Below are 62,525 nucleotides of genomic sequence, written 5' to 3' on the forward strand. Positions count from 1 at the left end.
TAATTTGACAAATCTGCTCTTTTATAATACTAAGATTTTTAATTAATTAATTCTATCAAATAACTTATTTAACAAATTATTTAACCAAAAAAAATCACAATTAAAGTTACTAAAACATAAATAATACGTATTAGCTGAATTACCAAACAACCTACGTGTATTCTTCCAGTAAAGCAAAGTAGAACTCGTTTATGTTGAAGGGTAACACTTATTTCGAACCATTCCATCGGTGGCTTGATTTTTCTAGTTACCCAATACTTTCCAGGAACACCTTCAAGTTGGAAGGAAAACACTGCAAATTTTTAAAACACACATCTAAATCACTCTGGCATCTATTTTCCGGCCAACTTCAAAATTCGTCGGTCTGTCACCGGACGTCTGAATCTCTTTCTCAGAGGCGGATCTAGAATTTTAATACCATGGGTGCACCTATGATTTTGACGTAAAATTAATACTAGTCATAATGTCAGTAACGTAAAAAAAATAAAAATATTATCACTTATTTTTAGTTTTAGAAAATATTATTCAAAGAGATAATTAATTGTAATCTTACGAACTAAATTTGTTTTTTCATTAATATTATCAATTATAATTTGTACAAATATTAATGCCGTTAAAACTAAATTTTGTGCAAGTTTAAGGATAAAAAGAAGCATGAAAAATCAAAACGTTTTTGGAGCATATGATAACTTCTTTATATGTGAATTTCATACAAAGAAAAGAAAATTACGTTCCGTTCTTAAAGAAATTGAAGATAGAAGTTCAACAATTTGACTGGAAGAAAGATATGATTAAGAAATAATTTGATGGGTATAAAATTAATTAAGCAAGTCTCTTCGTATAATTTATAATAGATCTTACATCCATATAAATTATTATTTTCTGGTAATTAATTAATAGTGAAACAAATTTATAATAGTTTAAATTAAAAATAAATCTTAATTAGAAGTAATCAATAGCTAATCTCTAAATTCTTAATTTATTGTATACCATAAAGCCTGAAGAATTAATCAGCTTGGATGCAATCAAGGAGAGAATCAGTAAAGAAAAAAATAACAAGAAAAGGCAAAAGGAAAAAAATAGAATGGGAAAAATAGAAGAAAAACCGAGCTAAAAACTTAATAGCACATATGGCCCTAGGTCTCAAACTGAGGCACCAAATACCAGATTTAACCGTGGGTGCCTTCTGCAAAAAATATATAGCAAAACAAGGAAAATTTTACACAGAAATCTACTTTTATTTACAAGTAGGATGGGTTCACGGGCCCCAAATTCTTAATGTGCATACGCCCCTGCTCTTTCTGCGGTGAATTCCTCTGCTGATATCTTTTCCGGCGAAATCAAGTTGTAAGTTTCTCTTCTTGTCTCCTGAATTAATTTCTTGAGGAAAAAAAAACACTTTTCTTACTGATCCCACTCAGGCAAAAAGTATTTACCCTTTTTTTAAACAATTGTTATACTAGAATTCGGAATGTGAAGTAGGCCGCAATGTTTTGTACAAAGGCGATAAATTGATCTTAGGCCTTTCACAGTCTTTATGGAGTTATAGCACAAGTTGTTGACCAAAGTAATTTATGGAATGATCGTGGAACTGGAACCTCAAGGTGACTTGACCAGTTGAAACAATTTTTGGACTTCCATTTTGCAACGGTTAAATGTGAGTGATTCCAAAGCTAAACATGCTTATTGTTGATGATTCTTTCCTACTTTGTTTGGCACGATTACTATTTCAGGATTCAATCATTTTTTTTAAAATATTTGTAATTGTAAAAGTGGTGATTCGTAATACTTCTTTATTTATGTAGTTCTAAATACGCCATCCCCCCTCCCCCCCCCCCCCCAAAAAAAAAAAAAATGTTAATAGAGAATTAGCTATATTTGCCTCATGCTCCGTACTCTGCCATTATTTTTGTGACGGGGCAGTATAACTTTGTTTTCTCTTTGGTATCAGTGGTCTTCTGAATGATAATATCTTATTATTTGATTTCAAGGAAACTAGTTAATTTTTATGAAGGATATCTTGTGGCGAGAATTGTAAAAGGAATTTTGATATAGCTTGTTTTAAGCGTAACCTGCACCTTTTGACATAAAGCCGTCTATGAAGACTACTAAAGTATGATTGGAATACTCATGCACCTATATTTCCCTCCCCTTAGTTTAAGTTCTTCTACATGTTCCATGAAGTTGTTGATTTATCATCTTGATATTCCTTTTTTTCAATAGCTAAAGTTTAGTGTTGCAATTAGTTTTCATAACTAAAGATCGGAATACTGTGGTCTGACCCAACTTTTATTTGGTTTGCTTCTGTCATTTCCTTACTAGAATGGAAAGAAGACATCAGGTTTTCTCTGTAGATCTTCTTGAAAGATATGCCACAAAAGGCCGTGGAGCCATTACATGCATGGCGACCGGCAATGATGTCATAGTTCTGGGAACTAGCAAAGGCTGGGTAATCAGACATGACTTTGGAGTGGGTGATTCTTATGGTACGACTTCCAACTTTTTCTTTTTGATTAGGAACAATTTTTCTTGTCGCAACCCACCTTATAGCTAAATATTAAGAAAATATTCATTTGCTTAAATGCCGGAGTTATTTTAGATAGACCCAGTGCTATCAAAGGCGTGCTCACTTAAGCCTTGAAGCGAGGCTCAAAACATGCTGAGTACTTTGCCTCTGTTAGTGGGCCCTTCGGTGTTGTCATCAAGGCTCTAAGACATACTTTTCCAAACGTAATCTTGAAGAGGCGACACTAAATAATTGATATTTCACTTTATCGTAAATTTTCTTCAATTTCTTTGTTCATATATTTGGTATTCATGCTTATAGATATTAGTCTTGGACTACACATATGTATTTGTAGTTTTTCTCCATTTGCGCCTTTCTTCATTAAAGCCTACCTTTTATTTGCCCTTTGCGCTTAAAGCCCCAACATACCTTAGAGCTTTTTGCGCTTCTCGCCTTTGATAACACTGTAGACCAGATGTCAAAATATTAAATAATATTTTGTTAGGTTTGGGTTTGCACAAACTTAGACGGTACATGTACCCATGCAGAGCTGACCTCAAAAAAGAGTAGCTCTGCTTAAAAGACTCGATTTTAATAGAACCTTGTAACAACAAAACCATGCTTTTACCCTGTATCTTGAAGATTTGTGACGTACATATCCGTAATTAGTCTTTCAGTTCTTTTTTGAGCTAAACAAGCTTTTACGTCTTAGCATAATGTTAATTTTTTTCTTTCTTTTTGGGTAAAGGTTTAGCATAGTGTTTCTTATGCTAGACTAGATTGGCTGAAACAGGGTAGCCTGGGATAATCCAGCATTGTAGTTTTATTGAGGAGTTCAAATAGCAGTGATAGTAAAACCCAATGAACTAGTAAATTGTAAGAACATGCATGGAAGAGTGGGGGGGGGGCATTTATTTATTCTTTTCCTGATAAAAAAACATGCATGGAATTGGTTTGGGACAATGTTTGTGTAGCTGAGTTAATCTCATGCAAATAATGCCTCCTCATAGATCACATTCAGACCTTGGTGCTCACATTTGGATGCTGATCGCTTCACAGCTTTTTTTCAATCACTTTCAGAATCTGACGTGATGGTCTTTCTCATTCAATTTCTTTCCCCTATTTTTATGCGTTTTTCTCTACCTTTTTTTTTTTCTTTCTTCTCTTTTACATAATGAAGTGTTGAAAGCTTTCAAGTTGAGCTTTATGAGGCAGATGATTATCACAGTCACAGAGTTTGATGTTGGCTGGCTTGATGGTCGACATCTTCCGATGGCGTTTATTTTGACCTATAATTACGTAGGCAGAACGGGATTGTGGGGGGGAGATTCTGACTTTCCCTTTAGCTACTTTTTTTATAATAAATAATTACTAATTACTAATTAGATTTTGTGACAAGAACGATTGACTGTGTCTGAAGGTCTTATAATTGTGAAAGCCTTCATTTTTATATGGTTCTTAGAACACTACGTTAATGGCTTGCATTAAATAAGGAGTCTGCTAAGTACTTCTGTGTGGTTGTGACGCTTATTTGCTTTTACGTTGCTTTTGGTAACAAAGACTCTTTGCTGTATTCCGATACAACTTCGTTCTCCTTTCTTTTGTAGAACATGTGCTTTGTGTTAGGTTGTTTTTTGGGTTTAAGGGAGAATTCACTACTTTAACCTATCAGAAAAAAGGAGCATTCACTATTTTAGCCTTTTGCATTTGTTAAGAATTGAATGCAAGAAATTCAACAAGTAGCTTTGATGCATTTTTGTATGGAATGGAGAGTGAATTTAGATATAAATGTGGGATAAGGCAGTATGAACATTCGACACCTATAGATGGTTTCTTCCCATCTGTGTAAGTGTTGATGGATAGAGTCATCCGGTACTTGTGCAGGTCGCTACCGTAGCTGGTGAAATAGTCAAGGTGCAAAGAATCTGGCCAAGACAAACGTTTGTCCCAAGAAAAAAAAAATAGAAAATAGGCAATAGCTCTTTGAAATCTATAATATAGGTCCTGGACTATATCTTAAAAAGTTTCCTGTCATGCTTCTTTGTAATTTAAACATCTTGACTGCTATTGTGTATTTATCTTTTCTTCCTTGGCATGATCTTTCTTTTTGGAACTTTTGTTTGAACTGAGAAAGACTCATTGAGATGCATTGCATAGTTTGAACTTGGTCTACTTCTAACCTCCAATAGCTCAACATTATTTGCTTATAAAGTAACTTAAAAATTGAGATTTATATATCTTCAGCTATGTGATCTCTGAAAATGTTTTCTCGAATCCAGTATTGACTGTGATTAAGTGTTGGACCTCTACATATCTAAGCATATTATTTCCACTACTTGTATACGATCTATAAGTGGAAAGAGGTTAATTGTTTTTGACTATTTTTGCAGATATAGATCTTTCTGTTGGCAGGCCTGGGGAACAATCTGTTCATAAGGTTTTCGTTGACCCTGGAGGGAGTCACTGTATTGCCACTGTTATTGGCAGTAGTGGTGCCGATACATATTATACTCATGCTAAATGGACAAAGCCTCGAATTTTAAGCAAATTAAAAGGTCTTGTTGTCAATGCTGTTGCCTGGAATAGACAACATATAACAGAAGGTAGTCATCATGGTATCACCTTGTGTTTTCATACAAGATTTTGACGATTTACTGAAATTTCAGAATGGTTGTGGTTTTCTTTTCTTCTTTTTAATTGTGGATGATGGTTTCAGCTTCAACTAGAGAAATCATTATGGGTACGGACAATGGTCAACTTTATGAGATGGCTGTAGATGTAAAGGATAAAATGGAGAAGTACGTAAAGTTACTGTTTGAACTTAAAGAACTACCTGAGGCTTTCACCGGTTTGCAGGTTCAGTACTTTGTAGTTTATTTCTTCCTTATTTTCATTCCTTTAACTTCTTCCTTCAAAAAGGAGAAAGCATCCCCCAACTGGCTTACCTATTTCCTTTTAACTCCCTTCTTAATTTGATCATGTACTTCCTGTCATTTCATACCGAGATGATGTTAATGAAAGCCTGCTTTCCTTTCATCTCCTTGTAGATGGAAACAGCAAGTGTGCACAATGGTACCAGATTTTATGTGATGGCTGTTACACCTACTCGACTTTATTCGTTCACAGGGATTGGCTCGCTTGAAGTAAGTTTGTATCTAGTAGTAATCATTTCCACATCTTAACTGGCTCCTTGCCCTCAACATCTAACAAGCTACTTCCTTCCTTTTCTTTTCACTTTCTCTTTACCTGCGTTGCTACCGAAATACCCAAGATAGCTTCTTTCTTAATTAAATTTCGGGTTTTTCTATTTTTCTGTGCAATTTTCATAGTTATTATGTAGAATATCTTATATGTCTGATTGGAATTCTTACTGGTATGGGAGTTCATCCTTGAAATCTGTATCAAGTATTCTAGCTATCCATACTGAATCTTTAGTTTGGAAATTTGAAATTATTGGGCGCTTTTATCTTGGGTACACTTTACTACTGTTGCTGGCTTTCTTGACTTCTTTTGACTTCTTTGAACACTCAACTTGGTACGCTTTACTAACTTACTTGTGATCTTCCTTTTCCTTCTTTATCAGTACATAGAATCTTGTTTATTGTTGAAGAAATTTTGACCACAATGTAGGACTTAATTTTATTTGTTCCCAACAGCTTTGCAGGATCAATTTGTACAAAAGCTGTTGATCTATTCCTTTGTCAGCTTTTCCTGTATACTTTATTGGCTGTAATATCTTGGGCTAGTATATTATCTCCATCAGTGCCTATATACACCAGACCAATGATAAAAATTGTTAACATTTATTACACCTTTTGTGCCTTAACTCTCAATTGAGATACTGTTTGTTGGAGACTATTTCCTGTTATTATTGTAATAAAGTTTTGCTAGTTCATTGGCATTTTGTGATCATAAAATGATTAATAAATTTCAATTGAATTGATGCATTGTGGCTTGCGTAGGCTGTTTTTGCAAGCTATGTGGACCGTACAGTTCATTTCATGGAACTTCCTGGTGAAATACCTAATAGGCAAGTTCTTTACTTATGATATTGTCAAAAGGTGCAAGGAAAGGAAGTCTTTAACTTAAGCTTTTAGATGATCTAGAACCACATAATTCTACATGGCACTAAAGAAGATATTAGAAGAAAGAAAATAAACACTTCCACGCGCTTGTGCTAAGTGAGGAATCCGGCCACCATCAAAGGGGCCTACAGTTTAGGAAGAGACGTTTGTGGCTTCTCAACATGTGCAAAGTGAAGCATTTTTCCAACCAGTTGAACAAATTGTCGCGAAGTCTGGGAGGAAAATGAAAAAGAGGCACCTTTCAGTCGGGGAACCATTTTATGCCTTCCAAAAACTTAATTTTACTGTTCATAGTAGAACTGACTTCATGTATCAAAAATATTTTGGTGCACAATCATGTTTGAATAGATACCTTCTCGTTGCATTCAAATATTTGCCACATCAAGAGAATGATTGACCGAACATTGCAAGTGATTTATGGAGGGGTTTGGATTTGGTTGATCAGGCATTTTTTTCTTGAAATGGTAATAATTTTTGGTTGATCAGACATATGTCAAGAGCTTGATAGTTTGTCTTGGCATGGATTGACAAATATTCTCACCTGTGTTTCATCTGCACTTACACTTACTCTCCTTCACAGCGAGTAATGTTTCATCGTCATCATTGGTTATAGCTGTCACAACTTTCATTGTCTGTGAAGACGCTTTTAAGCTTGCACCATGTTAGACTTGCTATCTTTTTATGTATTTGTTCAGTTGCAAGTACTTGCAGAAAAGGAAATATCTGTTCATTTGCAAATGATGTTTGAGTAATCAAATTCTCTTTTTTCAGTGAACTGCACTTTTTTATCAAGCAAAGGAGGGCTGTACACTTCGCATGGCTTTCTGGAGCAGGAATCTACCATGGTGACCTAAAATTTGGAGTGCAACATAGGTTGATCTACCACCTGTTGCTTATTCCTTTACTTTTTTGCTTTGTTGCAATCCTTTTCCTCATCTCCTGTCCTTATAATATATAATATTCGTTTTTCCTTATCAAAAAATATATACTATTCGTTTTAAGCCAAAAAAGAAAACTATTTGTTTACATCTTGGTTAGTTAACGTTCAATTTCTTTTTTAAACTCCACAGTTCTATACTTAAATCACTTTGTTTTTTTGATATTTTCTACAATTGTTGAAAACCTCATGTGTAGTTCGCCAAACGGGGATGAAAACTTTGTGGAAAACAAAGCTCTTCTGGACTACTCTAAATTCTCTGAAGGAGTTGAAGGTGTCAAACCTAGCTCTCTGGCTGTATCCGAGTTTCATTTCCTACTTCTCATAGGTAACAAGGTTAAGGTGTGTTAATGGTATTTCCATGACTTTGTTCTTTTATCTACCTTTTAATATATCAAATTCGTTTTATCAGTTTTTAAAGTTGGAATTATGGTACATGCATGCCTTTGTCTCTATGTAATATATACCTTGGGCTTTATAAGGAGAAGTAAGATATATCTAGGCCTTTTTCTTTGCTCAAATGAAAGACAGGAATTGTATGAAATTTTTTCTTAGGTTGTATATGGCATAATTACCTACCTTAAAAAGGAACCTGTAACTTAAATGGTTTGGAAGCAATAATTTGAGTTATGCTTATATTCTTCCACTTTATCACTTTGGATGTTCTTTAGCGTGCATCGTGCATCAAATCATATATGCGTCAGCCTTGTTCTGACAAAATTTTTAGCTGTTTCTTCACTAAGCTTGAATGCTTCATGATATGAAACAAATATTAGTTTGTTACACATGAAGAGATAGGATGTAATTTCCCTTTTTGTTCCAACAGAAATGGTCAACTGATACAAATTCTTAGCTTCAAACAGAATTTGTGGAAGTCTTAGACCTAATAAGGCTAGCGACGTTATCCTTAAATTTCTTTTGTATACCTCTATTTTTCAGTGCTGGTATTGATGACTAAGTTTGTATTTAATTTTGAGATTCATCAACTGTACATTAATCCTAAGTTGACATAAAAGACTCCATTTGTTTCTCTTGATAGTATCTGCTTTCGTCTGCTATTATCCATTAAATTTTAATATATTTTTGAAGAACATTTTGGAAGACCACTGAGGATGTCGTTTTCTATTGACTAGAAATCAACCTATAACAATGGGGGAAGATGAGATTGCATTGCATCCTTAATCTTATCTTTTGCAATATCTATCTTGTTCTACATTGTTAAATATGAGGATGAGAAAGGTCCCCCCTTTACCAAATTAAAGAAGACAGAGAAACAACGATTTAGGACAAGGGCAAGAACCTGAACGTGCAATTATTGAGCAAAAACACTTGATTCTGAAGGATGGACATTTCACCATTAAATACCTTGTATAGTTATGCTATGGTTTACGTCTTGTAGGTGGTGAACCGGATAAGTGAACAAATAGTAGAAGAACTTTATTTTGATCAGACACCTGATGCAGTTTCAAGAGGTATTTTTGGCTTATGTAGTGATGCCTCAGCTGGGTTGTTTTATGCATATGACCAAAATTCCATCTTCCAGGTGCGGTAATAGTTATTGTCTGAATCTTGTGTGATGTGGTAGTGCCCATTAAATTTCTGCTTCAGTTTCTGAAATTGACAATCTGAATTTAGGTGTCTGTAAATGATGAAGGCCGTGACATGTGGAAAGTGTACTTGGACTTAAAAGAATATGCTGCAGCTTTGGCTAATTGTCGTGATGCCCTGCAGAGAGACCAAGTTTATCTGGTTCAGGTCGCGGCTGATTTGGACTTATTCTTTTGCCCTGGGATATATGCTGCAATATTATCTCCTAAAATATCATAAACAAAAGAAACTATGTTGCTTGTAAGGCTGAATTTTTTCTTTTGGCTTTTTCATCATAGACCTAATGTGATGCAGGCTGAAGCTGCTTTTGCTGCCAAGGAGTTCCTCAGAGCTGCATCATTCTATGCAAAAGTAATTATTCTACTTATTTGTTTTTCCTTCATTTTGTGTTCTTTGTCATTTTCCACTTTTAGTGCTTTTCAAATCTTTCAGTTTCCATTTATGCTCTGTTCTTTGTTTTTTTTGTACTTTGCTAAAATTGATCCTTGTTTTCCAATTATTAATTTCCTTGCGACAAGCAAAATGGATATTTCCACAAACTGCTGTAGCAATCAATGTCGATGTCTACTCTGTTTTACAAAGACCACTGGAAATTTCCTTTCTGATAAATAAAAATACTTTCTTCGATAATACCCCGAGGGAAAACCAATAATCCCTCCTTAAGAAGGTCAGCTACAGATAATCCCTAAAAATTTTCATCAGTATCAATTTGATTATCATCTTGAGTATTTCCTTGTAAAAACTAATGTTCTCTGCATAAAAATTCTGTCCCTAACATTTTCAATACTATATCAATTTGATTATCGTCTTGAATATATCCTTGTAAATGTATTGATTATCATCTTGAATATTTCCTTGTAGAAACCATGTTTTCAGCCTTAAAATTGTTTCCCTTGGCGTAGATATTGCTTGAGGAAGAATGACATAAACGGTGTTGAGGCAGCTTCCCTTTTATGTCCCTTTCTTTTCTTTTCTTTTCTTTTCTTTTACTATGTTTGACATAATTGGCTTGCTAGTAATCCGTATTTATTCCTAGAACTGGAGACCTATCTAATGCAAAGAAATGAATGTTGCAGATTAACTATGTGTTATCATTTGAAGAGATCTCATTGAAGTTCATTAGCATAGGTGAACAGGTATGACTATTCTATCAGAGAACACTGATTTATGGTGATGCAAGAATATAATTTTTTTCACTTATTGGAAAAAAAGAGAAGAGGTTAAATTTATCTGAATTTGACCGATCTTGCTCATTTGAAGCGATGATCTGTAGTAGTAACTACACTCATATCAAGGAATATTAATTTCCCCACTCTTCCATTTTCAAGACTCAGGTTTATTTAGTCTGTAGAAACTTCTTAGAACTTTCATATTTCACATTTGGAGTCCGTTGCAGAGACTCATTATAGGTTACTGCATTTAGTGTTGCGTTACTTGTATGAAATTATTGCTTATGAAACCCAGACATAGCATACTGAATTTTTATTGGTCTATCAACTGTTAAAATACTAACATTTTGATAACATGTTTATTTTTGATAAGGTAATAAATATTATTAAGTAAAGGGCGAATTGAAAACACCCGTATACAATGGTATACCCATGTTTATTTTACACAGTCTACATCAGGACTTGAGTGATGCTGTTGCTTTTGTCTGCTGATTGTAGAATAGATATTCCAGTATTGTTTTTGGAACTTCTTTGTACTGATGTGCTGTACCATCTTAGTGCTGGTTGTTAATGAAACTTTTTATTGTTTGCTGATTAGAAAAAATTCTAGTAGTTTAGAACCATTGAAATTTAATTTCTCGTAATTGTCTTCTTGCTTAGCAGTCCTATGCATGTCATACTATGAAGCAATTATTCTTCATGAAGATAATGACCCTATCTTTGCATAGATATGACATACTCTTTTTACAACAAATCTCTAGTTTCATCTTAGTTCTGATCCTTATTGCTGTCTTCATATCCAGCCACTATTAAATTTTGCTCAGGTTATAATGAGAGGTATTTCTTGGTCTACGGCTGAATTTTTATTTTTTTTCAGTTTTCTGACTTGTAATATCTGGAACTTTGAAAAGAAAAACAGCCGCAAATAATAGAATTACTTGAAAATTTCCAGGATATAACACCATTTGCTTGCAGGATGCATTGAGAACATTTCTCCTGCGGAAGCTTGATAATCTTTCAAAGGATGAAAAGTGCCAAATAACAATGATTTCCACATGGGCAACTGAATTATATCTTGATAAGGTTCATCTCTTTTTGAACTGAGCTTGTTTGATTAAAAGTTTGTTATTTTTCTTTTCCCTGGTTTCACCAACTGTAAATATGTTCTGAAAGCTAGCCTTATAAATATCTCTGTTTCCAGTTCCTATTATGTGTGGATGATAGGTTTCCTGGATCATCCGATTTACAGCATGTCTTTGCCACCTGTACTGGTGTCTGGCATAGAGGTTGGAGAAAGTACTAGGTAATATTCTAGGATATGGGAAGGTAAAAGAGTACCATCTTATTAATTGGAAAACAGTGACCTTCCTAATAAGGAAGGTTTAGTGTTTAGGAACTTGAGGGTATTTAGTAGAGCCATACTAAGAACTAATATTTGGAAGTTCTTTGAAGGATCAAGCATTGCGTTCATTGTTTAAAAGATGGAGCCCAAATTGGCATAGAGAACCAATCAAATGATGCATCCACATGGAAAGCTCTATGAAGGAGTATAATGAAAGGCAAAGTAGGAACTGGTGTTAGAATCTGCTTCTGGAAGCAGAAATGGTCTGTGAGGATATGAGAAAGATTGGAAGAATGCTCGAGACAACTGTCTTATGTTTGAAGTCTGTTATGGACACACTTTACCATGTATGTTGTGCGTCTAATCAGATGTAGGACACTAGTCTTTACATTAATCCCTTTTTCCATATATAACTAAGACTAACTTTCTAACAAACTGTATGTTGAAAAAAAACAACGGTATCTCTTACGAGCACTCTCTGATGGTTCATGGGTTCCTTATTTGATCTAGTAAGGAGAAGGACATTAACATTCCCTTTGCACTTTCCTTGGTTACCCATAGGTCCTTGTGCCGGTGAAAGGCATCAGATTGGAAAGCTCAAAATTGCATTGCCAGTGGAGTGTTTCATGATTGAATTAGCAGTAACAGTTCCAGCTCAGTTGGCCTGGTTTGGCCCAACCCGGTGGGTTCTGGTTTGGACCGTGAAAATGTAAAACAAACGTTGGTTAAAGTCAGATTGTGGGTGGTGACACTTTAGTGTACCCAGTATAGTGCTTAGGTATGCGTCTCATCACCCATGAGCTCTCTCTTTATAAGAGCAGTACTAGACACCAACAGTAGTTGGTAAGCTGATAATATGTTGTTAAAAGACGTTCTGAATGAAGTTCTAGTGATCAGATATAGGAAATAAAACATTTACTAGAGTCATCTCCAAGCCGTTGTCGGGAAGGGGAGTCTTATTTATTTGCTCTTTCTTTATGGTGCAAATACATACCCGGATCAGCCTGGTTCTTCTCATGCCCCCCGGACGGGGCCTGCTCCCCATCATCACCATTCTCTTGTCATACAAGAAAAGATCTCGCAGGATCCAATTTTTTCTGCTGTAGAGACTTGAGAGAAAAAACAATGGAAAGACCTTATTTCGTCCCAGGAGTGGTGGTTAACAGATTGCCATTTCACAAGAAACAATTTTTAGAAAACTTAAAATTACATCTTTTCATATAAATGAAAATTTTAAGATGGGTTTTAAACCTGATTGGTAAGTTTTACTTGGAAAAAGGCATAAGTACACCCCTCAAACTTGTCCCAGACAGTTATACACCTAAACTTTGTGAGCTGCCTAATTCCCTTCTTGTTCGAAATGGAGCTATTACCGCTTGATACACCACATGCTAGAGAAAATGTCCTTGCTTGAGGCACGTGAAAAACTAAAGAAAGGAAAAACAAAACTTATCTTCGTCGGAGAATTTCCATCCCTCCCTGCTCATTTCTCTTCGCCTTTGTTGTTGCTCGCAAACTCTATGATTGGTGGACCCATCTCCTTCTCTCGGTTTCTCTACCGCTAATCACTCTTTCTCAAATTTATTTCTTAGTCGAAAAGCCAAAACTCTAGGTCTGAAAAGAAAAAAACCAAAACTCTGGATTTGAAAAGGGAAAAATCTAAAACTTTGCTCGTCGCTGGCAAGCTCCGTATTCATTGGATCCATATCCTTCTCTCCTTTTTGCTAATTATATCATGTTAGAGATAGCTATGTAATTGTCCCACATTGGAATAGGAGTAGTATCCCCTTTGTATAGAGTAGCTATAAATAGCACCTCTTGTATTGCATCACACACAATATATCAATATATATCATATTTTTCTCCCGTGCCTTCTCACATGGTATCAGAGCTATCGTGAGAGATTTATCGCTGTGCATAAATTCCTGCGATTCCGGGAAGTAAAATCAGTCACCGGAACCCTTTTTTCCGGCGACTTTCAAAGTTGTTTTGCGTCTGCTTTGTCTCGGTCAGTGTTGTGCACAAAATCCAACACTACCACTGTCACTGTCCGACGACCAAATCCCAGTGAAAATCTCCGGCGGTACTGTAGCTGTCCAAAGAAAATTTTCCGGCGAAGTTCCAACGTTGCGTGGGCCACCTTCCGGCCATTTTTTGGCGACGACTCTTCAGGACAGATTGTTTCCCTTGCAATTCCGAGCCTACCCATCCAGGTTACACCAAATTCCGACCACTTTTTTATTTTTCCGGTGTGAATAGTGATTTCAAAAAAAAAAAAGGGACTTCCGGCCATTTTTTGAAAAAGTTCCTTCAGAACAGTTGAGTCTTCTTGTAATTCCGATCCTACCCCTACTGTTTTTATTTCATTCCGACCACTTTGAATATTTTCCGGTTGCAACAGTAACTTTCCAACTGCTACAGTAGTTTCCTATTCTGGTTCAGTGTTCCTTACTCTATTTTCAGTGGATTACAGTTGATTATTTCTCTTATTTGGTAATAATTTACAAGATGTCTTTGGGAATTGATGTTTTTGGGTCTAAAAGCATGAGTTCTGGAAACTCTAATGTTATGATTACCTCGGAACCTTTAATGGGAGGTTCAAACTACTTAGCTTGGGCTTCATCTGTCGAGTTGTGGTGTAAAGGTCAAGGTGTGCAAGATCATCTGATTAAACAGTCTAGCGAAGGAGATGAAAAGGCGATAGCGCTTTGGGCAAAAATTGATGCTCAATTATGTAGCATCTTGTGGCGTTCTATTGATTCTAAGTTGATGCCTTTGTTTCGGCCATTCCAGACATGTTATTTGGTTTGGGCAAAGGCTCGTACGTTATACACTAATGATATATCTCGCTTCTATGATGTGATATCACGGATGACAAACTTTAAGAAGCAAGAATTAGATATGTCTACTTACTTGGGTCAGGTACAGGCAGTCATGGAGGAATTTAAGACATTGATGCCAGTTTCTGCTAGTGTGTCAAAACAACAAGAGCAGCGATAGAAAATGTTTCTAGTTCTTACACTCGCTGGACTTCCTCATGATCTTGATTCAGTACGAGACCAGATTTTGGCGAGTCCGACTGTCCCTACAGTTGATGAATTATTCTCTCGATTACTTCGCCTTGCTGCAGCACCAAGTCACCCAGTGATTTCATCACAGATACTTGATTCCTCTGTTCTTGCATCCCAGACAGTGGATGTTCGGGCATCTCAAGCTATGGAGAATAGATGAGGAGGCGATCGTTTTGGGAGATCTAGACCCAAGTGTTCTTATTGTCACAAACTTGGACACACTCGCGAAATGTGTTATTCCTTAAATGGCCGTCCACCCAAAAATGCCTACGTTGCTCAGAGCGAGACTACAGGTAACCAGGGTTTTTCTGTATCTAAAGAAGAATATAATGAGCTCCTTCAGTATCGAGCAAATAAGCAAACATCTCCACAAGTAGCCTCAGTTGCCCAGACTGATACTCCTATTGCTGGTAATTCTTTTGCTTGTGTTTCCCAGTCTAGTACTCTTGGACCATGGGTCATGGACTCAGGCGCTTCTGATCATATCTTTGGTAATAAATCACTTTTGTCGAATATTGTATATTCACAGTCTCTTCCTACTGTTACTTTAACCAATGGATGTCAAACTAAGGCACAAGGAGTTGGACAAGCCAACCCATTGTCTTCTGTCACCCTAGATTCCGTTCTTTATGTTCCTGGTTGTCCTTTTAGTCTTGCATCTGTTAGTCGTTTGACTCGTGCCCTCAATTGTAGTATATATTTTATTGATGATTCTTTTATTATGCAGGACCGCAGTACGGGACGGACAATTGGTACAGGTCGTGAATCAGAAGGTCTTTACTACCTTAACTCGCTCAGTCCTTCCACAACATGTCTAGTTACAGATCCTCCAGATCTAATCCACAGACGTTTAAGACATCCGAGTTTATCCAAACTTCAAAAGATGGTGCCTAGTTTATCCAGTTTGTCTAGATTAGATTGTGAGTCGTGTCAGCTTGGGAAACATACCCGAGCTTCCTTTACGCGTAGTGTTGAGAGTCATGCAGAGTCTGTTTTCTCCTTGGTTCATTCTGATATATGGGGTCCTAGTAGAGTCAGTTCAACCTTGGGATTTCGTTATTTTGTTAGCTTTATTGATGATTACTCAAGATGTACTTGGCTTTTCTTAATGAAAGATCGTTCTGAGTTATTCTCTATATTCCAGAGTTTTTGTGCTGAAATCAAAAACCAATTTGGTGTCTCTATCCGCATTTTTCGCAGTGATAATGCCTTAGAATATGTATCTTCTCAGTTTCAGCAGTTTATGTCTTCTCATGGAATTATTCATCAGACATCTTGTCCTTATACCCCTCAGCAAAATGGGGTTGCAGAAAGAAAGAATAGGCACCTTATTGAGACTGCTCGCATACTTCTAATTGAGTCTCGTGTTCCGCTGCGTTTTTGGGGCGATGCAGTTCTCACAGCTTGTTATTTGATTAATATGATGCCTTCATCTCCCATCAAGGGTCAGATTCCACATTCAATATTGTTTCCCCAGTCAGCCTTATACCCTCTTCCACCTCGGGTTTTTGGGAGCACATGTTTTGTTCATAACTTAGCCCCGGGGAAAGATAAGTTAGCTCCTCGTGCTCTCAAGTGTGTCTTCCTTGGTTATTCTCGTGTTCAGAAGGGATATCGTTGTTATTCACCTGATCTTCATAGGTACCTTATGTCAGCTGACGTCACATTTTTCGAGTCTAAACCTTTCTTCACAACTGATGTCACTTCTGCTGACCACCATGACATATCTGAGGTCTTACCTATCCCAACTTTTGAGGAGTTTAGTAATCCTCCTCCACCTTCAACCACAAAGGTTTCACCCATACCAACTTTTGAGGAGTCCAGTGTTATCCCTCCTAGTTCCCCAGCCACACGAACACCACTCTTGACTTATCATCGTCGTTTGCGCCCTACATCAGGCCCATCTGGTTCTTGTCCTGCACCTGACACGGCTCCTACTGCGGATCCTGCTCCTAGTACACCGATTGCACTTCGAAAAGGTATACGGACCACACTAAACCCTAATCCTCATTATGTTGGTTTGAGTTATCATCGTCTGTCATCTCCCCATTATGCTTTTATATCTTCATTGTCCTCGGTTTCCATCCCTAAGTCTACAGGTGAAGCATTGTCTCATCCAGGATGGCGACAGGCTATGAGTGACGAGATGTCTACTTTACATACAAGTGGTACATGAGAGCTTGTTCCTCTTCCTTCAGGTAAATCTACCGTTGGTTGTCGTTGGGTTTATGCAGTCAAAGATGGTCCCGATGGCCAGATTGATCGACTTAAGGCACGTTTTGTTGCCAAAGGATACACTCAAATATTTGGGCTAGATTACATTGATACCTTCTCTCCGGTGGCTAAAGTGGCATCAGTTCACTTTTTCTATCCATGACTGCAGTTCGTCATTGGCCCCTCTATCAGTTGGACATTAAGAATGTCTTTCTTCATGGTGATCTTGAGGATGAGGTTTATATGGAGCAACCACCTGGTTTTATTGCTCAGGGGAGTCTCGTGGCCTTGTATGTCGCTTGCGTCGGTCACTTTATGGTCTAAAGCAGTCTCCTCGAGCCTGGTTTGGTAAGTTCAACACGGTTATCCAGGAGTTTGGCATGACTCGTAGTGAAGCTGATCACTCTGTGTTTTATTGCCACTCTGCTTCAAGTCTATGTATTTATCTGGTAGTCTATGTTGATGATATTGTTATTACGGGTAATGATCAGGATGGTATTACTAATCTGAAGCAGCATCTCTTCCAGCACTTTCAAACTAAGGATCTAGGCAGATTGAAGTACTTTCTAGGTATTGAGGTTGCTCAATCTAGCTCAGGTATTGTTATTTCTCAAAGGAAATATGTGTTAGACATTCTTGAGGAAACAGGGATGACAGGTTGCAGACCTGTTGACACGCTGATGGATCCGAATTCTAAACTTCTGCCTGGACAGGGGGAGCCGCTTAGCGATCCTGCAAGCTATAGGCGACTGGTTGGTAAATTAAATTATCTCATAGTGACTAGGCCCGACATTTCTTATCCTGTGAGTGTTGTAAGTCAGTTTATGAATTCTCCCTATGATAGTCATTGGGATGCAGTTGTCCGCATTATCCGGTATATAAAATCAGCTCCAGGTAAAGGATTACTGTTTGAGGATCGAGGTCATGAGCAGATCGTTGGGTACTCGGATGCTGATTGGGCAGGATCACCTTCTGATAGACGTTCTACGTCTGGATATTGTGTTTTAGTAGGAAGAAATTTGGTGTCCTGGAAAAGTAAGAAACAGAATGTAGTTGCTCGGTCTAGTGCAGAAGCAGAATACCGAGCAATGGCTATGGCAACATGTGAACTAGTCTGGACCAAACAATTGCTCAAGGAGTTGAAATTTGGTGAAATTAGTCGGATGGAACTTGTGTGCGATAATCAAGCTGCACTTCATATTGCATCAAATCCGGTGTTTCATGAGAGAACTAAACACATTGAGATTGATTGTCACTTCGTCAGAGAAAAGATACTCTCAGGAGATCTACGAAGTTTGTGAGATCGAATGATCAACTTGCAGATATTTTCACCAAGTCCCTCACTAGTCCTCGCATTGATTATATATGTAACAAGCTTGGTACATATGATTTATATGCTCCGGCTTGAGGGGGAGTGTTAGAGATAGCTATGTAATTGTCCCACATTGGAATAGGAGTAGTATCCCTTTGTATAGAGTAGCTATAAATAGCACCTCTTGTATTGCATCACACAAAATATATCAATATATATCATATTTTTCTCCCGTGCCTTCTCACATATCACTCTCTCTCAAATCCATTTTTTAGTCGGAGAATTAATCTCTAGATTTGAAAAGGGAAACCAAAACTCCATTCCGAAAAGGAAATTACGGGAAGTGCTAGCGAACTCCATTGTCGGCAAACCAATCTCCTTCCCTTTTTCTTTACCCAAAACACCTCTCTTACTCCCTCTCATCTCCTTTTGTTCTACCAAACTCTTAAACTCCATGTCTGAAAGGAAAAGCTTGGTTGGATAACCAAAACTCCAGCACACATCCATTTTTCGAGGAAGAAAGAAAGATGAAAAAAGTCTTTAACGGGATATACACGCGATGACACGTAGATAGCACTGCCTACCACAAGTCTGCTTGTCCATGCCTCAAGGTGATAATAGTTTCACTTTGGACAAGTATAGAGGTCATAGGCGCTTACTTTAGATTTGGAATTTTTTTAATGCTTTTTCCCATTTTTTCTTCCTATAATTAGCTTAAATATAGTTATTTGAATTCTTTTGTCCTAATAGTCATTGTTTGTACTTTGTAGTTACTTTTAATTGCATTACATATGAAATCTTTTCTTAGCGCCTTTGTTCGTTAAGGTCCACATGTTAGTTCAGCTTTGTGCTTAAAGCCTCAATAAAATTTGGCATTTTTTTGGTGCTTTTTGCTTTTAACTACTTTGCTTCATTGGTGAAACCCTTGAGAGTGGGGACTGATAACATGCGATTTGCGTTTGACAAGTTGCATTCTTTTTATGTTTTTGTTAGCTTCAGGCTTTAGTAGAAACAAGAGGTTACGGGTCAAGCCGTGGAAACCTCTTGCAGGAATGTAAAGTAAGATTGTATACAATAGATCCTTTGTGTCTTGATCTTCCTCAAGCGCCGTGTATAATGGAAGTTTAGCACACAATGCTGTCCTTTTTTAACCTTTAGTAGGACCTACTGCGGTCAAGTTCTGGATCTGCCCTGCTAAGCCACGGGCTAACTTCTGACTCATTGTTAATCATTTTTGTCACTTAGCGAGTCTTTATATCAAATAGAGTTACTAAGCTAGTTATTGCTAAAGTTCTAGGTCGTAGGATTAAGAGTGGGAAAGTAGCTGGGGTGATGACTGATCACCATTAACAAACTCAGAAGAGAATAAGCACTCTAAATGGAAAATGTATGTGGGATATGAAGCTTTTAATTATATTTAAATGCTTTGGTTTTGGGTGTTAAAATGTTGAGTGTTGTGTTATAGTGTTAGAAATAGAATATAAGAAATGACGAAGTGTTATTTTTGTAAGTTAGATATCGTCTCTTTTCAGTCAAAAGTTGTTACCACATGCTGGATTCTATCAGCGACGGGGTATTATGTCCTTGGGAAAAGGTTTGGAGAAGCAAGGCTCCTTTAAAGGTTGCTTGTTTCTCTTGGATTCTTGCTCGGGAGGCTTGTCTTACACAATCAAACCTCCAAAAGAGGGGGTTTCAACTGTGCAGTAGATGTCCATTGTGTGAAGAGCATCCGGAAGAAATTGGCCATCTCTTCTTGCATTGTAGGGTCACTAGGCAGCTGTGGAATATGTTTCTGGTAATTTTGGGCATGAGTTGGGCCATGCCAAAATCAATTGTTGAGCTCTTGCAAGGTTGGAGCAGAGAGGGGATTAGTAAGAAATCTCTAAGAACTTGGAATACCATACCTCAAGCCATCTGATGGACTGTCTGGCTTGAAAGAAACAATAGAATTTTTGAAGGCACGTCGAGCAATATTCACAGCCTTAAACAGAGATGTATTTTTTTGTTAGCTTTTTGGTGCAACCTGGTAATTGAACATGATGTAGATGGAATGCTAGATACAATAGAGGGTTTGCACAACCTGTAATTATGCCTGATGCACTGGCTTAGTGCATAAATTTATAATATCTTTAATTACTTATCAAAAAAAAAAATAATAACAGATGTATTGTATCTGACACTTGTAATTTGGTGTGTCTTGTATTCATCAGGTCATCCAAATCATTTATATATTTCTTTTCTTCTCTTATTTTCCCACATGATGTCAGAATCTCTATGATCGTAGTAGAGACTAAGTAACTTTCAAGGTTTCACCTATTGGTTGGTCGTTCGACAAATGTATTTCTTTTTTCACTCTTCTTATATCTTTCGGCGTCTGCTTTGAGTATCTAAATATGCATCGATAGCGAACTCTTTTTTCTTGTACAAAATACATACTCCATATTTTAATTCTGGAATTGTACTAAATTACTAAATTGAGTTGGATTAAACTTTTGTTTTGTAAGAAAGTGTTTCTAATTCTAGTGGCAGTTTTCAGAATATGAAATTCGTCGAGTATAATTGCAAATGAATGATGTACTTTTATGATATTAGTAAAATTATTGAAGTTTTATACTTTGCTCCAAGTTGTCATAATTATTAAATTTTTCGTTCGATTGGTTTGTCTACATAAATGGAAAAGATGAATAACCCGAACCGAAACTCAAAATAGATCAAACCGACCAAATATATACCATATTTGGACTGTATAAATTGCAACATATCTATGTTCTAAGCACTGGCACCCGGAACTCCAAATTCTGGATCCGCCTCAGCGCTTCAGCATTGAATCTCTCCAAAACCTCTTGGTTGGACTTTGATTGTTTTTGGCGACTTTCTGTTATTCAGACAACTATTTATTTTTCTATGTTTCTCCATCTCGAGTTTGAGGATGGAAGTTATAATGTTCATTTGTAATCGGATATCAAAATCTAGAATGTTTAAATATTAAACTTTAAGTTAGATATTGTCATATTTACAAGTATCATGTATGTATTGTGTCTGACACCTATATATTGGCCCGTCATTCGTACCAAATGACTAAATCATCAATATCTCTCGTTTTTGCTCTCATAATGTGATATGAGGAAGCTGAACATTATGGAATGATTCCACTTATCCGTCTTCAGACCAAAGTGTATTCTTTAAGTGATTACATGGTGGCTGTTATTTGAACATGGATGATTGGCCTTTTCTAGATTTGATTTCGTACATCTTGTTGCAGATCAATCGGCTGCTTCTGGAAGATGACAGTGCATTGGACAGTAATAATACCGAGTACCAATCACTCATTAAGGAGTTTCGTGCTTTCCTAAGTGACTGCAAGGATGTATTGGATGAAGCAACCACAATGAAGCTACTGGAAAGGTAGCTTATTTGGCAATTGATCTCTTGCTTGGTTTACAATCTGATTCTTATAAATTTTTGCTCTTTTCAGTCCAATTACTCATCTTTTTTATCTCCTCCTCCTCCAAGAAACATAGTACGTATTTTTCATATCATGCTAATTGCTGATTGTACAAGTGAGCATGTCATAGTCTCACCTCGCGTACATGTTTGGCGTTTTAAGTGCTGTGACCCGCAACCTTTTTCAGGCTGAAATCTCATGAAACGATATGAAATCTATTGTTATCTGGGGAAAAGAAAGAAGGAACTCTTTAGAAAGAAGGGACTCTTTCTTTGTAAAAGTTCAATGTTCTTCCCTTCATATATTTGTCATTTGTTCCTTCCCTAATATGTTGTAGTAGTTTTTGGCTGACCTTTTGTCCTCTATGTTGTTACTTTTTCTGTTGTAGCTACGGTAGGGTTGACGAATTAGTGTTCTTTGCTAGTCTAAAGGAGCAATACGAAATTGTGCTTCACCACTACATTCAGGTTTGTTATTTTTATGTATCTTTTGAGATGCTGGTTTACTTCATTGGCTTGTCTTTTTTCATTTGTTAAATAATTTCTCTATCTCCACTTTTATGCTGTTCTTTATTTTTGTAAGGGGTTGCCAGAGGAATGTTTATATTTTGGATACTTGTCTTATTTTTCCTTTGTTTGGTGCAAATTATTTCCCTCCACAATCAGAGGTGGAATGTTGTCTTTCATGCTAGAGTTTCTTCCTAGATCTGGTGTATAATAGAATTCTCGCAAGTATTCCTGTCGGATGTCATTAGATTGCGAAACGGCAATCTTATTATTGGGGCTTCCTCGTGTGGGGCTTTCAACTATTTTATGCAATGAGAGATATGAGATATTCCCCTTGACCTATGTGTTATTCATGAGGTCAATGTCAAGAGATAGACTACGGCCACTATGAAATCGTTTATAGTGCTCTCTCCTCTAATCCACAAATTATATGTGAGGATGACTTTCTTCACAGCTTGGCTAAAGTCCTCAGAGGTAGTCAAACATAACATTGAGAAGACTTGAGATGAAATATTTGAATGCAGGAAACAATTCATTAGCACAATTTGGTCGAGGATATAAGTTTCTGGGGTGCTACCACTTAATTGGAGCTATGATCAGAAGGTAAAGGTAAGATTTGCTGAAAATGGAGCAGTTTGGAGCATGTTTATGATACCATACCTAGGAAAAGGTCAATAGTGATTATCCTTGTGGTTCAAAATTAGCATAGGGTAGGTGGACATGGCTCCAAAGCATGAGGATTTGTCTGGCAGGTGATTGGCTGGCAACTGGTGATGAGCCAGTTTTCTGCCTCCATGAGTTATGTACAGGTACAAATGAGGAAATCTTGGCCAGTGGATCACCTTTATCTTCAACTCTTCAGAGGACTAAGGTTATGATGTTGAAGTTGACGGATAGGTTAGTGAAGATTAGATTGGAATTCTTGAACCGACCGCTACCTGGAAGTAAGTTTGGAGATGTGGATTTGAAATTCTGACCAGTCACGATTAATGAAGTACTGAAATTGACCATTTTAGAGTATAAGTTTGCATCGTTAACTGGATGCATTTCCTATTCTGATAGAGAGTTCCAGTTAGCACGGCATGAACTGGATGGCTGTAGTTGCAATCGGCTGTCCGGGGGAATTCTTTGATGTGAGACAACATAGGTTTCAATTGTTACGACAAAATGATTGCTAACCATTCAACTTCCTGATTTTGGGAATCTATTTAGCTCAATTTAGCCATCCTTTTTTAAGGAGAATATTCCCCACTCGGAATTGTTGGAGATTGGATATGGGAAGAATTATTGGATGTGAGCGATTTTTAGGATCTACCAGAGTGCACTCATTGATCAACATGGAGGGTTATCTTAGAAAAAGTTAAAAATCACTGCACACTAAAACCAATCTGGGAAGTTTCGCTCTTCTTCGAGGATTGAGGGGCTCGACTTGCCTCTGCAAGAGGACAGGCTTATTAAACCACCTTCTCCAGAATAGATGCAATTGATTTCAGCACAAAGGGGATACTGCAAGTGTACAAAAGTAGAGATGGACTTGACTCCCTTAAGTAAGATTTCCTCAATCAGCTTTTGGTAAATATGTAAGATCTCTTAATCATTACCTTTGTATCCTCCATACTTGTCCAGTTATACAGATCTGTTAGAGGAAATAGTGTTTGGACCTCTTGGAGACATAGTATTATCAATAGAGGAAGGGGAATCTGTGTCGCATTCGGAGACAACTCCTCTCAGGTATCGGATACCAAGAATCGATCTAGATATTGAGTCCTCCAACATGGGCCAAGTGAATCTGGCAAAAGAAGACCAATAAGAAAATGGTGTTATATAAATTTCGAGAACTCCTCCATTAACCTAGGCATCACCCTGCAACCAAGCCTTTCCACCGGGAATCTAATAGTGTTAAAGTCCCCTCCCAGCATCCTGGAATATTCCTTTCCCTCAAAACACCCACCATCTCATCTCAAGTTATCTTAGACCCTTGCCCCACAGGACTATACACATCTGGAATCTCCACTCCATCCCATTTCCCATATTTCTAAATCGCGCTACTAACATGAGCCCCCCTTTATTCACCTCCATATTATCTAACTTCTTTTCATCCCAAAGTAAAAGTATTTCTCCAGAGCTCCCCCTAGCAGGTATAAAGTCATATTTTACCCATCTCCTCCTCACACATTTCTCACAACACTATCCTACGCCGTTCCCATTTTAGTTTCCTGAAAAGACAGCAACGCTACCCCATCATTCTCTAATCTGCACCTTGATGACAGCCCTTTTGTTCGAGTCAGTCATCCCTCTAAAACATTTCAACTAATGATTTTAATATCCATCAAACAAAACTATTTCTTTTCCCACCTCCTTTCCCCTTCCCATCTCCTTATTCCTCCTATCGTAGACACCATATTGCCATCCCCTTTTTGTGTCGCCCTCTAGTGCCTCTTCCCCTCTTAAAATTTTTGTTTCTACACCTACATCTCCTTTTGACTCTTGTTCTGTTATTCTATATCAAGTAAGTGTCCAATAACTTTATCCACCTTTCCTTCAAATGAAACTCCAAAACATCCCAAAGTTGGGACAAGTGAGTTCGCCGCCTGCCCTCAACTATCAACCTGTTTTTGCTGCTCCTCCACCACCCCATCCCTTTCTACCAACCCCTGATCTCCTTGCACCTTAAATGCCACTGATTAGTGCCCGACCATCAGAAAATTCAACAATATCGACTTTTCAATGACTGCCAAGAAACATTTTGCATGGGGTTTGACCTAGAAAAATAAGTATCGTGCTTTGGAAGACATCTTCCAGTACTTTTCAGCTCTTCCTTTCTTTTACCTAAGCCTGTCGCTCTTTCTGAAATTGAAGAAATAAAGGTTATGTGGCTTTCTTTGCATTTTTGGCTTGTTCCAGCTCCCACCAACTTCGGACGACCCTTTCAACTGCCTCGCAACTGCTGCCTGGCTTACTACTCGCGGGAGGAAGTGAGCCCATCGAGTTTGGACACTCTTTTGAGCCTCAGGACACTTCCCTTCACCTTTCCCTTTGATTGTACTCCATTAATGGTCATCTATGAGCTCTACCATGTGGTGCCATGGCTTTTTCTGGTGCTATCACTGCCTAATAGTGATCATCAATCAGTGACACTTTCGTTCCAGGGGGGATTTCTGGGGGGATATACTTTGGACCGGTCGGCCCAGATGGTTCTCACGGTTAAAGCCAGAGTTTTCAGTGAATCACTTCAAAATTTTCTCTAAACCGGTTCACTAATCCTGGGGTATTGCTGTCCTTTCATTTTTATTCTATATTTAATTTTTACCAATTTGATTCCCCCTCCTCCATTTCATTCCAATCAACTGTTACCGGCTTGAACACCATATTTTCAGCTAGACAGTCCGTCCTTCAAATTTTCTGAACTCCGACTGTTCTCCCCCATACGATCCCTTCACTTCCTCCATTCCTTACTTCTGTGCACCTCCCCATTAGCATTAAGCACCTCCGGCTCAAATTCGGAAAGTCATAACCAGTAACAGAGTTCCCTAGCCACCATCACCATGGATACTGGAATTTTCCCCCTTTCTTCACAAACTCACTCTGGACATATCGTTCATGCGCCACAGATATCCCCCACCCTTCTAAACAAGTCCACACTCCACGTGTGCGCCGAAACGCTGAAAATATTCACTGCAATAACACCTTCGCATACCCTTTTCTCTACATAGCCTACACCTTGACAATCTCTCCAGCTTCAAATACTCCCATTTCATCCATTTTTGGACTTCTTGAAAAACCCTCTAGCTTCCCTTGTAAAATCTAAAAAAGAAAGTACAGTCCTGCTTTGATGTTAATCCCATTTTCATTCGCCAAGCTTCAGCTGTCCAGTCTGAGATCATCTCTGAAGAACCAACCCACCTTGCAAGTTACTCACTAAGAAAGTTCTCAAAAGTATTTTTCTTCTCTCTGCGTATTTATTTGGATTCTAAACCTGGTTTCTAAACCGGCTTTCACTTTCCGACAGCTTTCTTCCATGTCCCGAGCTGGCCAAGTCAAGACATCTTTATAAAACTAAAGGTTGAATTTCCTTGCTTCTATAGAGAAGTAGGAGTCTCTTTCTCTCTCTAAGTCCAAAGTTCACAAATCATTTGTCGGTCGTGAATGTTTAGATTCAGAGTTAGGTGCGAGTACTTGGGGGTAATTTGCGCGTATGACTGTTAGTTCAGTTTTCTCTCAAGACTTAAATATACTGTTAAGAATTAGATTTAACATTGAATGGGTCCCAAGGACCTATTTCACATTTCAAGAGTATGATTTCTGATCCTTCTCATAGGGAGTCGTTAACGTATCTTTCTCTTCATACAGTTGTATGCAACATGGTGATCTACTCTCTCTACCTTGCTTTTTATTATTGTCATGGAATGCTTGAGAGTGGGATGTCGAATAAGGTCGTGGAAGTGGGTGGTTAAAAGGCATAAGAGTTGGTGCAGATTTGGAATAATTACATGTTTTTTTTAACGATACTATGGCATACTGTGAGTTGGAAGTACATTGAGATTTGCTAGTAGTACCCATTTTTGAGGTTGTACTGGAGCTTCAGAGCTACTGTTCTTCTGGTAGCCTTTTTACTTTCAGAGAGTGAACCTTGTTATACTGTTAGTAGTGTACTCTGCCATGGTGCTCTCTTCTTCGGGTTATACTCTTAAATGTGCAGATGATATGGAGTGATATTTGCATTTTGCTTGGACTTCCCAGTCTACACTCATTTTCAATGGACTCCTCTGGAGAGTGTTTGATGCATATAACACGTATTTTATTTACTGATTCCTCTACCTTTTTCCTTGTATAATCTTTGGAGATCTTGGTCCAACCCCACCCCAACCTCGTATGAACACTTACATTCTGAACCATTCTTGAACATCACAGCAAAAATGTTTAAAACATTTACCTACAATAAATAAATAGCTGCGCAGCAGCTACAAAATAGGAGTTATAAGGTTTTCATGAAGGCTGATCTTGGGCCGCCATCCAAGCACGAATATCTTTATTTAAGAGAATATTTTTGGTGTAGAACGTCTCAACTTCAGGATCTTCCGCTGTGCGAATTTCCTGAGAAACGAAGTTTCTTTCTTTGAGATTGCAATAGGCATATAGCATGAACTTCTGTCAACTTGCATGCTTCTGCTTTATGCACACTTATGAATAAGACTAAGGAAAGAAAAATAATTCTTGGATCTTTTTGGATGCGTTCTGCATTTTGTGCTCATAGTAACACTAACTTGGTGCATTAGTTGACTGTTGGCGTGAAACCTAATTTGTCTTTCTTTTTCCATGTAAATACTCAGCAAGGAGAAGCGAAGAAGGCGTTACAGGTTCTTCAGAAGCCTAATGTTTCAATGGAACTTCAGGTATCATTAAAAACTATTAAGTTCTACTGTAAAGCACCATGCCCTACTTGGCTGAGAACTTCTTAGCCGGAATCTGTGAAATTTTTATTGCTTGAAGTGATGATTCTTTTGTTCTATTACAGTACAAGTTTGCGCCAGACCTCATCATGCTTGATGCATATGAAACTGTTGAGTCATGGATGACCACTAAAAGTTTGAACCCGAGAAAGCTCATTCCTGCAATGATGCGTTATTCAAGTGAACCACATGCAAAGTAATGTGCATCTCTACCTCACATCGAGCTCTGTGATGTTCTTCTTACTGACATGTTCTTCATGACCTTTCGTTTTTATGTGATAAGTTTTTTTTCATTTTAGTTGTATGTTAGTTTTGTGGAGAGGGGGAAGTTGAATTGGATTCTTTTCCATGTGTGACCTACTTTAGTCCTTAAAGAGTTGTCATGTCACAAACGTGCATATAATGTGCGTCCTAGCCTATCTTAGTTTACTGATGCTTCAACTTCGATAATCTTTCCTTTTAGGAGACCTTATCTGATTTCTTGATGCAAGATCAAGAAGGCCTAGAATCCAAGAAATCAACAAGTACAAGAATCCATTTAAGATTAGGATTTCTTTTCCATAAAGATTAGGATTTCTTATTTCCTCTTTTAGTAGGATTATATTCGTAGTTCATGTCAAACTATGATTGATAGTTGGTATCCCATTCCTATTAGAATTCCTTTTCCTATTTTAGTTAGAATGGGCTTTTCTTAACCTTATTCTTAGTCTAGTTCAATTAGGATTAATTTTCCCTAGTCTCATCAATTTTACTTATTGTAAGGCCTACGTAAAGGGCTCAATATGCTGAAAATAAAGGTTAGAGATTAGTTTTTCTAAGCTCTTGCTTCAAAAACGTGATTTCTCTTTTGGTTGGCTCGTCTTTCTTTATTCAACGCTTCTTGCAATCTTGCGGGATTGAAGAACGTGTGAGTAAGGTTCTTTTCATTTTACATTCTTCTTACGTGAGTATTTTCGCTATTTTTGTGAAAAAATTTAGCGGGGTTTTGTTTTTTGTGCTTGAGAGGTACGAAACCTTGAAAGTACATCAATTTGGTATTCGAGCATAGGTTCCAATTTTGAATTCTTAGTTTACTATCTTATTCGTCATGTCCCCAGACAAGCTAGTAGCAAGTTCGGGATTCTCTCTAATCGATCTTCAATTAAAAATTCAAAAATTAAGAACTACAGTCTTTGAACGAGACGATGAAGAAATTAAAGTGCAGCTAAATGGCCTGAAGTAATCAATGGAGAATTTGATTGAATTAGTTGAATGCTTGGTGGTTCAAAATCAGCCACCAAATCTATCACAACGCTTATTACCTCCACCACCACGACCACCCAGTGTTTTGGAAAGCGTTAAGCGCAAAAAAGCGACGAGTCCTCGCTTCACCGAAGCGCGCGCTTTTTTCATGTGAAGCGCAATTTAACACATAAATAAAAAAAATAAAGTAGGCATAGATAAATGGCTAAGAACTCATTAAAAATAACATATTAAGCAAATATTTCAATTCTTGAATCAAAAAGCAAATAATAGATACTAAAACTAGATAGTGAATAATCCTCAAAAGTCATAACATATTAAGCAAATGCAAAACAAAATCACAAAAGGAGCAACATCCTATTCTTCAACAACATCTCCAAACTCTTGAAGTGTCATCATGTTCGAGTTATTATATTGGTCATCATCATCTTCTTCTTCATTGGAGGCTTCATTAATTAGGGTTGTACTTGTACATGTACTTGTACTTGTAGATACTCTTTCTTTCCTCCTTAAAGTACTTCCCCTAAAACCATAGACATTCTCTTCAACTCCACTTGCCATAGCAACATGACCAAAAGTGAGACCTTCTCCTTCAAACACTTCATCTTCTTCATGATTTTTGGGGCCTCCGGTTAACCATTTATTTGCTTCATCAATGTTATCCAATAAAATTGGATCAATGATATTGCGAGCTTTGTAACGACGAGCCAATGTTCTATTATATTTTACGAACACGAGATCATTGAGTTTCTTTAGCTCAAGCCTGTTCCTCTTCTTAGTATGAATCTGCATAATAAGATGTGGAAAGTAATTAAGAGGAGTACTTAGGATAATTGAGATAAACTTTAATTTAGTAATAATGTAATATAGCTTCTCACATGTTCATAAACACTCCAATTTCTCTCGCATCCGGATGAGCTACAAGTTAAGCTTTGAACGCTAATAACAAATTGTTGCAAGTTTGGAACTTCATAACCAAATTGCATCCACCATTCAACTGTAGAAGTATTATTTTAGAAGTTAATAACTTAAAAGTTAAAGCTCTTAAGAGTAAAACAATTGAAAAAACTTGCTCACCTGGTGCCAATTTGGTTCTGCCTCTAATGGCCGAAGCTAATCCAAGAATTCCATCGGCTTGCATATACACACCAAGCTCTTGCCCTATTTTGTCTTGCATCGCTTCATCTGGCACCAACTTCGCAACACATGCATGATACCCCTTCCAAACGTCTAAATCTAAAGTCTTGTTCTCATTGTTTGTGTAAAACAATTCGGGGTTCAAAATATGCCCTGCTGCATGTAAAGGTTGGTGAAGCTGATCATCCCACCTTTTATCAATGATTTCAAACACTCTCTCGTATTTCCTCCTATCATGATCTAATGCCTTCTCAATAGCTTCTTTAGTCCTATCCATGGCTTCATAAATGTATCCATTGGTGGTTTTTTCTCTCCATCCACCAAACGAAGTACAATAACCAAAGGATTACCAACTTTAAGTGCATGAATAGTGTCATTCCAAAAATATGGACCAATAATAAATCTCGCAACTTCTTTCCCAAGAGCTTCATTTGCATAGATACTCTCACTCCATTCGGTTGACAAGAACAAGGTTCGCAAATTTTGCTTTTGCAGGTAAAAGCTATGCAAGGTCAAGATAGCTGTTCCGAATCTTGTCTTAGCCGGTCTTAGCCGGTTTCACCAAATTTCTTTGTTTTGTGTATCTCCTCATCATGTTCAACAACAACGACCTTTGACTAATGTAAGAATGTATCTTGATCGCCTTAGAAAAAATTGTAGGAAGTCAAATTTCATAGTTAAGTATAAGCAATTAACATGAAGGTTAAAAACTTAAAATAGAAAATAAGAACCACTTGTTCACCTGTAGAATATGGGGCTAACTTGAAAGTGTCACCAAACATCAGGTTGATACAATGTGCAGCACAAGGAGTCCAAAAAATATTTGGGAAAACTTCTTTCAACATGTCACCCACTTTTTTATTCCCACTTGCGTTATCAGTAACAACTTGAACCACATTTTCCGGTCCAACTTTCAATATTGTCTTCTCAAACAAGTTGAACATTTTATTGGAATCGGTTGAGGAGTCACTAGCATCATAAGATTCAAGAAACACACTACCTCTCGGAGAATTCACCAAAACATTAATGACCATTTTTCCATTTTTTGCAGTCCATTTGTCCATCATAATGGAACAACCATATATTTTCCATTGCGCCTTATGCTCCTCAACATTCTTGTTTGTCTTCTCCACCTCCTTTTTTAGACAAGGAACTCTTACTTCGTGATAGGTAGGGGGCTTCATTCCTGGGCCATATTGGCCTACGACCTCAATGAATTTACCAAAACTATCGGTGTAATTCACACAATTAAAAGGTAGCCCCGCATCATACATCCACCTTGCAAAAGCATCTACAGTGCGCTCCCTTAAATTCTTCCTACAAGAATCTAAGTCAATAGCTTCACCCTTTCTCTTTTCATTTGGTTTTTGTGAGAAAAAAAGATTAAGAGGACCTTTCACATTGCTACCGGCGGTGGATGATCCACTTCCACTTATTGAATTCTTTCTTTGAGATTTAGAGGGAGGTGGCCTCATTATATCATTGACTTCAAGGTCATCCTCATCCATTTGACTATCTTCATCAATAAGATTAATCATAGATGCTCCATGGCTCATTGGATTTTTTAACTCATTTTTTTTCTCAACATACTCTCTAATTTCTTTATTAATAGTATCCGGAACACTTGGACAATCTTTGACATCTCTAAAACCACCGATTAGATGTCTGTTGTGACGATGTATTCCACCGTTATAAATTTTTTGACAAAAGATACATTGCACTCTTGTGTTACTATTGCCAACTGCAACTCCATACGCCCAAGCTGGATCTCTTTTTTTTTGGCTTGATGCCATTGAATAATAAAATTAAATTTACTACTATCAACAACCAAAAAAAAAAAACCATAACAGTTAATTTTGACGAACCAGAATAGTGAGCGCTAGCAGAAAAACAGAGCAGAAAACAGAAAAACAGAAAACAGAGCATAAACCAGAAAACAGAGCATAGTTTTAGGGCACAAAAAGAGCAATAAACCAGAGAACAAAGAGTAATTTTAGGGCACAAATCAGCGCTTAAAATCTGAAAAATTTGAAAGAAGAAGAGAAAAATAGGGCGGAAGAACAGTCATAAATTAGATGTGTAGAACAGAGCAATAGAAAGTGAAAAAAATAGAAAGAAAAAGAGAAAAAAAGGAGTCGAACAGAAGAAGAAGAAGAAGTCGTTGGAGCAGCAGTCGTCGCTGGAGTTGGAGCAGCAGAAGAGCGTATGTTTATTTGTTAACAGATGGTTTATTTGCCAAAAGTTTTTAAAAAAACCCTAGCAGTTGCCTTCACGTCGCTTAAGCATGCTTTTTTGCGCCTTTTCCATTGAGGCGCTTCTCGCTTAAGCGGTTAAAGCGTGCGCTTTTTAAATGTGAGTCGCTTTTGTAGCAGAAAAGCGCTAGCCCAGCGCCTCGCGTCGCTTCAGCGCTTAAAGCGTGAAGCGAGTGCTTTTAATAACACTGCGACCACCTCCACCACCACATAACATACCAATGCTATCACCACGTCTACCACTTCGATATCCACCACTTCAACCACAAAGAACAAGATATATTGAGCAAGTTGAAGCTGACCAAGGCGTAAGAGTACCAAGGTCCCATGCCGAATATGATAAATATACAAATAATCAAGGGCATGAAGAGGACGACACTGAAAAAGACCATTATCAAAGAGATGAGGAACATGCATTGGATCCACAAGTTGAGAATTTACCTCCGAAGTTTTGTGATGATCCTTTGGAGTATCCAGCCATGTGTGTCTTTGACTTTCTGCTTATCAGAGATGCTCAACACAATATTGACTTGATTGTTGGCGCTATCATTCCAAACAAGTCAACATACTGCGTTAATCCTAAAGTCCATAAAAATATGCATGAATTAGACGAAGGATTACCTAAAATGAGTGGATAATGGAGAGTTTGAGGTTTATTGGAGAAACAAGATGTCTTCACCTCATAAATATGTATGGCCATCATTAAAGTGATTGTTGGCGTACAAGCATCGCAATCGATGCAGTCTCAAGTAGAGCGTTGATCTCTATGCTTAATTCAAAGCTAGACATGGAGTTGGCTAAGTTTCATTTAGTTCTGGCATCAATAACTTCATATTGTAAGTTGAAGTTTTAGAGTCAACATAGAAAGATTACATGGAGAAGACTTGGTAAAAAGTTGAAACTTAGAAAGTGAGATTTAGTTCGACTACATTCTAAGTTCTCTTACTACGTGAAGAAGCTCTATGATAAGCTAACAAGATGTAATTTAAAACCTAGTGAGCATTGAGTACCTATTCTTTACTATAGCAATTCTTGCGCCATTTAGACTCGAGGACGAGTCTTTTTTAGGGGTGGGTGTCGATCGGTTATTATTAAAGTACGTTTCAGTTTATCGGTTTTCGGTTTTGTAATATTAATAACCAAATCAAACCAAAGTATTTACGGTTCGGTGCGGTTTTTTCAAAGTTCGGTTTCGGTTATTTTGCGTTTATTTTTTCGGTTTAAGTTGTAGAAACAACAAGTATTTACTGTTCGGCCAGCCTAACAAATTCTCAAATTGCTGACTTGCTGTTCGGCCAGCACAATGGCAAATTCTCAAACTGCTGACTTGCTGTTCGGCCAGCACAGTGGCAAAGACAGCCCAGCTGTCGCAAATACTTTACAAAATGAAGAGCAAACTACAAAGCTCGACAATAACACTAATTTGAAACAACACTATAAATGAAACCAAGGCACGTTGACAATTGATGTTGAAGAAAACTCTATTGAATTCTTGGACTGTACAAAGATGAGTCTTTAACAGAAAATTTAGAAGAAAATTTATATGGAGAACAAGCACAGTAGCACACAGACTAACATTAAAGTTCGACCATATAGTATAGAGAACAAGCACACAGACTAAATACCGCACATTTCAGCAGTGGCAAACTAGTCCAAAATAGTTTAACACAGTGGCGTATTTCAGCACATTTCAGAAGGCGCAGCAGTTGGCGACGACGAGTCGCAGCAGTCGGCGATGGCGAGTCGCAGCAGTTGCACAAGAAGAAGAAGTGAAGAACCCTAAATCTAATTTTAATTTTTGATTTACGTTTGGCCGTTTGGGAAATGGGAAGTGAGTAAGTGACTAAGTGTATTTTACTGATGTAGAGTATTGGGCTTTAGTGGTAATAACTATCAGTAAAGGTATTGGGCTTCGGCGGTTCAGCCTATAATGGGTAATAACTAATACCCAAAATTTCGGTTTTTTGGTTAAACCGAAAACCGAAACACCAAAACTGTTAACCGCACCGAAAAGCCGAAAATTAATAATTTAAAAACCGTGCACCGACCGAAAAATCGAAACCGAAAAACCGAAATTTACGGTTCGGCCGGTTTCTTCGGTTCGGCCGGTATTATGCCCACCCCTAGTCTTTTTCAACCAGGGGAGAATGATGCAAGGTCAAGAAGGCCTAGAATCCAAGAAATCAACTAGTCCAAAAATCCATTTAAGATTAGGATTTCTTTTCCATAAAGATTAGGATTTCTTATTTCCTCTTTTAGTAGATTATATTTGTAGTTCTGGTCAAACTAGGATTGTTAGTTGGTATTCCAATCCTACTAGAATTCCTTTTCCTATTTTAGTTAGAATAGGCTTTTCTTAACCTTATTCTTAGTCTAGTTCAATTAGGATTAGTTTTCCTTAACCTCCTCAATTTTACTCATTGTAAGGCCTCTATTTAAAGACTCAATATGCTGAAAATAAAGGTTGGTGATTAGTTTTTCTAAGCTCTGCGTTCAAAAACGTGATTTCTCTTTTGGTTGACTTGTCTTTCTTTATTCAACGCTTCTTGCAATCTTGCTGGATTAAAGAACGTGTGGGTAAGACTTTTTTCATTTTACATTCTTCTCACATGAGTTTGAAGAACGCTTTCGTTAGTTTTGTGAAAAACTTTAGCGAGGTGCTTTTTTCTCTTTTTTTGTGTGCTTGAGAGTTGCAAAACCTTGAAAGTACATCATTTCTGGTGATGTTCCTATTTCACTTCCTTTCCTCCATGGGGGTGCATAGGTTTAGAAGTTTCCTTTAACTGATAGGTCAATAGCAAGTTATTGTTAGTGGAGGTTTCTCCGCTTCTTGAGCAAATGGGATGAGAGGGAGGGCAATTTTGACAGTCAACTAAACCTTGGCTACAGGGCACGGGTGAGGATTATATATTATTTCCTGATATTGAGACTACGTCTATGACTGATTGTCACTAATCTACTGTTTCTAGGACTGTGTTGTGTTTTTTTTTCCTGCAAATTGGTCATAACAGAGATTAAGGTCTATGACTTTGCTTCAATTGATTGGCATCTAATTGATTTGAACTCCTAGTAACCACAAGTGACATCTATTTGTTGTATACGAATGATAAATAAACAAATATTTAAATTTTTCCCTTTTCAACTACGAAATCTTTTACAATAAACCCTTGTGGTCCGGCTCTTCTCCGGAAACCCCGCATAGCGGGAGTTTAGTGCGCCGGGCTGCCCTTTTATTTCACACAATTTAACATGGGACAGGAGTTGGTAGAGTCTTGGTTTGTGTCTTGGCTGTCACTCATTACCAAAAATTTCAGGTGCTTCCCCAAGAAAAGCCATCTGTCATGTTCATTAAGCGCATGTTTTAGACTAAACGAATTAGATTTCATAGAGTAATGTCCTTGTATATTTTTCTGTATAATAATGCTTTATTTGCAACTACATTCCAATCCTACTGGTTATGGGATGCCATTCAAAAAGTTGTCTAATTTACATTTTACTATGCAGTTGCTGAAATTTAAAATATACATGAGAACATGTGCTAATATGTGAAAATATTCTAGAGATATTCTAATCAATAAGAGGTAAAGATAGAATTCGCAACGACCTTATATCCTGGTATTTTTGGAGGTTTGTTTCTCCTGTTAACTCGTCTCTCCTGTTGTGTGAGAAAACAAGAAAATAGAAGGATAAATGATATATTGATGACTTGTTTATACAATATTTCATATTTTTATGTGTCAGTCACTTTTAACCCTTTAGTATTTTACTATGAGGGGTCGTTTGGTTGGAATACGATTTATACAGGTATAAGTTATGCCGGTATAAGTTATATTGGGATAAGTTATGCTGGGATTGTTGTTTATTCATTGTTTGTTATGTTGTATTAAGAATGACAATTGCATAATTTATAAGAAGAAAATATAAGTTATACCGGTGTTAATTACCCCCACCTTGTATAAGGTATAAATTATCCCAGTGTTAAAATTAACACCGGAATAACTTATACCTGGTTTGCTAACCAAACAGAGTATTAAGGTGGTATTAAATTTTTATACCACCCTTATACCTTCTTGTACCTCATACCAAACGACCCCTAATAGTCTAACACTACTGGACTATAGTAAAAGGAATGAGTATTCATATGCCGACGCCAACTTGTTTGGAATCAAGACATAGTTGTTGTTGTGTAGTCTAACACTACCACTAAAATTCTGACATGTTCCTTGAAGCAAGGTGGGCAAATCTACCTGAGTTTGCATACTCTGAAAACTCAAAAACAAGTGGTCAAACGAAAACTTGCCTAAGTATGTGTTTGGAAAGCTCCATGGAATTGGATTGTAATTATACAATTTAGCTTGTTTATTCAGCCAAGCACTTGGTCAACATTGAATTGGTTGTAATTAAAGGAGTGCAATTACACCTCCAACTCCCCCCCGGGGGGGGGGCCCCGGGGGGGGGGGGGGTCACTAATTGGTGGTAATTACATGCTGTAATTACTTTTAGGTGATTTTTTGTTATTTTTACAAATATAAATTACTCCTTAATACTTTTATTTTTCTACTCTTGTTTTCTTGTTAAACATACTCCAAATCTAATCATTAGTGCAAATATTTGTTTATAGATAATACTTTCACACACACACGCATATATATATATATATATATATATATATATATTGTATAATCATGTTAAAAATGAAATGAATTTTTAGTTATTGATTACGTTCACATGAGTTGGTTGAAATTTTTTGAGTTGTAACTGGTTTTATTATCAATTAATTAGAACTAAAATTTATTCTTTCGAGAGATACCATTTGCTGTTTGCAATACTAGTTATTCAATTGTAATTCTTTTATATTTTCAATAGGAAATATGTATTAATTACCTAATAATAATGATGATCTAATATTTTTAGATTTAATTGTTTTGAAATATACCATTGGATGTTTGCAATATTAGTTATGCAATTATAATTATTTAATATATTTTTGACGGAAAATTGTATTTTATGTTACCTAGTAACAACAACATACCCAGTATTATCTCACACCGTGGGGTTTGAGGAGGGTAGTGTGTATGCAGACCTTACTGCTATCTTGTGAGGATAGAGAGCTGTTTCCAATAGACCCTTGGCTCAAGAAAGCATAAACACCACATTAATGAAAATATAGACAAGAAGGGACAACACCAAAAAAGCCATATAAAAGCAGAATAAAAGCAACAAGATAGTAAGGTGATCAACAATGAAAGAAAACAACAGTTAGTCATAAAAACCTACTACCAACAGAAAGTGAGACTGCATGCCAATACTACTGCTGTGCCATGTCTTGCCTAATCACCTCGCTCCACCTCTTCTTTGGCCTACCCCTACCTCTCCGTAGGCCCTCCAATGTTAACCTCTCACACCTCCTCACCGGGGCGTCTGTGCTCCTCCTCTTCACATGACCAAACCACCTAAGCCGCGCTTCCCACATCTTGTCCTCAATAGGGGCCACACCCACCTTGTCGTGAGTAACCTCATTTCTAATCCTATCTAACCTGGTGTGCTCGCACATCATCTCAACATCCTCATCTCTGCTACCTTCATCTTCTGGACATGAGCGATCTTGACTGGCCAACACTCAGCCCCCATACAACATCGTCAGTCTGACCATCACTCTATAGAACTTACCTTTAAGTTTCGCACCTTCTTGTCACACAAAACACCAGAAACGAATCTCCATTTCATCCATCCCGCCCCAATACGATGTGTGACATCTTCATCAATCTCCCTATCCCCTCAATAATAGACACTTAAAACTTCCTCTCCTAGGAATGACCTGCGAGTCCAGCCTCACCTCCCCTTCCCCCCCTTGAGTCTCACCACTGAGCTTACACTCCAAGTATTCTGTCTAGTAAATAATTTAATATTTCTTAGATACACATATATTTGTCAGCCGTTGAAGCTCATTTATTTTTTCATATTAGAAAACATATTTAATTTTTAAAAGATTAATATCCAGTTTTAATTAAAAATCTCTAGTTATGCAATTACCACTGTAACATGTTGGTAGTAACAATGTAATTATGTTATTGTAAACAAACAAGTCATTGAATTTACGAAGTTGTGTAATTACTACATTGTGTAACTACTAGGTGTTTAAACTCACGCTGTCAAAAAACCTGCTTGAAAGTATTTGTAAATATTCTGATCATTGGAATCTCATAGTAAAAGTTGCCGGAACGATCGGAGAGAAGTGGTAGCGCTGGCATAGCCATCAGAAAAGAGGTGCTGTGCTGTAGGAGCAATTTTTGAAAAAGAGGTTTAATGTTGTTGGACAATCACCGTAAATATGCAACATGTGGCCGAAAAGGTCACTAGAAATAGGGAAGAATGGTAGATTATGGCTGGACAAGGTGTGGCCTGAACGTCCACGAGAAAGAAGGGCAAAAAAGGAAATTATGAAAAGAAATAAAATTTGATCCGGCAAACATAATCCTACCTATACCGGTAGGCAAAAGTTACATAAGCCTCGACTAGAATTGTAAATGCTTTGGTACCATGTAACATAGAGATGACTTAATCATGCAAGATACTTATTTATAGGTGTCAAACAAGATACACATGATATTTGTTCAACGTGGGACAATATCTAATTTAAAACACAAATGCTAATACTGAACATTCTATTAGTGATTGTATAATGGCTGATGGTACCCTCTTTAATATCTGGAGTACTTTTGGTTTGTGATATTACAATGTTATTTGCAATTTACTCAAAATTTCTGCTGAAACCTGAGTGGCGGAAAGCGACAAAAATGTTGTGGTTTGCTTTTGTTGATTCGGGGCTTCTTGCTATGCTACAACACTATGTAAATCCATTTTGATTAGTAATATATACAAACAGAAAGATACCGGCCATCCTTGTTCATAGTGGTGGGAAGTTCTCTCGAAACTACTTGGTCAAGGGTTCAAGGCTAGTAAACGGTTTCAAAAAAAAAAAAAAAAAAAAAATACAAACAGAATGATAGATCCATTTATCTATACTATCCGATTTGGATTTTGATATCTAAAAAAGAATCGATTTCATTCAATGTTTGATTCAAAGAACTGCGCTTAGCGCACACTCGGGCTCATGGAACGGCTCTGCTGCAATGGATGGCAGAGGGTCTGTAGTACCCAAAGCACTGGAGTGATCCAGTAGCGGGGAAGGGGCCTAGAAGTGCCTACTACTAGACCATACTACACTTGGCTCTACACATATACACGCCTGCTTCTTCTGAATTAAAGGTGGACTTGAGAAGGTAAGGCAGTGTTTAGTAGCTACCTTGCCAAGTTCTTGTAGCGGTCACTATGGTATCTTTCGTAGGAAGGCTGGAACTCGCTTAAAACATGAAGCTTTATGGGCTAGAAACACCAATAGGCCTTACCATCTAGGTTTATTTTGTCATTTTGTGAAGCAAACATTTTTTGCTGGGTTTTTGTTAGGATTTCATACGGTTAAGTCTTTCTAAGTATCCTGTGTTATAGTGTTTCTGTAGATCAAATGGCTTGAGCCTTCAACTTTCAGAACTTTAAGGTGATCTGGATATTGTGATTCTTTACTTATTTAGGAGAAGAATTGAAAAGCTTTGATTCATCTTTGTTCTCTTTGTTTCTTCTGTGAATTCTCCTTGACTTGTTGCAAAGGGCATAAATTCATGTTGATTTCCATATATCTTATAATTTTTTTTCGATAAGTACTTGATACTTTATACTAGAGGAAAAAATAAACTGCACAAATCTCATCCAATCATCTAGGATTCTACAGAAATTGAAGACTTTTGTGTGCTCTAGCAATATATGTGGAATAGCAGTATGTCATAATGTGCAGCATGAGTTTCTTCACTCTGAAGGCCCTCCTTTTCCTTCTTTTTCCCGCATTCAAGATATCCTTTATCTGCCTAGTCTTTGTATTTGTCGGTTAATATCAGTTCTACCATTTTTTATGAGATCGTTTCTACCGTATGCCACCTGCAGGAATGAAACTCATGAAGTAATCAAGTACCTGGAGTATTGTGTTCATCGTTTACAAAATGAGGATCCTGGCGTTCACAATCTGTTACTTTCCTTATACGCCAAAAAGGTTCAAGTTATTTAGCTTTTGCAATGCTCATCTGGTCTCATATGTGCATGCGGGATTTATCCATCTTTCCATTTTCTTTGAGATTTTTTTAAATATGCAAATAATAACCCATCCACGATATCTTCGAATGCTCTGTCTGCATCTAATTTTACGCATTTACAGTTTATAATCTTTCACATTCATCTTTCTTTCCTTTTTCTGTTGCAAACGTGAAGAAACCACGGAAAAATTTAAGCATTATGTTAATATTCCTATCTATAGCTATTCATCTTGAAAAATTATTTTTTATTTCATTTTGTTCATTCATAGTTTATTTAAATTTATAAAAGGTAGCTTACACTTCACCGTAACAAGATAAACAAATGTTACTTGCACGAACTGGGAGAAATCAGGACTGCTTTGTTTACATGATCTGCTTTATACTGTGATGCTGCTTAATTATTTTTCTGTTCAACACATTTTACAAGTTATACTTTGCAAGAATTGGGAGAACTCAGGACTTCTTTATGTGCTCTGCTTTTTCTTCTGTACCGCGTAATTAGTTATAACTTGGTATTTCTTCGTCAGAGGAGTGTTGGATTATCTTAGTCCCTGAAGCAAATTAATTCCAAGCCAAAAGAAGTTGGCCAATGGAGAATTGACACAAGGAATCAGGGCCTACCTCCATTTATAGGAAAGGGGCACATATTATATAGGTCTATTTTGCTTTGGGGTAAATTTTGATCTTTTATCATGTAAATGTGAATATAAGTCATTAACCATAGCTTTCAGGAGAATCAGGAATGCCTTTGTGCACTCAACAACTTGCTAGATGTCTATTTGCATGCTTGTCAAGCAGAAATATGCCTTGTGCCTTATTTTTCTCACTCACTTTTTTCTTTGCAAGTAGGAAGATGAGAGTGCTCTTCTGCGTTTCCTAGAATGCAAGGTTGGTAAAGGGCAGCCAGGTGGCCCTGAATTCTTTTATGATCCCAAATATGCGCTTCGCCTTTGCCTCAAGGAAAAGAGAATGCGAGCTTGTGTTCATATATACAGCATGATGTCTATGCATGAAGAAGCAGTTGCTCTAGCACTACAGGTTCTGTTTCAATACTGATTGCTCTTTGTGTTTGCTGGTAGTCTAATGGTTCTTTTAACCTTCCTGCTTATATTCTGCAATTTATGACTACATTAACTATTAAATTAGCTGATTCCGCATAGTGGAAAATTAGCTTAAAAAGAGCTAGTTGATTTGTCATCAACAACAACAACCAACCAGTAGTTTCTCACAAGTGGGTCTAGGGAGGGTAAGATGTACGTAGCCTTACCCCTACTCCTGGAAGAGCAGAGAGGCTGTTTCTGATAGACCCTCGGCTAGAGAACAACCGAAAAAGAAAAGGTAATTGCAACAAGTAGGAATAACAACAAGATAAAATAAGATCGAATCCAAGAATGCAGTTAAACTATGTGTAGTAATAGTTTTAATATCATACTAACACTAATGCTAGCGAACTGAGTAAGACAAAGAGAAACGCTCGACTACCTACGAACCTTCTACCATATCTTTGACCTCCACACCCTCTTGTCTAGGGCCATGTCCTCAGTCAGCTTCAGCTGCGCCATGTCCCGCTTAATAATCTCTCCCCAAGACTTCTTAGGCCTACCTCTACTCTTCCTACCAACCACTGAGGCTAACCTCTCGCACCTTCTAACTGGTGCTTCTGTATTTCTCCTCTTAACATGTCCGAACCATCTCAACCTCGCCTCCCGCATCTCATCCTCCACAAGAGCCACTCCTACCTTTTCCCGAATAACTTCATTCCTAATCTTATCCAACCGGGTATGCCCACACATCCACCTTAACATCCTCATCTCAGCTACTTTTAACTTCTGGGTATAAGAGTTCTTGACCGGCCAACACTCTGCTCCATATAACATAGTCGGTCTAACTACAACTTTATAGAACTTACGTTTAAGTCTCAGCAGCACATTCTTATCACACAAGATACCGGAAGCGAGTCTCCGCTTCATCCATCCTGCTCCGATACGATGCGTAATATCTTCATCAATCTCCCTGTTACCTTGTATTATAGATCCAAGGTACTTAAAACTACCTTTCTTGGGGATGACTTGCGTGTCAAGCCTCACCTCCTTATCCTTTTCCTGGGTACCATTGCTGAACTTGCACTCCAAGTATTCCGTCTTTGTCCTGCTCAATTTGGTCCTTCAGCCTCTCGTTAACACCACCCTGCGTCTCGTCAATTAAGACTATGCCATCAGCAAATAACATACACCATGACACCTCACCTTGAATGTGCCTCGTCAATGCGTCCAACGAAAATAGAAATGAACTAAGAGCTGATCCCTTGTGCAATCCCATCACAACCGGAAAGTGTTCCGAGTCTACTCCCTCTGTCCTAACCCAAGTCTTAGCTCCATCATACATGTTCTTAATCACCCTAATGTAAGCTACTAGCACCCCTTTAGCCTCCGAGCATCGCTAGAGCACCTCTCTCGGGACTTTGTCATATGTGCAAGTCCTTCTTCATCTCTATACCGTTCTACCAATCTCCTCACAAGGTGAATGGATTCCATAGTCGAACGCTCCGGCATGAAACCGAACTGGTTCTCAGAAATGGACACACTGGTCCTCACCCTCACTTCAACCATCCTTTCCCAAATTTTCATCATATGTCTAAGCAACCCCTTATAGTTATTGAAACTTCGGATATCTCCCTTGTTTTTATATAGCGAGATCATCGTACTCCACCTCCATTCATCGGGCATCTTCTTCGTCATAAAAATGACGTTGAACGGCTTAGTGAGCCACTCTAAACCTGCCCTACCCGCATTATTCCAAAATTCCATAAGGATTTCATCTGGCTCAGTAGCTCTACCCTTGTGCATCTTACGCAGAGCTCCCTCGACCTTCTCTACTCTTATGCGCCTACAATACCCGAAATCCTGGCGCATCTCGGAGTGCTCCAAGTCGCCCAGCACGATGTCCCTATCACCCTCTACCATCTTCGTCTAATCTGAGCCTCTTTCATCAAAACTCTACCTTCTATCTTTGATACACTTTACTTGATCTAGATAATAGGCCTTCCTCTCTCTCACCTTGGCTAGTCTGTATAGCTTCTTGTCCTTGCCTTTGGCCCCAAGCTATTCGTACAAACGCCCAAATGCCGCAGTTTTAGCTATAGTAACCGCTAACTTCGCCTCTTTCTTAGCCCTCCTATACCTCTCCAGGCTCCCATAGCCAACAATTTCCCCCCCCCCCCCAACTCCTGCACTTTGTCATTAGTCAAAGCACCCCACCTGATTCTGGGTTGACCATACACAACCCTCTTCTTCCTCTTCCTCACGATCTCTAAGTCCATCACCAATAACCTATGTTGAGTCGTGAGATTCTCACTTGGTATAACCTTGCAACCCCACCTCTCGCTGGAATGTGACCAAGTGCTCCTCCCTCTTCGGAAAACACGAGTTAGCAATCACAAAATCAAAGGCTTTAGGATAGTCCAACAACGAAGTACCTCCCCCGTTCCTAAATCCAAAGCCAAAGTCAAAGCCACCATGCACAGCGTCATAACCCCTAGAGGTCGCCGCAATGTGACCATTGAAATCACCTCCTATGCTTAACCCACTTGAGGCGCGTAAGCACTAATCACGTTTAAAGTAGACTTTTCCGCAACCAGCTTAATAGCCATCAGCCTGTCGATCACCCTCCTAATCTATGTTGCTCGGACTCTCCAAAAATATTGCCGCACCCGTGTCGGATCCTCCAAAAATGCACTACTTTTGGAGGATCCGACATGCACCCGTCAACATTTTTGAAGAGTCCGAGCAACATAGCTCCTAACTTATACCACTAGCTCCCTAAGTTCCCTGTCAACCAAGATACCTACCCTATTCTTACCCCTCTCGCGTCTTGAGTACCACAATTTAAACCTATCAGCATCTCGCGCCTTCGAACCCACTCATCTTGTCTCGTGAACACAAGCTATGGTGATCTTCCTCTTCTGGAGGATCTTTGCTAACTCTATAGACTTCCCCGTCAAAATACCTATATTCCGGGACCCCACTCTCAACCTAGGGACTCCCTTGCCACTTTTGCCCCCCCCCCCCCCCACCTCACCCGAGGACATGACCTTATTCTACCATCACTCACCCCAACCACTATAATCTAAGGAAACTTAAGCTAGAACTATCCCTAAAACAGAAAAAGGATTAAACTAAAGGAGGGAGGTCTAGCACTTATAGCTCTAACCACTAGTGATAACAATAGATATATAAAAGAAGGCCAACAGAACAGCTACTAAGAATCCAAATTACAGTCCAGAAATCCCTAAACATTTACTAGCAAGAAAGGTATTCAGGCAGATGCACTAATTAATTGTAGGCAAGAATTAGGCTTAAACTATCGCAAACTAATTGGATACCAACAAGGAAGACAGAAATATTGATCGATCAACAGGAGGTACCAACTCCCGATTAGTGCGAAACCTGGGTGAATCATCGTAAATGTCAAGGCCACACTGCCGTAGTAACCTAGTCGATTTCCCGCTGCCACCAACCGGTTTTGACGTCCGCCGCACGCTCTGATCCGATAGTGAATACCTGCAAACACAGAAGGGGGAACCAAAGAAATTGTCCTGTTTTCACTTATTCTATTGTTTGCTGGATGTTTAGGAGTTTCTAGAAATGCACATTCTGTTTCGATAATAAAGCAAGAAACCAAAATTTGAATTTACATAAAATGATTAGATCAATTTAATATTCGTATTTAATATGGAAAAATCAAATTCTATATCTAGAACATTGGCACAATATTGTTGTGAAGCTGAAGAGTTCGTCTGATCACTGCTCAAAATAGTGAAGCAACTTCAAAAATGGCCTTTCACTCTCTGCTTTCTCTCCTCAAGCTGATTTGTCATGTTAGCAATTTTCATGCATCATTTATTGTCCTTTGGGCTTAAGCTGAATGGAAGAGTGGAAGGGATGAGGTTGGTCTATTAACTGTTGCTTGACACATGCATAGGAAAACAAAACAAGTCAAGCACAAGCTTTACTTGTTACATACACTAAATAAAGAGAAAAAAGAAAGTGTAAAATCCAACAAAATTTATCTGAGTGATTTCTTCCTTATTTATTTGTATTCAAGTTGTTGCTCCAAAAATTAAGGCCATGGTGGAGTTTTAAGGTGTATGTATTATGAAAAATGACATATTTTCATTCTAGACAAACAGCGTTGAGCTAATCATATAGTCATCAAATGTCCACACTTTGATTGCTTGGATCACATCTAAACATTCCTTTCTAATTTCTACTGCCACGGATTGTTTCGTCTTTTCCTTTTGGTCCCAATGCTTGATGTAGACTGAACTTGTTTCTTTTATGATTCTAATTTAGTCCTAAATACCAAGGTTTGTTTTGCTTTATTTGCTTACTGATATTTAGAATTATTGTTTAGGCTTTGTATTTATTTTTGAAAGTAACAATATGCTTTCAAGAGTATTTAAGCCAATGTTTCCAAAGGAGAATTTTTTAAGAAAACACCAACATCTACTGGGTTTTAAGCACGGTGCACACTTTAGCGATATAAGATGCGGGAGAAGGAAAAAAAATAAAAAATGTATGTGTTACGCAGAAATTCTATGCTTCACCTATAGATCCTGTCAGGTTTTGGCATCACTTTCAAAAACTTTTCTATAAGTCTTTAGTGGAGAAGACACCGTTCACAACTTCCTTTAATTCAATAGGTTGATCCAGAGCTTGCGATGGCTGAAGCAGACAAGGTTGAAGATGATGAGGACTTGAGGAAGAAGCTTTGGCTTATGATTGCTAAGCATGTCATTGAGCAGGAAAAAGGAACCAAAAGGGAGAATATAAGAAAGGCAATTGCTTTTCTCAAGGAAACTGATGGTCTATTAAAGATTGAGGACATCTTACCCTTCTTCCCAGACTTTGCTCTAATTGATGACTTCAAGGTAAGTTCCACTGGCTTAATACTTCACTGCTTCTAATATTTATTGGTTTTAATCCTTTATATTTCATCATTGGAAAGTTGTAATATAGCTTACCAGATAAATTACAGCCTCACCTTAAATATATCTTTTCCCTGTCAAAGGAAAAATAGCATAGATAGCTGCTTCTGATCAACCAGTTGAAGTTTTAAAGGTAAAGTCAAAGAAAATAATAAGGAAGAAAAGAGATGTGGAATTTAAGAGCAACTGGTAGGTCTCAATGAGAAGTTTGATGGTCCTGCATGTGCTGGTTGACAATGTGAGAATGCACCGGAGAAAAATCTATTTATTGATATTTTGTTTAATTATAATACAGTAAGCCCTATTTATACAATACATATCATACGCCTATTCTATGTGGGACTAGGACTAATTCAAATTATGTACATAACTATCTAACACTCCCCCTCAAGCCGGTGCATACAAATCATATGTACCGAGCTTGTTACATATGTAACTATTACAAAGACCAGTAAGAGACTTGGTAAAAATATTTGCAAGCTGATCATTGGACTTCACAAACTTTGTAGCAATATCTCCTGAGAGTATCTTTTCTGTGACGAAGTGATAGTCAATTTCAATGTGTTTAGTTCTCTCATGGAACACCGGATTTGATGCAATATGAAGGGCAGCTTGGTTATCACACACAAGTTCCATCTTGCTGACCTCACCAAATTTCAACTCATTAAGCAATTCTTTGATCCAAACTAGCTCACATGTTATCACAACCATTGCTCGATATTCTGCTTCTGCACTAGACCGAGCAACTACATTCTGTTTTTTGCTCTTTCACGATACCAAATCACCTCCTACTAACACACAATATCCAGACGTAGAATGTCTATCAGAAGGTGATTATGCTCAGTCAGCATCTAAGTACCCAACAATTTGCTCATGGCCTCGATATTCAAACAATAATTCTTTTGTCTGGAGCTGATTTTATATATCAAAGAATGCGAACAACTACATCCCAATGACTATCAGGGAGAATCCAGGAACTGACTTACCACACTCACCGGAAAGGAAATGTCAGGTCTAGTCACTGTGAGGTAATTTAATTTACCAACCAGCCGCTTATATCTTGTAGGATCGCTAAGAGGCTCCCCTAGTAGAAGTTTAGAATTCGAGTCCATAGGAGTGTCAGCAGGTCTACAACATGTCATTCATGTCTCCTCAAGAATGTCTTAAGGCATACTTCCGTTGTGAGATTACAATACCTGAGCTAGACTGAGCTATCTCAATACCTAGAAATACTTTAATCTGTCTGAATCCTTAGTCTGATAGTGCGGAAAGAGATGTTGCTTCAACTTAGTAATACCATCCTGATCATTACCGGTAATAACAATATCATCAACATAAACCACCAGATAAATACTGAGATTTGAATTAGAATGCCGATAAAACATAGAGTGATCAGCTTCACTATGAGTCATGCCAAACTCTTGAATAACTGTGCTGAACTTACCAAACCAGGCTCGAGGAGATTGCTTTGGACCATAGGGGGACCGATGCAACCGACATACAAGGTCACTAAACTCCCCCTGAGCAACAAAACCAGGTGGTTGCTCAATACAATGTTGTGAAAAGCGCTTGCTTCAGCGCTTTAAGCGTGAAGCGAAGTGAGGTGCCACTCTGTCGCTTCTGTAGGGTGAAGCGTAGCAGGTAGGTTGAAACGTCCGCTTTTGTCAAAAAAGCAAGAAGCAATGGAAGCGCTCACTTTTGTCTTTTAAGTCATTGATAAATAAAAAAGCTCAGTTTTTTTTAATAAATCAGCGAGCAGCAGAGCAAGCAACGACTAGGGTTTCAATTTTCAAGCCAGGTATGTTTGAAGTGACCAGGGTTTCAATTTTCACCGAAGCGAGAAGCGCGAAGCGAAGCACACGCTTTTTTCATGTGAAGCGCAATTTAACACATAAATAAAAAAAATAAAATAGGCATAGATAAATGGCTAAGAACTCATTAAAAATAACATATTAAGCAAATGTTTCAATTCTTGAATCAAGAAGCAAATAATAGATACTAAAACTAGATAGTGAATAATCCTTAAAAGTCATAACATATTAAGCAAATGCAAAACAAAATCACAAAAGGAGCAACATCCTATTCTTCAACAAGATCTCCAAACTCTTGAAGTGTCATCATGTTCGAGTTATTATATTGGTCATCATCATCTTCTTCATCGGAGGCTTCATTAATTAAGGTTCTACTTGTACATGTACTTATACTTGTAGATACTCTTTCTTTGCTCCTTAAAGTACTTCCCCTAAAACCATAAACATTCTCTTCAACTCCACTTGCCATAGCAACATGACCAAAAGTGAGGCCTTCTCCTTCAAACACTTCTTCTTCTTCTTCTTCTTCTTCTTCTTCATGATTTTCGGAGCCTCCGGTTAACCATTCATTTGCTTTATCAATGTTATCCAATAAAATTGGATCAATGATATTGCGAGCTTTGTAACGACGAGCCAATGTTCTATTATATTTTACGAACACGAGATCATTGAGTTTCTTTAGCTCAAGCCTGTTCCTCTTCTTAGTATGAATCTGCATAATAAGATGTAGAAAGTAATTAAGAGGAGTACTTAGGACAATTGAGATAAACTTTAATTTAGTAATAATGTAATATAGCTTCTCACATGTTCATAAACACTCCAATTTCTCTCGCATCCGGATGAACTGCAAGTTAAGCTTTGAACTCTAATAGCAAATTGTTGCAAGTTTGGAACTTCATAACCAAATTGCATCCACCATTCAACTGTAGAAGTATTATTTTAGAAGTTAATAACTTAAAAGTTAAAGCTCTAAAGAGTAAAACAATTGAAAAAACTTGCTCACTTGGTGTCAATTTGGTTCTGCCTCTAATGGCCGAAGCTAATCCAAGAATTCCATCGGCTTACATATACACACCAAGCTCTTGCCCTATTTTGTCTTGCATCGCTTCATCTGGAACCAACTTCGCAACACATGCATGATACCCTTTCTAAACGTCTAAATCTAAAGTCTTGTTCTCATTGTTTGTGTAAAACAATCCGGGGTTCAAAATATGCCCTACTGTATGTAAAGGTTGATGAAGCTGATCATACCACCTTTTATCAATGATTTCAAACACTCTCTCATATTTCCTTCTATCATGATCAAATACCTTCTCAATAGCTTCTTTAGCCCTATCCATGGCTTCATAAATGTATCCCATTGGTGGTTTTTTCTCTCCATCCACCAAACGAAGTACAATAACCAAAGGATTACCAACTTTAAGTGCTTGAACAGTGTCATTCCAAAAATATGGACCAATAATAAATCTCGCAACTTCTTTCCCATGAGCTTCCTTTGCATAGATACTCTCACTCGATTCGGTTGACAAGAACAAGGTTCGCAAATTTTGCTTTTGCAGGTAAAAGCTATGCAAGGTCAAGATAGCTGTTGCGAATCTTGTCTTAGCCGGTTTCACCAAATTTCTTTGTTTTGTGTATCTCCTCATCATGTTCAACAACAACGGCCTTTGACTAATGTAAGAATGTATCTTGATCGCCTTAGGAAAAATTGTAGGAAGTCAAATTTCATAGTTAAGTATAAGCAATTAACATGAAGGTTAAAAACTTAAAATAGAAAATAAGAACCACTTGTTCACCTGTAGAATATGGGGCTAACTTGAAAGTGTCACCAAACATCAAGTTGATACAATGTGCAGCACAAGGAGTCCAAAAAATATTTGGGAAAACATCTTTCAATATGTCACCCGCTTTTTATTCTTACTTGCGTTATTAGTAACAACTTGAACCACATTTTCCGGTCCAACTTTCAATTTTGTCTTCTCAAACAAGTTGAACATTTTATTGGAATTGGTTGAGGAGTCACTAGCATCATAAGATTCAAGAAACACACTACCTCTCGGAGAATTAACCAAAACATTAATGACCATTTTTTCATTTTTTGCAGTCCATTTGTCCATCATAATGGAACAACCATATATTTTCCATTGCGCCTTATGTTCTTCGACAATCTTATTTGTCTTCTCCACCTCCTTTTTTAGACAAGGAACTCTTACTTCGTGATAGGTAGGGGGTTTCATTCCTGGGCCATATTGGCCTACGACCTCAATGAATTCACCAAAACTATCGGTGTAATTCACACAATTAAAAGGTAGCCCCGCATCATACATCCACCTTGCAAAAGCATCTACAGCGCGCTCCCTTAAATTCTTCCTACAAGAATCTAAGTCAATAGTTACACCCTTTCTTTTTTCATTTGGTTTTTGTGAGAAAAAAAGATTAAGACGACCTTTCACATTGCTACCGGCGGTGGATGATCCACTTCCACTTGTTGAATTCTTTCTTTGAGATTTAGAGGGAGGTGGCATCATTATATCATTGACTTCAAGGTCATTCTCATCCATTTGACTATCTTCATCAAGAAGATTAATCATATTAACTCATTTTTTTTCTCAACATACTCTCTAATTTCTTTATTAATAGTATCCAGAACACTTGGACAATCTTTGACATCTCTAAAACCACCGATTAAATGTCTCTTGTGACGATGTATTCCACCATTATAAATTTTTTGACAAAGGTACATTGCACTCTTGTGTTACTATTGTCAACTACAACTCCATACGCCCAAGCTGGATCTCTTTTTTTGCTTGATGCCATTGAATAATAAAATTGAATTTACTACAATCAACAACCAAAAAAAAAAACCATAACAGTTAATTTTGACGAACCAGAATAGTGAGCACTAGCAGAAAACAGAAAACAGAGCATAGTTTTAGGGCACAAAAACAGAGCAATAAACCAGAAAACAGAGCGTAGTTTTAGGGCACAAAATCAGCGCTTAAAAAGTGAAAAAAAATTGAAAAAAGAAAAGAAAAATAGGGTAGAAGAACAAACATAAATTAGATGTGTAGAACAGAGCAATAGAAATTGAAAAAAATAGAAAAAAAGGAGAAAAAAAGGAGCCGAACAGAAGAAGAAGAAGAAGAAAAAGAAGAAGGAGAAGAGAAGAAGAGAAGAAGAGAGAAGAAGAAACTTACAGAGAACTGGAGAAGAAGCAGTCGTTGGAGCAGCAGTCGTCGCTGGAGTTGGAGCAACAGAAGAGCGAGAAGAAGCAATCGTTGGAGCAGCAATCGTCGCTGGAGTTGGAGCAGCAGAAAAGCGTATGTTTATTTGTTAACAGATGATTTATTTGCCAATTTTTTTTAAAAAAACCCTAGCAGTTGCCTTCACGTCGCTTAAGCATGCCTTTTTGTGCTTTTTCCATCGAGGTGCTTCTCGCTTAAGCTGTTAAAGCGTGCGCTTTTTAAATGTGAGTCGCTTTTGTAGCAGAAAAGCGATAGCCCAGCGCCTCGCGTCGCTTCAACGCTTAAAGCGAGAAGCGAGCGCTTTTAATAACACTGTCAAGCCCAGGTATGTTTTCTTCTTCTTCTTCTTCTTCTTGGTGCTTAAAATAGCAGCGAAATGCTGCCAAATTTTTTTCCCCTTCAGTTCTTCTTTTTCTCATTTTCTTCTTCTTCTTCTTCTTATTTTCATTTAAGTCCTTAATATTGCAGTGAAATGCTACAAATTTTTTTTTCCTTCAATTATTCATCTTTTGTTCGTAGTCTCACTGCCAATTTTTTTTAGTATTGGCGGTTACATGTGTTGTATGCAGTTACATGTGTTGTCTCTGCAATATTTATTTTAATATTTTTTTTAAATTCCGCTTCACTTCAAAAAAGCGAGCGCTGTGCTTCTCGCTTCACGCTTTAAGCGAAAAGGGGCTTGTCACTTTTCCTCACTTCACGCTCTTCACAACACTAGCTCCATATAAACCTCATCCTCAAGGTCACCGTGAAGAAAATCATTCTTAATGTCCAACTGATAGAGAGACCAATGGAGAACGACCACCATGGATAGAAAAAGGCAAACTGATGTTATTTTAGCCATGAGAGAGAAAGTATCACTGTAATCGAGCCCAAATATCTTAGTATACCCTTTGGCAACAAGAGGAGCCTTAAGTCGATCAACCTGGCCATCTAGACCAACTTTGACTGCATACACCCAACGACAACCAACAGTCGATTTACCCGAAGGAAGAGAAACAAGCTCCCAAGTACCACTCGTATGTAGACATCTTGTCAATCATAGCTTGTCGCCACCCTGGATGAGACAATGCTTCACCTGTATACTTAGGGATAGAAACAGAGGACAAAGATGATACAAATGCATACATCTTGTCAATCATAGCTTGTCGCCACCCTGGATGAGACAATGCTTCACGTGTAGACTTAGGGATAGAAACAGAGGACAAAGATGATACAAATGCATAATAAGGTGATGATAGAAGATGGTAACTTAAATCGACATAGTGGGGATTAGGGTTAAGTGTGGACCGTATACCTTTACGTAGTGCAATCATTTGATTAAGAGAAGACAAGTCCACAGTATCAGTAGGGTTAGGTGCAGGACGTGAATCAGATGGGCCTGATACTGGACGCGGACGATGATGATAATTCAGGCATGGTGGAGCTGTAGAAGGTTGAACTAGACTAGGTGGTGGAACTGGAGCTATAGGTGGTGAAGCTGGAGTTATAGAGGAAGATGAATGGGAGATAGTGACTGAATCTCCAAAAGATGTAGTTGGTAGCACCTCAGAAATATCTAAGTGATTACCTGGACCTGTGAACTATGATTGGGTTTTAAAGAAGGTAACATCAGCCGACATAAGGTATCGCTGGAGGTCAGGAGAATAGTATTGATATCTCTTTTGCGTTCCCGAGTAACCCAAAAATACGCACTTAAGAGCACGATGAGCTAACTTATCTTTTCTTGGAGTAAAGTTATGAACAAAACACGTGCTCTCAAAGACACGGGGTGGAAGAGAGAACAAGGGTATGTGGGTAACAAATCAGAGAATGGATCTTGATTCTGGATAGCTGAAGATGACATGTGACTAATAAGATAGCTAGATGTAAGAACTACATCCCCCAAAAAACGCAACGGAACACGAGGTTGTATGAGTAGGGTACGAGCAGTTTCAATAAGATGTCTATTCTTTCTTTCAGCTATCCCATTTTGTTGGGATGTGTACGGATAAGATGTTTAATGAATAATCCCATGGGAGTTCATAAACTGCTGAAATGGGGAAGACAAATACTCTAGGGCATTATCACTATGAAATGTGCGGATAGAAACCCCAAATTGATTTTGAATTTCAGCGTGGAAGGTCTGGAAAATAGAAAACAACTCAGATCGATTTTTCATCAAAAATATCCAAGTGCACCTGGAATAATCATCAATGAAACTGACAAAGTAGCGGAATCCAAGGTAGAACTGACCCGACTAGGACCTCAAACATCTGAATGGACTAAAGTAAAAGGTGATTCTACTCGATTATCAAGACGTCGAGGGAAATGGGAGCGGGAATGCTTACCAAGCTGACATGACTCACACTCTAGAGTGGACAAGTGAGATAAACCAGGTACCATTTTTTGAAGTTTTGACAAACTAGGATGTCTCAACCGTTTATGTATTAAATATGGTGAATCAGTAACAGGACAAGTTATGGAAGAAAGACAAGATGTGAATCCATGTGATTTTGCAAAAAAAAAGGTAATAAAGTCCATTTGATTCACGCCTGGTACCAATGATCCGCCCTGTACTGTGTTCCTTTGTAAAAACAAAGTCATCAAGAAATAAAACAGAGCATTTAAGTGATTTGGCTAAGCGACTAATGACTATCGACTATGAGATTAAAAGGACTACCGGGAACATAAAGAACTGAATCTAAAGGTAAGGAAGGAAGTGGACTTGCTTGACCTATTCCAATTGCCATGGTTTGAGACCCGTTGGCCATTGTGACTGTTGGGAGAGATTGAGAACATGAAATAGTAGTGAAAAGAGATTTGTTACCAGAAATATGATCAGATGCACCTGAATCAATGACCCAAGACTCAGAGGTTGAAGATTGGGAGACACAAGTCACGCTACTATCTGTTTGAACAACGGAAGCTATCCCTGAAGATGTCTGTTTACTTGTTTTATACTGAAGAAACTCAATATAATCCGGTAAAGAAACCATTTGGATCATTGGATCCAACAGACTATGAGCTAAAGGCATCTGATACGAATGCCATTATATTGTTGCGCCGGAAAAGCAGAAAATTTCTAGAAATCACTGTTCACGACGGAAAAAAATATAAAAAGCGGTCAGAATTTGATTTAAATTGAATGGGTAGGCTCGGATTTGCGAGGAGAAGAGATTGTCCTGAAGAAGTTTTCCCAAAATCTGTCCGGAAACAACCTCACTCGTCGGAGTGTGGACGTCGTAACTTCGCCGGAGAAATTCTTCCGGCGACGCGTGAGGGCGTGTGAGTCCTTTTCTGCCGGAGATTTTTTTAAGGGTTGGTCGCGGAGCTTTGATCTACCTCTGGTGGTGGTTGTTTTTGCATAACACTGACAGATACTATTGTTCTTGCGAACAGACCTGTTTTTGCCAGAAAAAAGGGCTTCCGGTTGACTGTTTTCTCTTCCCGGAGTCGCTGGAATTTATGCACACCGAAATTTCTCACGGTTGCTCTGATACCATGTGAAAATGCACGGGAAAACAACTATTTATTGATATTCTGTTTAATTATAATACAATGAGCCATGTTTATACAATACATATCATACTGCTATTCTATGCGGAACTAGGACTAATTCATATTATGTACATAACTATCTAACAGGCAACACATACGGTATAAAAGACAAAATATTTGGCTGAGTCTGAGATTTTTGTACTACCTTACCTACCATGCTTTGATCTTTTCTTTTACCGATTCGATCATGACTCTTGCTAAATTTATGATTGGTTCAGAAAATCCAGAAAATACCCATTCTTCCATTTTCTTCATGGTTTAATTCCTTTGCATCAAGCAAATCATTTTATTTGGACAATCAATTTTCAGTCTCTGTTTTCCAATTCCTAGCCAGGGGCGGATCTAGCACTATTGATGTAGGTTCATTAGAATCCATAATTTTTAGCCTAGACTTGGATTTATCTCTGTAAAATCCACTGAAGTTGCTGGAAATGCTGAACTATGAACCCAAAACTCAAACAAGGTGATTGGCTCAGTGGTTGGAACCTGAGTCATGAGCTCATAGAATTAAAATCCTGGATCCGCCTCTGCTCCTAGCTAAGAGTTGCTTGAGCTTCAGTCTTTTCTGATCAATTTAGTTTTTTTTCTTTTGGTACTGAGATCAATTGAGTAATTTCAGCATTAGTTGGTCAGTAAACAGTGTACATTGGGTCACCTTAAATCTTGATTCAATGCTGCTTTTAGTGCTTCTCTAAGCTAAGCTTTTAGTGATTATGTTGTCTTGTCATTCTATAAAGGTCATTTCTATGTTCAACTGCTTCTACATTAACTTTTTTCAATAATTTTTATAGGAAGCAATTTGCTCATCCTTAGAGGATTACAACGAGCAAATTGAAAAATTAAAGCAGGAGATGAATGATGCAACTCGTGGTGCCGATAACATTAGAAATGACATCAGCGCTCTTGCTCAGCGATATACTGTCATTGATTGGGATGAGCAATGTGGGGTAATGGTCTCCTCTCTCCTGATGTTTGTTCTTTTGCATTTCTTTAGCATTACCTCCATTATATGCTTGTATCTGTATTGCTTATTTCTTCCTCTCTTAGGCATATAATCTGATTCTGTCGCAGACTTCAGGATAATAGGTGTAGCCTGCTCGTATTTTATTCTTCATCGTATCTGCAATATTTATTGTTCGTAGACTGCTGTACATGCATTCCTTTGGCTTTCTTTCTTTCTTTTTTTCCTTTTTACTAAGCTTCCCTCCAATATTTTTCCATTTTTAGGTTTGTCGACGGAAAATATTAAATGTGGGTGGTGATTATCGAATGACTAGAGGTTATATGGTTGTTGGACCAATGGCTCCCTTCTATGTCTTTCCGTGTGGTCATGCGTTTCATGCACAATGCCTGATAGCTCATGTGACTAGGTGTACTAATCAAGCTCAAGTAAGTAACAGAAGAGTGTCTTTCCTGCTCAGCTTCTGCTTATCATTTGAATAGTGGTTGTACTGCTTTGTCTTCTCATCTCTTCATATATGTGAGAGCACATTTTTATTGTCTTATCTGTATGTTGCATTATTGACATTGGCAAACCATGTTGAAAATGATCTTGTTACTTTTGGTTGGTGCAATTATGACGACTGGAAGTATTAGGTTATTTGCTTGAAAATTTATTTTCACTTTGTGGGAATTGTGAAATTCGGTGCAAGGGATGGGGGTAAAGTTGAGACTCAGTTTCAGGACCTCCTGGCTATGGTCAAAGCTTTGACCATTAAACCAACCGCATGCAGATAGTTATGTTGCAGGTTGCTAGGTTTTCAGAGTAAGTAATAGTGTTTCTGATGATAATGTCTTTTTCTTTCTGGTGTTATGCTGGTCTTCTCAATATTTAGTTGTCTTTAGAAATTTTGAAGAGATTTCTTGGTTTAACAAGTTTGCATGGATATGAGTGGGTCCTTTTAGGCAGTGACTAAACGATTAGAAATTGGGTTAGTTGGAAAATGTTCTCAAAACCTAGGTGGGTGAACACTGATCCGATGCCTTCGCACTTACACTTATAAATTACATTTGTTAGAAAGGGTATGAGATGATTATGGGTAATTTTCTGTGAAGCTCAACATTCGTAGAACAACTGATAGTAACAAATAGCCTAGAGTGGATTGCAAGAGTTGACTTCAAGTCTGAAATCTTTTATGTCACAGTATATACTCGCTGCATTCATCAGACAAATGTATGTAGAAATGGAAATCATCTTCTTGGTGTTGCTGTGCTATTGTTCAAGGATTGCCATTAGCTGACTTGTAAACAATGTTAATAAAAGCCATAACTTCGTTGCGTAAAGCTATGAAGCTATGCAAAGTAAGGGTCTTCATGGGTGAAGTCATGCACTTTAGAGAAGTGTATGCTTTAAACAATGACGCACAAAGTGAATACTTACCTTCTTATAAAAGAAAAATATTAAAAAATAATGACGCACAAAGTGATTCTGGCAAGAATCAGTTACTTCTTTGAATTTCAACTTTGAGGAATTGGACTAATATCGGCATCATTGTATATTGGATACTGAAATTAGTTACTTTAATTGTAATTTAATTCTTAGAGTACTAAACTCGTATATGTTTGATATTTTTAAATTTTCCGTAAATTGTGTGCTTCATTTCAAAGAAGTGTGCGCTTCGCTTCTTACTTTTTGCTTCAAGGCCAATGAACCCCGTGTATTTTTCGCGCTCTTCACTTTTGAAAGCATTGCTTGTAAAGAACTGTCAGGTTTCATTAGTTGATTTGTGATTCTTCCTCCTCCTGTTCTTCAGACATGTTCTCCAGATTTTTTGCAGTTCTAGTTTCCAGCAATGAGCCAGATTCTCTTCTTTAATTAACGTGAAAATATCCCTTATGCGTAAATATTAGCATTGATAAGTTGTCCGTGATGGTGCCAAGTATAATGTGCTCAGATATTATCTGTTACCTCTTTTGGCTTAATATCTTTGCTTCTAATAATTGTTAACGAAGAGTAGATCTATTTCCGTTCTGCTTTTCCGCAATGACCAATTAACAGGCCAAATAAGCATAATCTTGCAGTTGATACTTGCAATCATAAATATCCCTGAGAGGGCCACATATGTCTTCCAATACCATCTGTTATGTCTTGGGAAGAAATGTCTTTGCTTGTGGTAATTACTTGGGTTGACAGTCTCTATAATGTTTTCCTTAAAATGGTATTGCAGGCCGAATACATTCTGGATCTGCAGAAGCAACTTACTTTACTTTGTGCTGAATCTAAGAATGTGTCAAATGGTGGCTTGTCTGAAGAACCACTAGTTAGCGTGACTCCCATGCATAAGGTTAGTCTTATGCTTATAAAATATCACTCCTTTTAAGTGGCTAATTAATTATAAAAGAAGTTTTTTTCCCCCGTCATTTTGATTATCTTAGTTTTTGATAAACGGATGATTCATTTCAAACTGAAAGGATCTTGTCTGAGACAAAACGTATCATATGAGCTCACTCCATGTTGATTCATCTAGACAATGTAGCCCTAGTTTCTGGCTTTCCGTAATTGATTGTTTGCCAAACTGGATGCTGCAGATCCGGTCACAGCTGGATGATGCTGTAGCCAGTGATTGCCCATTTTGTGGTGACCTTATGATCCAGGAAATTTCTTTGCCTTTCATCCCTCCAGAAGAAGCAGAAGAATCTGAATCGTGGGAGATAAAACCACATAATCATCCTAGTCAGAGAAGCCTTTCCCTGGCTGTGTGATTTTATCATCTGTTATTGCAGGTTTCTCCCTGCAATTGTTTGTTTTAGGTTTTCCCCAGAAAAAAAGGGGGACTTGTTTGAGGTGCTAAAAGAATTGCTTGTTTGAGGGGGGCTAAAAGATGCAAAAGGAAAAAAGAGACTTTATCGTGAGACAAGAACAAGAGAGGCGCTTTACTAGTTGAAGAGATAGAACTTCTTGGTGTGGGTGAGTGGTCGCAAGCTTGTTTGAGGTGCCAAAAAGAATTGCTTGTTTGAAGTGCTAATTTATCAGGTTTGACAGTAATTGTTGCAACATGAAGCTAATGCAAGCAACAGGGGCCTGTTGATTGTAGGGGCAATAAATCGCCCAAGGATATTTCACGAATCTGGGAAAAGCTTTTTCTTTTCTTCTTTTCCTCCTATGTCTATTGTATCATTTTGTGGTAAGACGTGTTCCTCCAATTGTTGTATTATGAGTCAACTTTACTTTCTTCATCCTTGTTGCACTATTCCTGATCCTTCCTACTATCGAAGCTACCTTACTTTCCACAGAAAACAGGCAATGGTAGGAAAACTGGTAATAGAGAAATAAAACATCACGAGATAAACAATTCTTTTTTCTGCTAGATGTGCATAAAACATCATGCCTTTATCAAGCTGTGAGCTGTATAACTCTTTTATCTCCTTTCACGATGGTGTTTAATTAAATATATTTACGAGATTTTTTGACACCTCTATATACTATCTTCTAAGGATTGGATTGTCTGTCCATTAAACCTGTTCAGTTAATACAGAACATCGTGAGGCAAGTCTAATGTAAATAATAACAAGATGCATAACTCGTTAGAACAAACTCTAAGGTACATAAATATATCACGTAATTCCTCGATTACCAAAGGCGAATCATTACTCATTATAATGTAATGCACTACATAATAGCTCGTTTGGCCAAGCTGCAAAAATTAGCTTATTTTGAGAAGTGTTTTTTTTTTCAAAAGTGTTTTTTTCAAAAGTACTTTTGGTGAGAAGTAGTTTGTGTTTGTCTAATTAGTTTGAAAAACACTTCTGAGCAGCAATTAGTGTTTGACCAAGTTTTAAAAAACTGTTTCTAAGTGTATTTTTCTCAAAAGTGCTTCTCAAAAAGTGCTTTTGGAGAGAAACTACTTTTTTCTGCTTCTCCAAAATTGCTTCTGCTTCTCCTCAAAAGTATTTTTGTTCCTTCCAAAAGCTTGGTCGAACACATCAATATTTTCCCAAAAGTGCTTTTTTGCAAAAAAAAAAAAAAAAAAAATACTTTTGGCTAAAAAGAAGCTTGGTCAAACAGGCTATAAGTCAATTGAACATCTTAAATTGTGGTCCCATCACGTTTCTCTCCCTTCACATCAACTAAAACTCAAAAGCAGAGAGAGACATCCCAAACTCGCGTTGTTTGTCATAATATTTACAAGTACACCGTTTGGTTGCATAAGTGTAATTACACAATTAAATTAAATTATAAATATAAAGTTAGCTATCAAAAATTAAAAGTTAAGATTTAACATGATATATGCTATTATAAAGTATTAAGTTTGACATTTAGGGTAGATATTTTTTTAACATATATTAATTACTAATCATATATTTGTAACTAATATTATAAAAATAATTGATATATATTTTACAAATTAATAATATTTTATTTTAATCAATTATAAAACTAAAGTACATATTTTATAAGAACATCATGGACTACATGCTTGATAAAATGATTAGTATTTATAAATATAATGCCATAAGATTACTTAAATGTTTTATGAAAAAATAATCTATCAATTTTAACTGAAAAATGAATCACACGCAATCTAAATTAATAAGTGAATAATAATAAAGCAAATAAAATGGAAGCGAAAATATAACTGCAGACAATTAAAATTTTATTAAATTTAAATCCACAAGTAATTTGGATTTTATTATATATCAAATACATATTAATCCAAATAATCTATGGGCTAGTATAATTGGATTGATTATTTAAATCTAAAATAAATTAATTTAAATAAAAGTCCATTATATTATTGGGCTAGCCCGTTAATTGGTCTTCTATCAAATTGGCGGCCCATGAGCCTCAAGCCCAATGGCCCAATAGGATTTTCTTGGAAGCTACTCCACTCCACACCTATATAAAGGGGTCAAAAGAGAAGGTTAGAGGGATCAATCAAGTAAGTAGAGGGAAAGGCTAAAGAAGCTGTAAAGAATAGCATCAAGGTCTCCATCCATATCTACAATCTTCGTCTGTAGTCAAATCCCACTGGCAAACTCAAATCATAGGCGGGCGGCTTCAAATCTTCCGTTCTTGATAACCCAACACCAAATCCTGGTTCGTGACGATCTTCAAATTATTCATGACGCATCATAAGTCTGAAATTCATCAAGTTCAAGATTAAGCTCTCAAGCTCTTGAACCATCATTCATAAGGAGAAGAATCACACGACTACATCTCTTTAGATTTGAGATCTTCTAGAGATTGTAACCTTATCATTTGAAGTCAAATATAATATTTGTCGCTATATTTCTTGTCTTGATTATTATTTTTCACGAACGAAATTTAGTTGTTACAAATTTTGGCACACCCAATGGGACTATCTCTACCTCTCATATCTTCTCAACCTCAACATTCTGCATCATTAAGATGGCTCCAAAGAAGATAAACTCAAAAGCTGCTGACTCTAAATTTTCTTCTGAAGTTGAAAGTGTCCTGAGTGCTACTACGGGGAGTCTTAGGCCAGTCACACAAAGCAAGGCGAACGTCTTGGGACAGCGAGCACTCTAAGTGTTGTCTGCACTAATACATGTTTTGAGATCTTCATCATCCGGAGAAAAAAGGTCCCCTGCTAGCAAATTAGAAGGAGATAATATCGTAGAAGTTGTGGAGAAGTCGCTTGCTTAAGTTACTTTATACAAGACCAAGAGTACGCTTACCCAACCCGATGATGAAGTTTTAAGTGTTGGATCTACGCCAGTCTCGCCACATAACATGTTCCAAACTGAGTCCAATCTATGCGAAGAGTTCTATTACCTTTCATCATCTGCAATAATCATGGAGGCAATGATGACTAACACTTCATAACAGAGGAGCAACTCGCAAATCTGACAAATATGATTGAGGGCTTAACAAAGTATGCTCAAGATCAAGATGTCCGTATTGAAAAATTGACAAGCATAACTGAAAGCATGATAGATGGAGAATCAAGTTATGCACATGGGAATCTCCCCAAAGTCCACGAGAAGACTGATCCTCCAACAAAACAAGTTTCATTTGCCAAAGAACTTTATGTCTCCTCCGAAGGATCAATTCCCGTCGAACAATTAAAAGAATTTCAACATGGGAACTATCAAGGACATGTAGGAGGTCGCTGAAAAGTCTTTTCTAACGTACGCAAAGCCGTATACTGCAAGAATCGATAGCTTGAAAATGTCTGTTAGTTATCAACCTCCCAAATTTTATCAGTTCGACGACAATGGAAATCCAAAGCAACACGTGGCACATTTTGTTGATACATGCAATAATGCAGGGACTTATGGAGATTACCCTGTCAAGCAGTTCGTCCGCTCACTAAAAGGGAATTCTTTTGATTGGTATACAATCTCGAGGCTGGGTCCATTGATAGTGGGATCAACTAGAGAAAGAATTTCTCAACCGCTTTTATAGCACAAGGCGTACTATGAGCGTGGTGGAACTTACGAACACTTGCCAACAAAAAGATGAACCAGTTATAGACTTTATCAATCGATGGAGAAATGCAAGCCTCAACTGCAAAAATAGGATAAGCGAAGCTTCTGGCATAGAGATGTGCATCCAATGA

The 62,525-nt window shown here is 37.6% G+C and overlaps 2 protein-coding genes across 4 annotated transcripts; one reads left to right on the forward strand and one right to left on the reverse strand.

Annotated features, from left to right (window-relative positions):
- The first annotated feature begins 1,019 nt into the window (after positions 1-1,019).
- Positions 1,020-59,178, forward strand: LOC107826915 (vacuolar sorting protein 18). 3 transcript variants are annotated; one of them, XM_075240700.1, is made up of 25 exons: positions 1,020-1,347; positions 1,533-1,657; positions 2,323-2,486; positions 4,897-5,109; positions 5,223-5,362; positions 5,554-5,649; positions 6,469-6,536; positions 7,363-7,464; positions 7,726-7,870; positions 8,928-9,071; positions 9,164-9,283; positions 9,431-9,487; positions 10,213-10,272; positions 11,281-11,388; positions 21,507-21,649; positions 22,078-22,156; positions 27,526-27,588; positions 27,711-27,841; positions 40,275-40,380; positions 41,270-41,458; positions 46,122-46,349; positions 55,794-55,949; positions 56,230-56,391; positions 58,170-58,286; positions 58,531-59,178. In XM_075240700.1, exons 3-25 carry the CDS (start codon positions 2,324-2,326, stop codon positions 58,702-58,704), a joined length of 2,964 nt encoding a protein of 987 aa, XP_075096801.1. In that variant the 5' UTR covers positions 1,020-1,347; positions 1,533-1,657; position 2,323; the 3' UTR covers positions 58,705-59,178. The 3 variants fall into 3 exon arrangements, with proteins under 3 accessions (XP_075096801.1, XP_075096800.1, XP_075096802.1); XM_075240699.1 differs by having other exon boundaries at positions 1,024-1,347; positions 1,464-1,657; XM_075240701.1 differs by lacking the exon at positions 1,533-1,657 and having other exon boundaries at positions 1,146-1,347.
- On the reverse strand, positions 29,601-30,364 carry LOC107813063 (uncharacterized). Its single transcript, XM_016638269.2, has 2 exons — positions 29,965-30,364; positions 29,601-29,884 (listed from the first exon to the last, which is right to left on the reverse strand). Exons 1-2 carry the CDS (start codon positions 30,299-30,301, stop codon positions 29,733-29,735), a joined length of 489 nt encoding a protein of 162 aa, XP_016493755.1. The 5' UTR covers positions 30,302-30,364; the 3' UTR covers positions 29,601-29,732.
- Positions 59,179-62,525: the final 3,347 nt, after the last annotated feature.

This window comes from Nicotiana tabacum, chromosome 20, assembly GCF_000715075.1.
Source record: "Nicotiana tabacum cultivar K326 chromosome 20, ASM71507v2, whole genome shotgun sequence".
Lineage (NCBI taxonomy): Eukaryota > Viridiplantae > Streptophyta > Magnoliopsida > Solanales > Solanaceae > Nicotiana > Nicotiana tabacum.

What these genes read in the sequence shown, in the direction of transcription:
- LOC107826915 (XM_075240700.1), top strand. Translation starts at nt 2,324, where the DNA reads ATGGAAAGAAGACATCAGGTTTTCTCTGTAGATCTTCTTGAAAGATAT. An exon ending in TCATTAGCATAGGTGAACAG is followed by an intron (nt 10,273 to 11,280) that starts GTATGACTATTC and finishes ATTTGCTTGCAG; the next exon opens with GATGCATTGAGAACATTTCT. An exon ending in TCAAGTGAACCACATGCAAA is followed by an intron (nt 27,842 to 40,274) that starts GTAATGTGCATC and finishes TGCCACCTGCAG; the next exon opens with GAATGAAACTCATGAAGTAA.
- LOC107813063 (XM_016638269.2), bottom strand. Translation starts at nt 30,301, where the DNA reads ATGGATAGGACTAAAGAAGCTATTGAGAAGGCATTAGATCATGATAGG. An exon ending in CAGAACCAAATTGGCACCAG is followed by an intron (nt 29,885 to 29,964) that starts GTGAGCAAGTTT and finishes ATACTTCTACAG; the next exon opens with TTGAATGGTGGATGCAATTT.